This window comes from Onychomys torridus, chromosome 2 (assembly GCF_903995425.1).
Source record: "Onychomys torridus chromosome 2, mOncTor1.1, whole genome shotgun sequence".
Taxonomy (NCBI): Eukaryota; Metazoa; Chordata; class Mammalia; order Rodentia; family Cricetidae; genus Onychomys; species Onychomys torridus.
In genome coordinates, this window is record NC_050444.1 from 57,311,860 (window position 1) to 57,383,948 (window position 72,089).

Genomic DNA, 72,089 nt, shown 5'->3' on the forward strand with positions numbered 1-72,089 from the left:
CTCAGCTTGGATTAAATGTCTAATAAATTGTAACTAGAGAGGAGTCGCAGGAAGACAGGGTAGTGACTGAGTAGACATCACTAAGACCATATTGTAGCCAGGACGTTGTGATACTGTAGAAAGAGTGGACTGCAGAAAATGACACTAGGAAGAAGGAGCGCTTGGGGGTCACTGTCATATCTTCTGGATATGTTCTTGCAGAAAATGGGGAGGGGTGGTTAGATGTTAGATATTTCAGGAAGTTAATTATAAAGCTTTGTTGTTTTCCTTTGAAGCAGGTCTTTCTGAAACTAATTGGGCAGAGTGTGGCACTTTTTTTTTTTTAAAGCAATGTATTCATTTCCAGCTGCATGTGAAATAACCACAAAAGGGTTATATTATATCTGGCTTTTCATTGCTTTCAGATAATTGTCCAATTGTTGCAAAAACATAATCCAATTTCTAGTTGTTCAGTTTATTAGTAAGGAAACCAAAGATCATAGAGATTAAAGGATTACTAAATCTCTCCTTTTTATTTAGTTATATTTTAACCATAATCCCTCATACAAAATTGTATAGATCCCCTTGGAAAGGGTTTAGAAAAGAAACTGAGAGATCAGAACTTTATTTGACAGATTGAGTCAGTCTCCAGGTTTTTAGGTGAATTGATATTAAGTTAAATTATTTTCCCCATATCTTAAAATAACTAATTTCCTCACTCCAAAGAGCATGGATTTAAGCTGGCAGTCTCTTCGTTTTGAGTCTGTGATGCCTCTGATTTGAACATACGGTAACTCTACTTAACACCTGTGCCGAAATTCTTGCAAACACTGGAGATTTGAGACCAAATGTCAGCCTGCAGTTTGATATTTATTGGCTTTCGTTACTCTTTCTCATAACCTTCTCCCAGCCTTAAAACACTCTGAGATTATTGTGTTTGTGTGAGTGTCAGTGAAAATGTCATTACATGGTGATAGAGAGCAGGATTTGAGCAACTGTAATAACAGTGACTTGTTCCCGTTCTAGAATAGTACACTTTTCGTTGTCATGTTGGGGCTTTCTAGACCATTGATTTCTCTCCTTAATATATTATAATATTTATTTTGTTGTTTTTATCCTTATTCTTTCATTATCTTATGTGAATTTAAAGTCATTTACAGAAAGAATAAAAGAGTTTTCTTAGGTGATAGCACATTTAACTTTTAGCATGGCAATACTTTTGTGGTATTCTTATTTCACTGCCCATACCAGTATTTATGCATAGTTAAATTCTGTTCTAATATTTCCTGAGACCACACTTTAGTAGTAGAAGCAGAACAATGTGAAATGAATAATACGTGGATATTGAGGCATTTTACATTAGGTTGCCTAAGGTAAAACATTTCTTAGCATAATACATTGAAGAAATGTGTATCTCATCTTATTCCATAGACTTGAAATTGCTACTATATGCAGGTTTGGAAATAATGATTGTAGGTGATAAAGGGGACGTGGAATAGAATTAGTAGCATCTAGGATTGAGATAGAATACATTGATTTCATTTTTGTCAGATGCAAAAATGGAATATTCACACTAAAGGAGTATGTATAAATACATTCTAATTGGGTTTTGTTCCTTTTTTGTAATTGTTGATCAGGACCGATAAGCATCCAAGGCAAAGTGTCCAAGGTCGTTTTACTGTGAGTCACTAAAGGAACTAAGGGAAGGAATTAAGCAGGTGTTGCATCTTCTATTGTAGCACAGTGGACAAATGCTTGTCTGAACTTGTTTCCTACAGCAATTCAACACATCTCTTAGTGGTTGAAATATGGAGCTGCAGTTTGCTCATCTCTGTTGTTGGAATCAAAAAGCCTACCCATAGGATATGGGAAATGTATGCTTTACTTGAAGAGATTTGAAACAGTTTAATGAAGAGGGAAATAGAAGTTTTTATGGATTTAGAGTTCAGGTTCTAGACTAGAGCTCACTTGCTTATTGTTTCAAAACAGGCTTGAAGCAAGAGAAAGTGTCTCTCCATGTGTTACTCATTATGTGACACCACAAGGTGACTCTTGCAAGCATCTTGGAAGCTATGGAGGAGGAAGAGAGCTGTTAAGCAGAGCTGACTCTGGTGCCTGTTGCAAGAGTGGGCATGCTGTTGTCCCTTTGCTTTTGAGTTCTGTGCAGCTCAGCAGCAGCATCTGCTCTCCACTTGAACCTCTTTTGAAAGCAAGCCACACGTCATCCCAGTGAAGTTAGGAGTTCACTGGTCGGTTAGCGGTACTGCTGCTCTATCTCATTGCCAGCATATGGTCTGTGTGAGTCACCCTTCCATTATTTGCACAGCTGTTGGGTAATATTACGTTAAAACATTACATGCACAATTATGTTCAATTATATAAAATGAATCTATTTTACCTAATGCTTATTCTCTAGGGTTCATGCATCTTTAGTTACAGGAAGTTTAGGACAAGGTGGCAGATGGTCCTACACAATGTTTGTCAGCTAATACATTTAAATGTCATGACATGCTACATTGTTTAGAATATATCTCTATACATTTTAGTCAAATGCCTGTGCTCACTTTTGAAGTTGAAGAACAACTATATCAAACTCCAGGTGTCTGTTTTCTTCTTTGCTGTGATAGCATGGCTTTAGGTCTTTGGAGAAAGTGGCACAAAGCCTCAACCCTGTGTACTCAGGTGTGTTGTCCTTCCCCAAGGACACAGCTTTTCCTACACCATATTCTTGCTATATGACAATGTTTTAGGGTTTATATTGCTGTGAAGAGACACCATGACCATAGCAACCCTTATAAAGAAAAACATTTAATGGAATGGCTTACAGTTTCAGGGGTTCAGTCCATTATCATCATGGTGGGACATGGCAGCATGCAGGCAGACATGGTGTGCTGGAGAAGTAACTGAGAGTTTTATATCTTGATATGCAGGCAACAGAAACTGATTTGAGGTACTGGGCTTGGCTTGAGCATATATGAGATCTCAAAGCCTGCCTCCACAGTGACACACTTCCTCTAACAAGATCACACCTGTTCCAACAAGGCCACACCTCCTAAAAGTGCCACTCTCTTTGGGGACCACTTTCTTCTTTCTTTCTTTCTTTCTTTCTTTCTTTCTTTCTTTCCTTCCTTCCTTCCTTCCTTCCTTCTTTCCTTCCTTCCTTCCTTCCTTCCTTTCTTTCTTCCTTCCTTTCTTTCTTTCTTTCTTTCTTTCTTTCTTTCTTTTTTTTTTTGAGACAGAGTTTCTCTATGTAACAGTCCTGGCTGTCCTGGAACTCACTCTGTAGACTAACTAGACTGGTCTTGAATTCAAGAGATCTGCCTGCCTCTACCTCCTGGCCATTTTCTTTCAAACCACCACGGATAGTAACATTGTTATCACATTTCTTCACCCAGTTTCCCTGGCTCAGTGGGCCTTTCTGAGAACTGACATCACTTGGTACCTTGGTGGTTCCAGCAAGCCTTGTAGTGGTACACCATACCATGTCATTTACATCTAGTCCTTTGTAAAACACTCTTGGTTCAGACTTCCATTAGGGGATGTAGACATTTATATGCAAAATGTATACAGTGGGCCAGAGGTGCAGTTCTCCTCCAGCCCTTTCCTCTTACTATCTTTTGTAAGAGAGGATTTCTCATTCGCAAGCTGCCTTGCTGGAAACTTGATCTTTGCTTTTAATGCCATCTCTCCTAAGACAGTCTTATCTGTGAGACCTGTGTGTCATTGACTGTAAGAGCTCTCCTTTTCACACTCCTCTGAAGATCTCCTGGGAGCATAATGCTTCTAAAACCATCTTTCTTCCTGCCTTCAGGTTTGTAAAATTATGTCCATCTCTCAGCAGAGAACTTTCCAAGCTCATGTTGTCACGGAAGTGCAGCAGATCAGCCTAGACATGCTCAGACTTGACAGAGATGCCCGAAGCCTCAGCTATGAAAGCCAGTCTACTTCCCTGAAGGTCTGTCTTTATTCTCTACCCATCTCCAAGGTCCTTCCAGCTGCAGCTTCAGGGTTAGAAGCACTTTAAGCAAAGTTAATTCCATCCTTCCTTCCCTCTTATAAACTATATCACATTTTCTATATTAAAAGGTTCTACTGGTGGGGGCAGGACAATGGAGGAATGGAGAGCCTGAACACTGGGATCAAACAAATTTGAGTTATTCTTTCATGTTAACTATCTACTTTTGGCCAAGTTTCCACCTTTTGCTTCTTTAAGTTTTAAAAATACATATACATTTATAAGAACACACACACACACACACACACACACACACACACACACACACACACACACAAACACACACAATGATGGTGGCTTGAAAGAAAATGGCCCCAAAAGGAGTGTCACTATTAGAATGTGTGGCCTTGTGGGAGAAAGTGTGTAACTGTGGGGGTGGGCTTTGAGTTCTCCTATGCTCAAGCTATTCCCAGTTTCTCAGATTATTTCCTGTTGCCTGCAAGATATAGGATTCTCAGCTACTTTTCCAGTACCATGTCTGCCTACATGCTGCCATGTCCTGCCATGATGATAATGGACTGAACCTCTGAACTATAAGCTGCCATCCCAATTAAATGTTTCCATTTATAAGAGTTGTTGTGGTCATGGTGTCTCTCCATAGCAATAGAAACCCTGGGTGGTGGTGGCGCACGCCTTTAATCCCAGCACTTGGGAGGCAGAGCCAGGCGAATCTCTGTGAGTTTGAGGCCAGCCTGGGCTACAGAGTGAGTTCCAGGATAGGCACCAAAACCACACAGAGAAACCCTATCTCAAAAAACAAAACAAACAAACAAAAAAAGAAACCCTAACTAAGATACACACACACACACACACACACACACACACACACACACACACACGTGTGTATTTAGTTAGTTAGTTCTTTGAGTATTTTGCACAAGTTTTTTTCCCCCTTTTTGAACCCCAGTTTCTGCACTTATAAAACCAATGTCTAATTTTACCCAGTAAAATATGGAAATTAAATGAGACAGATAATCAAAAGAACTTAGGTAATGGTATCTAGTATTATGATAGAAATAAAATTAATTAGGAGTAAGAATTTATTTATTTATTAAGTAATATATTATGCTAATGATGATAGCTAACCTTTATTGAGCAAGTGCATGCACCTTGCTCATTATGTATGTTTTATGTAATTTACATTCTAGAATTTCTGTAATTATCCCATAGTTCACATACTCTGTAATATGAAACCAGCCCTAAGCTCAGTGACAGGAGAGGAACACAGGGCATTGTTATCCCAGAGTTCCCCAAAGACCACCAAGAGACCAAATCCGATGCAAAAACAAAGAATCTTTTTACTATTGCAAGTTAACCTGGGCCTCTCCATCTGTCAGCATCTGTCAGCAGCAGAGCAGGAGAGACCCCAAGTAGAAAGGGGGCATGGTATTTATAGGGAGTAAAGCAAAGGGGCATGGGTCTTGGGGTCTACAGACTACATAGGAACAGACTCAGGATTGGTTTATTTGAGTGGCAATCGTGTTAGTAACTTTTAATTGGCTAGGGTTAATTGGGGGTTACAGTTATCCATTCTTGGGCAGGCCTGGACAAGTCCCAGGCTTTGTCCTTGAGTTTCTATGGAGGCTGGCTAGCCCAGCATATACTGACTGTGAGGGCTGACTCAGTGGCCCAGGCTCGGTGTGTCCTACCTCCCTGTCCCTGCTGGCAGGGGCATCAGTGATTAATTGTCTTTTGCTCATGGCCCTCTCAGAAACTGCTTGCTCAGTCTCAGGAAACTGAAATGGGGGCCTGATCTCTGAGAGAAGACGGAGCAGCCTGTTATACCATCTGCTTGGTCCTTTCAGGCATGGATTCAAATACAGCTCTAGTCTTGTGTGGCTCTATATTAATGTGCTTATCCTTTATGTGACATGGTTTCCTTTTCTGCCGGTGGTGGAAACTACACATGCCGTCTAAGGAGATGGTAAGGGTGAAATGGCCCAGGCCTTGCTCCTCTTCCTCTGCTCTCACTCTTCGGTAGCAGCATTCTAGAGGTTTTCAAGTTCACTGCTGCATTGTTCATGATACAGAACCATCTCCAGGTAGAATCATTTGGGTCATTGCCCATCTGACTGGTCGTTCTGAGGTGAGACTTACCCACCTCCACCAAACTCTTCCGATTGTGAATGTCTATCAGCTAGGCGATGATGGTGGGATGTTTGCAGAGAATCTCAGTCATGGTGTTCATGATACTTGAGCCAATTCTTGATGGCTGCCGAGTTTCAAGGATTTCTTATAATCCTTGGAGAAGTCAGTGGGAATTATCCTCGTAGGAAGCTGATGGTCGTCTTGGCTGCAGGTGAACTTATATTAATTAAACTTTTGCATTCGCCAATTTTCCTAAAGGAAGACAACCCTTACGTTTTTCTTGGGGGGGGGGGGATACATACCAACCTGGTTAATATTCTCCTCAAAACCCTTCTTGCTTCATGGTTTAGAAAAGTTCTAGTTTCCTTTGGAAAGGCTCAGCCTTTTCTAGTTCGGAAGATAATGAGTAGCAGTCATATGGAGAGGTACTGGGTCCCAAAGAATCTAGAGTAGCCAGAAAAGAGTGCTTCCTCGTGAAGGTGTTGGGATGCCATCCTCAGGGCAACTGGAAAGCTTTCTCTAGACCAAGGAGAGGGATCTCCTCACGCAGAGTGAGACAGAAGCACAGGCTGAGTGAAAAGTCAGAGTAGACAGTCAAGACTCCGAAGAGACTGCCCCGGAAGTGCCCGAGCTGTGTGGCCTGTGACGAAAGCAGCTGGACGCTCCTTTCCTCAGGTTGGTGATGGCAGAGAAGAAGGACGCTAGGGAGAGGCTGGGCAGCCAGGATCCACCAAGCATAAATTCTAAGCACCATTGGCACACACCAGTGAGGGGGCGGACAGAAACAGAGAGACAGAATTGAGCCTGGGTACAAACCTCACTTTGAATGTTTGATTACATTTTGGAGAAATGGTTTCTCCCACAGGTTATACAGATGTTCCCCTGTCCCAGTGCTTATCAGCTGAAGTGGCCAGGGACAAGAAAATTGTCTGTTTGAAAAGGGATGGGATGGTGCATTTGAAGGTTTATATTTTGATGGAAAGATTTCTCTCCTGGGAATTGTTCTTAAAGAAATGATGCAATAAAGTGACAAAGCTTTATGTATTGTGGTGTTTGTTGCAGCCTGGTCTATTTTAGAGATGATCTGAAAAGTGCCTGAAGGTCCAATATCAGAAAAGCATGAGATAAGTTCATCAAATCAATGAACCGTTCTGTAAGCATCTTAAGTGGTAACTGGAAACTTTATAATAATAGTGGGAAACATTTGTAAAAATAATATATATTATATAATAAAGTACTTGTAATGTAAAATGAAAAAAGGCTTACAAATAAGGTATTGAAGCTTCACCCACATCCTTTATACATAAGGATTAGAAAAATGAAAATAGAAAGCTTTGCAGTCCTGTAATGTAGGTAGCTCTCTCTCTGTTTTTTTTTTTTTTTTTCTTTTTGGTTTCTTGAGACAGGGTCTCTTTGTGTAGGTTGGTTGCCCTGATCTGTAGACCAGGCTGAACTCAGAGATCTGCCTGCCTCTGCCTCCCTGAGTGCTGGGATTAAAGGCGTGCACCACCACCACCACCACCACCACCGCCCGGCCATTCTCCTTTGCCTTTGTAATGTTCTTTGATATAATGTCTGAGCAACCAGAGAAAGTTGGGGACAACACTGAAGAGGTCATGGTGGTTAGAGATATGAATAAAAGCTTGGAATGATTTTTATTCCTCAATCAAGGCAACATAAATGCGGTTTTGTTTACTGAGGACAGTGACTCTTTGCTCTTTTGAAAAAAGCTGAGTTACTGGGAGAAGCACAGAAATTAAAAAAAAAATCTTTTAAGAAAGTCAAGGCAATGTTTGTGTTTAAATGCACTTCTGGCAAACAATAGCAAATCTATCTAGGTCAATAAATGATGTCCCAGCAGGAAAAATGATTGTTGTCCTCAGAGATGCCAGTGTGAATAAAGGGTCATCTGAGTGTCAGCTTTATTTGAGATTAGTGCCATGGATTGAACTGGAATATTTGGCCTTGGATGTCTTCAAAATGTACCAAATCTGCCACTGGTTTGATAATACACAGAGATTGTTCTAGTAATTTTGCTAATTTTAGTGTTCACTATATGTGGAGGGCTGGGGTCAGGTATTTATTTCTCTCTGAGCTAACAGAAGGCACCAGCTCAGGACACAGAGGGCAAGGCCTGAGGAATCCTTTTAAGAAGCACAAGGCAGGAAGTGCAGCCAGAAGCAGAAACAAGTAGGAGAGGTGAATCTAGAAGCTCTCTCCTGGGGGAAATCAGCCCCGGTCACTCCAGGCAAGCCTGGACAGAGTGGCTGATCTCATGATTGGAAAGTCAAAGGGCTCAGGCTCAGCTCCTTTGTATTTCCCTAGGGCACAAGTTATGCTTGAAGTAACCTGTACTGACCCCAAGAGAGCCCAGTGTCTGATGTCTTGGAGCTTTGTCTCCAGGGTCCCTTGTGTGGAGGCAACCACCTTCATGCTGTGTTTAATATGGATGCAGGAGGTCCCCACATCTAAGCGAATTCTTTCTTTCACAGGCTTCTTTGTGCCCCTCAGAAGAGAGAGGAGCAGAAACTAGAGACCCTTTAGTGTAAGAGCTTCACCCTTTAAAAGAACTGCTCCTTTTTCCTCTCCCCATCCCTGTTCTCCAGGGTGCTTTCTTCTCTCTCTCTTCTTCTTCCTTCCTTTGTGTATCAGACAAGAAGCCCTCTCTGGTGGAGACAGGGGAGACAAAACCCACACCTGAAACACAATTGGAAGCTTTTCTCTCTTGCTTTGTTGACACAGGACAGGTCTCACATGAGCCAATTCCACCTCCTGGCTTTCCGCTGCTTGTCGCTGGCCAGGTTTTGATGCCAACCTGACAGTCACTAGCAGGAACTGGCTTGCTAGTTGGTCTTTTGATTAACAATATGATTTAGGGAAGAGCAGCAAAGGTAAATGTCATGACATAGGATCTGGCCAGGGTTCAGGACAGAGAAAGATGGTGGAGATTTAACAGAAGCATTAACAGAGGCTCAAGGAGCAGGCAGATGACCTAGAATGAGAGGGAATGAAAGGGGAGTTGGGGAAGGGACAGGAGGGAGCTGGGAGGCTGAAGGGTTAGGGCTACAGCTGTGAGCATTGGAAACTGAGATACTAATTGTTTGAATTAAGGGGAAAATGCAATTGGAAATATTAGTCAAGTATTCCTATCTGTAGTGAGGCAAGACAATGGCCCAAAAAACCTGGTTAAGAGCCTACAGATTGTCTGTCCTTGTCTAAGGTCATGTGTGAGTTGGGGCCTCTTTCGGATTATGGGTGATCTCTAGTGGCTTTGAATGTAGAAATCATCTGGGAGATGGAAACATCTCCTTTAAGGAATCTTAATCTCTTTCTCTCCTTCCCCTCTCCCGCCATGGTTCCCACCCTGTGGCCTCCTCTCTTCCCCTTATCCTCTCTTCTCTTCTCTCTTCCTCAGTTTTTCTTCTGACCCTCACCCCAGATAGACAACCACAAGTAAAGTAAGGTCACCCGCGGGTGAGAGGTCAGAGTTCTTTCAGGGGAGAGGAAGAGCCACAAAACAGGGGCCATGGGCATTTCTGGATTCTGAGTAAAGCCTCTGAATCACCTTGTTAAAAGAATCAGAGGGGGAGTGAAAGGAAGCCAAAGGCAAGAATTTCTTTTCCAATTAGGACAGGACTGAGTTGATTGTTGACGTGGAGTGGAGGGCTATGGGAAACCAATTTTGGTAACTTGAGAGAGAAAGGAATGTGCTTTCAGAGAAGGAGAAAAGCTTGGTGCTTTAGACAAAGGGCTTCATGTGTCTTTAGAAAACCCCTGGACTGGGTTTAGGGGTTGCCATTGACAACCCTAATATAATCCTGCTAAACGGGGGTGGCTGATGGTTTGGGATGCCTAGAAGAGAGGGTGGGAAACTAGAGGGAGAAAACAATCTTCAGATTAATAGAGAAACAGACACAAAGACCTTTACCAAAGACAGAGGCAGGGGGCACAGGCAGGCAGGGGAAGGGGAAGGGGAAGGAGGCTTGTCCAAAGCGAGGGACAGCAACCTTGGTGATCATACTGCCTTTGAGATGAAAATGTTGTCCCCAATCACTTAGGGTAGGAAAGTCAATTATTGCTAAAATTATTAAGGCCACTCCACATAGTTAAAAGGGAGGTTTATTTTGTGGCGTAACTTACAAATGCAGGGATGGCTACCCATTACAGTCAATGGATGATGAGAGCTTTTTGCTGAAACTGAAGTCCTAGACAAAGCAGAGAGCAAATGAGGAGGGAAGCAGAGGGAGGCTTATTGCTTCTAAACAAGGCCCAGGTCCATTACCACAAAGCCCACTTCCGTGAGGGTCCCAGCCCAGCAGTGTGCCATGGGTGCCTTCTCTTAGCATACAGAGAAGGCCCAGGACTGGAGCACACAACGACATAAATGTTAATGAAGCTGGGAAAGACAAAAAGTAAAAGGAGCAGAGTAACATGTGGTCAGGAAGAGTAACATGTGGTCAGGAAGAGTAACATGTGGTCAGGAAGTTTGGCCAAGGACATAGCATGGACCAGACCAACTCTACAATGTCCAGATTTGAGAGTTCGTACGTCCCCAGTGACTGATGCACATGTTACTGAGTGTAGCACAGGTAGACTGATGACCTGTGGGAGTCCCTTGCATTTCAAGGGAGCCCTATCATCGAGCGGTTCACTTTGGGAGATGCATGACACTTGGATGTAAGATGTTTAGTGTCTCAGTGACCACCACCGATTTCAGGGAAGAATGTGATGTTTTAGTGTTTAACGGCAGCTGTGGACCACACATGAGCAGCTTCTGAGGAGCAGGGGGATTTCGTTGTTTCAGTAAGTAAGGTGCACTGTGATGTCACCTGTGAATAGGACATAGGACACTAAGGGGATGTGCAGTCATGTTGCAGAACCGGAACTGTTCAGAGTTTGTCCTGTCACTCTGAGTCATGTCTGGACCCTGGTCTTCTCTGAGCATAGCTGAGTTCTTGGCATAGACAGAAGGCCTCTCTCTCACTTGCTCAGAAGCAGAACTATTCCTGGCAGTGACTGGACTCCCTCAAAGATATAAATGTAACACTCCAAGGGAATGATGGGTATTTTTTTCTTCTCACCCACAGGGCAACTGAGAGATCTGTTTTTCTGGCCAGGATTCTTGTGAAAAGAACAAATGGATAGCCAGCTGCTAAGAGCAACACAAATGGTGTTTTCCCAGCCCAATCTGGCCTTTGGCTACCAGTGTAGTATTAGCATTTTTTACATGTTGTAGATCAAATACTTCTCATGAAAATCTGATAATGAACGTATGACCCTCACATTTAAGGCATGGCCAGTTAGAGAAGATCAGTAGGTTTTTCAAAGTCACACCTGCCAAAGCTGTTATTGGAGTCCCCTGTCAGTGCTCATCTGGCCCAGCCTTGGCCTTCTCCTGGAAGACTTGATGTCCTCTGGAAATACAGAAGAACTCAGAGACAGTAAAAGCCTCTTCATGCATTGGGGCAATCTTATGTGCCTCCTCTGGGGTATTGCCTGAAGACCCAGTCCCCCTGTTTCTTTAGGATCCCTGGACAGCACATGTCTCCAGTGTTGCACTAGAACTGGCAAAGAGCCTAGAAATAGTTCTCTGTAAGGAATGAGTGACTGTTGATTCATGAGACATGGACGCTGCCCGTGCATGAGAAGAGGCAAGAAGGAGCCACGTAAATATTTGAAGAGTATATTTCATGGAGAACAGAAGTTCATCTGCAGACAATAGGAATAGATTGACATATGGGCAGATCAGTTCACTACAGCAAAATAATTTCTAAGAACTGAAATTGTCCAAAGAGGAAATGTCTGCCTCTATTTTTGCTGTGAGTGTTTGCTGGGAGTTGCAAAAATTTCTCACTCCCGTTTTAAGTAAGAATTTAGGCAGATGGGCTCTGAGGTCCCTTCTAATATTAAAATTTTAGCATCTAGAGCTCTTAATGGTGGATTTATATTTCATGCTTTGTCTAGTTAAGTGCTTTGATAGATTTGTTGATTGAATCAGTGAACTACAGGCTGCTCCCTGGGGCCTTTTCAGCAGTGACCAGGTGGATGTGTTCAGACCACATTCTCCTCCTTCGCCATGCTTGGTGCTCTGTCTTCTAACAGGCAAGGCTGAGAGTCTATTGTTCAGCACAGGCATGCTGGTCTTCAGGCAGGGGCAGCTGCTGGCATTGCCACAGGCGAAGATTGATGCCAAGAGCCAGGAAAATCTTGCAGCCCTGGTGGGATGTGGCATCCAAGGAGGAAGCAGGTGTCCCTTCCTGGGGCATAAGGAAAGCACAGCCTCATGTGACACAGTCAGATTGGGGACCAGAAAGAGCAACCAGGAGCATGATGGGGACAGGGAAGCCTAAAGGTGTGCTTAGGACCTCACTGTTCCTTTGGTGACGCGTGCAGTTCCGGAAAGATGATTACAAAAATCGTTCTCTTTTTAGCTTCCCAGGGAGTGAGATCTTAGTGTCAAAGAAAGATGACTTTTGACCTTCATCTTATAAGCTAGAGTGAGGCTGAGCTCTGAGGTGGTTATAAAGAGGAGAAATGGGGTAAGGGGGGATTCTGAAAGGGGGCTCTCAGAGGCAGGGTAAGGGCTGTTGGAGAACAGGAGCTATCCAGACCTTGGAGGACTAATTTTTCTTTCTTTGTTATGAGCTGCGGTAGTAAAGCTTTTAAACTGAAAATGAGCCCTTTGCCTAATAAAGAAGGCAGAATTTAAGTAATGTTTTATGTCTCAGATTTTTTTCCTTAGAAAACTTGGAAATTTTGGCCAATCTCAGTTATCTCCTAAGGGGTTCCCGAGAGTCTGACCCCCCAGCCAGCACCTTCCGTGGTCTCTGCTGTGTCCTCTCTGCCTCTCCAGGGCATCATCACTCAGCAGCAGGTAGCACCAGCCAAGTGCCAATCATGCCTTGGAATCATGAGTAAAGCAAGTCTGAAAGCTTTTCCTGGCAGAAACGGAAATTTCCCTGGAATGAAGACAAATGGTGTTCAAAACAAGGAAAACAACACATACACACACACACACATACACACACACACACACACACACACACACACACACACACACACACAGAGAGAGAGAGAGAGAGAGAGAGAGAGAGAGAGAGAGAGAGAGAGAGAGAGAGAATGCCACAATCTGGAATTTTATAGGTATGAAAACCCTATTCATGGTTTCAAAGTTATGATTGTGTATTTAACCCAATGTTTTAAGTAGTTCTATTTTGGCTTCTGAATGCACTTACACCACTTTACACTTTAAACTTACTACTTCCTAGAAACCTCCAAGGCTCTGTTTCTTCCAGTTTTAAGCTCTATGGGCAACAGCAAGCAGGAGCCCTAGGTGGTCAGTGCAGTTAGTGAAAACCCTCTTTTCATCCAAGCGCCTAGTCTCCACTCTTCTCCAGTCTGTACTTTATCATGATCATGATCATGATCATGATCACCATCATCATCATCATCATCATCATCATCATCATCTATCCTACTCATCGCCATCCCTCTCCGTCTGCCTGAGGCATTTTCTCTCCACCTCAGAAGCTGACTGACTTCTTACCTTTCTCTCCCTTTGGCTCCATTCTCTCCCGAGTACACATCCCGTCCCGCCATCTGAGCTTTTGGGTTTCTTCTTATGCTTTGGAAGCCCTGCTAATGTTCTTCCCTTGTCGAGGTCTGGGCACTCCTTATCAGGAGCTGGCACCCGTGGTTATTCACATGTGATGCTTTCTTCAAAAGGAGGGAAGTCAGTTACTCTGTCTAAGGCCTCCCACCCACCGTGGGATCCTTTACTCATAGTGATGGGGGAGGGGACTGATAGACCTGACTAGTAAACTAGACAAGAGAAGAAGGGTCAGGGATAAGCTTGTTCCGGTTGTCTTCCTAGCTGGAAGACCATCTGCAGGGAATAGTAATTCTCTATTCTCTTCAGGGTGAGATCTCCTCTAGTTCTCTCAGGAGTACTGTGAAATCCTCCCAAGTCAGCTCCTCATTTTGAGGCATCCTTGATCTCCTTACTAAGTTACACCTCCAGTTCAACCTTTAGTGATAATAAAAGCGGTGTTTTGGACTTCAGTCTGTGGATCCTTTGGCACTCAAGCACTCAAATGAGGAAAGGGATGGTGTTTGCTGGTGACACCAAAGCCTGAATGTGATGGCTTGTGCATAGGACAGCTAAGGCAGGAGGCACCTATCACCTGCTGTACATGAAAACCCGCTCTCTGGCTGCTGGAGCTAAGTTTAGTTTGGAATGACTAACTATCAGGGAAGAGCACTCTAAAGTGGACTTGTAATTCTCAGCTGTGGCCATCTGGTAGACAGAGTTTTTGGTGAGCATCCATGTGGATGCTCAGAGATCTGGACCAAAAGTGGTGTCTTGATGTTGGCACTCTAAACATTTAACTCTTTCTTCTGACAGAGAAAAGCCAGATTCAGCCACTTGGCAAGGCTGCTTCTGGATCCCAACACAGGCCTGGACCAATGGGAGATGCTGACCTTGAGGTTCACCGTGACTGAGGACCTTCAGCAGAGTTCATCTGAACCCTGTGGCCAATTCTGAATCAGGAGACGAGGCTGTGTTTCTCATAACTAACAAGATAAACTTCAGATTAGATACTCCCTCAGGCTGCAGTCCTTCCCTCTACTGTCTATTATCTCTAGAATATGGAATTATGAGATTCCAAGAGCTGATAAAAGACTTCCTGGGTCAGAATTAGAGGCGGATAACAGCAGCAATGCCTCTGTGACGTTTACTTCATTCTTAGGGGATTTTGGTATTAGATAGATCCAAGAGCATTGACACTTATCATTGACGTACCCTTCAATACACAACAAACATTTTACAACTAACCAATCAGATGTCACATAGAGAACCAATTATCTTCAGAGTCTGGGATGTTCCTCTAAGATGCTGGGTACTCATTCATAACATCAGAAAACACACATGGAAAATGAGGAGAACACTCAGCAATGTGTGTTCAAGGCTAGGGGTGCAGAACTGGAGTGTACAACACACAGAGAGATATAAGGGGAAATTCTAAATGCAGAGCTTTTTCTGAGAGTCAAACTTTACTTCATTTCTTGGGCACCATCTCATGTATCCTACTTGAAATATGACCGATCCTAAGTAGGATCTGGCCCTGTTGTTTTATTTTAGAAAAGTCACGATTGAGACCCACCTATCTGCTGAGTAGTCAGACATCTGCAGACACAGTCACTCACTCCAATATCCTGCGTAGAGGCTATAGGCTTGGAAGCTTATGAACTTCCCATGTATTCACCAATGCCCTCCAATCTGTCTTCTTCTGCTGGTCCTTTTTTTGTCTGCTCATGTCTTTTTGTTGCCACACAAGCTCCACATCCTTCCTTCTGTTTCATAATTTCCCACCCTCCCATGAGCTCTAGTGTCAGACTGGGTAGGGAGAGACAGGAGGGCAGATGTAGCGGGGAGGGCTTACTTCCTATGCTCAACTTAACAAAGTGTGCTTTTTAAGCTCTGTCCTTTCTATGATATGAATTTTAGAGTTTACTGTTAAACCTTTTCTTATCTAGCTATAGGCAAGTGTCATGTATAGGCATAATTGCATATATGCATAAAATACAAAAGAACAGGCATAAACACACATACACAGAATACATAGCTATATATATGTTAGGAATATTTTAAATAGGAAAAATCATATATCTAGCAAGGTGTAGTAGCAGACACCTGTAATCCTTGCACTAGCGGGAATCCCGGATAGGGGTGAGTATGAAATTGTCCTGGCCTACAGAGTGAGACACAATCCAAAGGAAATTTTACTTTAGCTGTTCCATATACATGTATACAAACGAAATACACCAAATTGTGAAAAATGTCTATTTGGGTGAACTACTGGTGTTTATATTTGTTGTAATCTTCTGTAATTTATTGTATAGTTTTGTTTTGTTTCAAGATAAAGTTTATCTGTGTAGCTCTGACTGTCCTGGAACTCCCTTTGTAGCCCAAGCTGGCCTCAAACTTAGAGATCCACCTACTTCTGCCTCCCAAAGGCTGAGATTGAAGGCATGAGGCACCACACCCAACTTTTTTTTACTGCAATTTTAACATTTATACCTGCATTGTCTTATAATGTGGAAAGCAATGATGTATCTCAAAGCTCACTGTCTGTCAAGAGGGCTAGCTTCTCTAGAAGGCTGTGGGGTAGCTTCATCCTTGACTAATGCCTTATGGCCTCAGGGCATCATTTCTTTTTCCTTAGCTGTTGAGGACAGAGCATTAATCACTGGATTTTTTAAAGATAGATAGAAGTTGTTGGTGACCCTAAAAGTAGTGGGGACTATTCTGGGTGCCAGATGGATTTATCTACACTAACTTCAAGGACAACTTCATCTATCCAGGTAATGAACCCGCAGTCACAGTTACCGGGGAGGCATGAGTGCTGTGTGAGCCCATGAATTTGAGGCTTGCTAGGCAAACAGTGAAACCAGAGGCGATGGAACAGAGAATGGAAAGAAGGAAGGAAGAAGGTACTTGGCTCCTAATCTAGAGAGAGATGTCACTTCAAGCTCTTGAGAACATAGAGCATGGTTTTCACGATGACACCCATTGACAGAGGTAGGTAGGGCTGAATGAACTTGCTGTAGGTTTTGGAAATGCGCAGTGATTTTTCTTCTAGGAAGGGTATATTATAACTGTCTTTGCTCTAGTTGATATCTAATGTATTCTTTTCCTGTCATTGATGAAGGAGATGCTATTTATCACCTTGGAGCAGGCCTGTGGAGTTTTTCTGAAGAAACAGTTGAAGCTTTCGAAGCACGCTTTAATACTCCTTATGCGCCTCTCCTTGCCACTCAGGGACATGTCCCCAAGAGAGTTGACCAAGCACAGTACTGCAACATCACACGACTTTGACAGATATAGGTCTGAATTCCCAGGTTGTCATTTACTGACTTGTCTCCTTAGGCAAAAACTTGGCCACTGCAGCCTTATTTTCTTTGTAAATGGGGATCACAATGATTCTCACTGACGAGCTTATTAATTCAGCAGGATAGCACATATCTCTAACGGTGCTTTGCATATGTAAATATTAGTTCTTCCTCCCTGGGAGACATAGCATCTATAAACTTTCTCTTAGGTGGGTGGGGGAGGGGTTGTGCACTTATTAGTTTGGTTTCCTTGGCAACAGCATCAACCAAATCCACTCAATCATTAAGCCATCCATCCTGCCACATACATGCCTTCATTATTGTGAGGTATTTCCATCATGATGAGCTGTGCTGTGGTATGACGTGATATAATTGTAAAAGTTTTAAATTTAATTTAATTTTTAGTTGTGTGTGTGAGCATGTGAGTACAGGCACTGTAGAGCCCAGAAGAGGGCATCAGGTTTTCTTCAAGCTGGAGTTATAGATGCTGCTGAGTACAGATACCAGCTCCTCCAAAAGAGCTGTATGTGCTCTGAAATACTCAGTCATTCATGCAACCCTGTGATGTGATATTTTATTAGGCATTTTTCCTAAAACTTAAGGAAAAGCAGACTTTTCTGCCACCGGTGAAAATTACTTAGCGAACCATTGTTTGCCTCTATGATACAGACATGAAAGCTGACCATATGCCATGGTGTCAACTAGCAAGCAGACCTCTGATAAGCCAACATGACACACACGTCAGGTTGGACAGAAACACCCACAGTCCTGGAGAAGATGCCATTTGGGATTTACAGGAAACATTTGTTTCCAGTTTTGTCTTTTCTATCTTCCCTTCCATATAAAAAACGGATCCTTGATAAATAAAACCATTAACCAGGGGAATAAAAGTAAAAAATATTAGTGTGGCATTTGACTCTCATGTAGGCACCAGAGCACACTTTGGGTGGTATTGGTTAACACCCAAGGCAATCCCCAGACAATACTGCAGCAAAAATCATGTAGCTGCTGACTAAACCGGTAGGTGGCGCTGCTACTCCATTTGTTTCTTCTGTGGACCTCGCGTGCATAGAGAAGTTGCACTTCTAATGGCGAAGTATTTTAAAGATGGGGGTGCAAGGGTCTGCTAAAAAGAGTAGCCCCTTTTTGTGTCAGTCAGAAGTAAGCTTCTCTTGGAAGGGGCTTAGCTCATTTGACCTTGGAAACCGAGGGTTTAATGCTACCAAAGAGAATGAAAATCAGAGGGAGAGTCGGAAAGACCAGAGTTTCCGATTCTCCCATAGAGAAATAGGAAGAAGGTTAGTGGTCTGGAGACGGCAAGCGAGAAACAGCACAACTAAAGACATTAGCCCTGGAGAGCTCCGAGGTTAATGTGGATGATAAGAGCTGCAAACCCCACTACATACTAATTTGGTTTGTTAACTTATTACATCCTCGAGCGGACATTTTTTTCCCTTGGACTAGATGAAGAATTCCCCTGAGCAGCAGAGGTTTTTGTACCAGGAGATTAAGTAGCATAGAAAATTACAGCCCTGCATTTGTGCTGTCTGAGTTAAGGTGGTGTCAGCATTCCTATTTTAAGCCATTATTTTCAAGGATGTGAGCTTGCCTGGGAAGTACGGATTCAGCCTGAGGATCACACATGCATATGTGAGGTCTAGGTATGCTGGGGCATCACTGCTCCAAACATTTCTGCAGAAGGGAGGGGTCACTGGAGTTGGCTTTTATTATTATTCCAAAAAGACAACAGACATTTAAAAATCTACTGCTGAAATATGTGACGATTTTTCTTTCTTTTAAAAATGTTGCAAAAGGATTTGTAGCACAGAGACTTACTGCTATGCAGGACAAGCAAGTTGACAAAATACACTCTTATCAGCTTTTATCGATTACTCCAGCCAATGGTCTGAGAGCCAAGACCTGTAAGCCATAGGTCTCAACGGAGCTATAAGGGCCAGAAAGGGCATCTGCATAATAAATACATATTTTCAAAATTAGTTAGCAGACAGAAATCAACACCACCCTGAAAGGCCAGCTGGCTGAGATATATGATAATGTGATCAAAATGCCTGACACACAGAACTTCTCTGATCTTCTAAATCTGCTCCTTGTAATCATAAGGAAGGGAAGAAAGGTACGAGCATGTCTGGAGGTTTTTATATGGCCCGGACTCTCTATGGTCTTTTCCCCACAGTGACTCCTACAGTAACCTGAATGTAATAGGAATTATTGATCGTATTTGAGAGATGAAAAATTGAGTCTTCACTACATGAAGCCTTCTCCTTGGGAACTTGGTTGGTGAGTGCCTAATAGGTAAGTTCAGCCTTATTCAGAGGGAAGCCCACAATATTTCTACTTCAACTTATGCATCTCTTCTTCCCAAGGGACTTTATTCCTTTTCAGTTCCTATTTGTGTTTGACCTTGCTTCACGGTCTCCTCATCCATAAAGAGAGGGCAGCACCGGCCTTTCGGGGTTTCAAAAAGGACTCAGTGTGGAGCTTAATGCAGAGCACACCAGGATGCGGAGACTGTTGTCGCTTGGACAAAGCCACCATGACAATGAGCAACTGCCCCTTCCCGTGGTTTAAGGGACTTCTGCCACAGAAGTGCTTCTTTCCCCAGATTCATGAGGTGGAGTGGAGTGCACACATTGATTTCCTAGCCAATAAGCAGACGAAGACCAAGAAAGAAAACAGGCATGGAAAATTGTGTGTCGATACTTAGAGAAACAAGGTGATTGCAGTAATTGAGTGGAACCAGAAGAAGTCACACATGTAATTATAGGCTCTTCGTAGGGTATCTGTGCCAGTCTTCACTTCCTGGTTTTGAAACGGGCTGGGTGGGAGTCGGTAGACTGGGACCTTCATCTCAAATGAACAGAATTCACATTAGGTAGGTTATCATACACACACACAAGTCTCTCTCCAAGGAACAAAAGTTATACTAAAACTTTTAACAAGAAACACATTTGTAAGAATGGTCCAGCCTTTCATAATGGGTGTCAGGGTACCAAAAGATCTCTTGCTCTTTTGTGTTATGAAGATGGGGAAAGGAAGTTGTCAGTCTGAGAGGAGTTAATCTTTGCTGGGGAAAAGGAGAGGGAGAGGGCAGAAGAACGGAAAAGAGAGGCCGGAGGGTGGAGGGGAGGGTGCAGGGAGGGTGAAAACACAGAGGTTGTATATTACAGAGTGAGGCGGAGAAAGAATTCAAATATGTGTACTTTACACACACACACACACACACACACACACACACACACACATGCACACACACACCCTCCACCTGATGTGCTACTGAAGGTTTAGAGAGAGGAGAGAGAGGGATTGCAAGAGAACCACCTTTGTGCTTGGTGATAGCCCGAATGCTCCTGCACTCTTGGTGGAAGGGATCCTAATACAGCGGGCATCGCACTTTCCCATATTAGGCAGGGAGGAGATGACAGTCCGGTCACCTGGTTTACATCTGCCCCAAACTTCGTTTTCACTGTTTGCAAGGTTCGACAGCAGCGCCACTGTCCGAGGTTGGCTGTGACAGCAAAAACAGACAAGACTGCAGATAGGAAGCCCTGTGAACACAGACGTGTAGTTAATACATGCCTAGAAATGTTAGTTTATCTTCACCCCCTCATTAAGCAGTAAGAATGTGTGCAGACTAAAGCCTCCCAGTTAATTACCAAGCCAGGCTTACTGCAGACTTCTGTACTTAGGAGGAAGAGAAAGCATTTTTTTTTCCCTTTAATAGGAGAAAAACTTTAATTCTATGAAATAGCCTCTAAGAGGCCCTAAGATGTTGCTGAGAATTGAGTTCTCAGTTTCATTACAAATAAAAACAATAGAAACTGCTGGCCAAGGCAGGGTAATCAATTACAGGTGACTGTCAGGAGTGGTATTTACTGGGAGGCAATCTGGAAACACAGCAATATTGAAACACAGTGTGAATTGCATTGTTCCTTAGTGCCCCTGGCCCTCTGGATACATACAGATGTGTACAGATGTGTAGGATATGGGCTTCTTTGAGCTGCATTATTCTACCTCCCAAGGGATTTCAACTCATCTCCATACTATGCAGGTTGTCGATAGTACAGTGTATGTCTTAGGAGTGGGTGACAGTGAGGACCTGGAGGCAGCCCCTGTTGACGCACAGGAAACACACTGAAGCTAAGTGGAGCTGCGCAAATTAACACCATCTGGGTTAATAAGGCCGATGTTGACAGAGTTTAAAATTGCTTCCTCAATTAAAGAGCCCAGGGAAATCTATATGTTTGGGTCTCAATGAGGACACACCAAGTAGTGATAAAGAGTCTTTGTTTTGCTAAAAATAAAGAACCTAGGGCTTTACTTTCACACATTTTAAAAGGAAGGGGATGGTGTGAAATAACCTGAACCAGTGGACCTCCATTGGGCCTTCACAGCAGCAGGCTGTTTGCAGAACAGTCAGGCCACACTATTCCATAGGCAGACTTATACAAGCCTTGGCACACTCCCGCAAGAAGGCAGACACCCACTTCCTTACCCCGGGGCTGTGTGCCTGCCTCGTATTCTGCAATCATTTTCTGTTCTATGATCACTATGATTCCATTTTACAGAGTTGAATGCTGAGGCATAGCGAAAGTCAAGATGCGCATTGTCATGGCCTCTGAGTGGTTGTTTATAGAAGGGTATGCTTATGTGCTCACCCCAGGCATGCAAGGGCTCTAGATTTCACAGCTGGGCTCAGTGGTTCTCCACTGACTAGGTACCATCATGTTGGCAGTGTAGCATGGTGTTTAATATGCATCATAGGCATCTCACCTCACAACCCTGGCTAGGGCTAGCCTAGTCTTCTCTCTCCTTACTGCTAATACTCTGACTAACAGAAAGTTTACTTGATTTTATATAGCTAAGTTTTGGAAATAAACATCAATAGTTACTTCACAAAGAAGCTTTATCTCGCATGGTACTAAAGTAGTGACCTGGAATGTTTTTTCTTTGCATGTGAATTAGAAGATCCAGCCCTCCTTGGAGTCATCTTCCCAAGGTGACTCTCATCTCAGAGCATCTTCACAGCATCTTCACCATCCGTGACATGTCCTCAGAGGAGGCCTTAAACCCCTGGCAGCCTTTTGAAACTGGCTGTTCACACCTTTCTCTGAAGAAGGTGGTCCTGTTTTCCTCAGTGTGACCCATGGCTCCCTTCTTCATCTGTTTTGTCTTAGTTCTCTCTACATCTGGGCCCACAGCTCAGGAGCTGGGGTCTACTCAGGGTGTCAAGGGCTTTAAAGACTCTCAGGAGCTGTGTGAAGATTTGCTGAGTGTACTTCCACGTGTTGGAAAGCAAGGCCCATGACTTAAATCAGATTCTCCAAAAGGTCACATGCCTCCTGGAGAAGTTAGGTTACATGGCACTATGGTGGTCTGAAAGAAAAAGGTCCCCAAAGGTGTGGCCTTGATGGAGGAAGTGAAGTCTCTTTTGCTCAAGTTTTGCTCAGTCTACCTCCTGTTGCTTCTGAGTTGAGATGTAGGACTCTCAGCTCCAGCTCCACATCTGCCTGCATGACACCATGCTCCCCATCCTGATGATGTTGGACTGATTCTCTGAAACTGTAAGCCAGCCCCAATTAAATGTTTTTATTTATGAGAGTTGCCATGGTCATGGCATCTCTTCACAGCAATTAAAAAAAAAAAAACAACAACTAAGACAGGCACTATACATTTCCATAGGGTGAGGAGGTTGTTTCTGATGTGCTTGGAGTCTTCTCGATAAGTTTATTTCTATTGTATATGTCACACTCCACTTGATCTTTAGTAGATGTAACATAGTGGGATACCAAGATGGCTGGGCACTGCCTACTTACAAATTTTGGACTCCATTCATGTGAGAAACATTTTGTTGAGAATGACTACATTTCCATTAATTTCCTAAAGTAGGAATTGCCCTATTTTTTCTTCATAGGTTAATTTTCAAACAGTGTTTATAGAATTATTATTATTATTTTTTATTTTTTATTTTTAGCTGAGGATCGAACCCAGGGCCCTGTACTTGCTAGGCAAGCTCTCTACCACTGAGCTAAATCCCCAACCTAGAATTATTATTTTTAATGGGATACTTCAGTCATAATTTTGTAACTGTCATATTAAAATGGAGATTATTGACTTAAACATTTAAAAGATCTACTGAATATGAATTTGTGTGAAAACATATGCCCAAGCTAAATGTGCTTTCCAGTGAGCCAGCCTCTCCCTCTCCTTATTATCACTTCCTGCCACCTTGCACTCCTGTGTACTTTTCTTATTATTCTCACACATTTTCCCCCACCCCCTTAGAGAAATGCATTTCTGCTTACCCAACCACCTCATTCATCTGCGTGCCTCTTCCTGTAGGCATCCATTTCACCCTGTTCTGAACGTTAAGATCAGAATCTGAGAAGTGGAGAGGGGGAAAGGTCCTGCCATTAACTCCACACACCAGGCCTCCAGACACCAGAGGGCCATCAGCTGCATCGCGTGTTGGTTGCTCATAGATTACACCTCTCCTTTCTCATTTCTTCTGCTATGCTGGGGAAGCTGTTGTCCTTCAGTAGGCATTCCCCAATTCTCGCACCTAGAGCACCCAAACAGAGACTGATCTCAGGTTGCAAAAGGGAGAGCAGTCTACTATGCACTTTTGTTCAAAGCACTTGGTGGGGTTGTTATACCCAGATCATGGGGACCCCCAAAAGACCATCACGAAGACCAAATCCCGTATGTAAAAGTGAAGAAGAGCCTTTGTTATTTGCAAGTTCTGGGGCTTGGTCTCTCAGTCTATCCAATGCAGCAGTGAGAGCAGAGATCCCTGAGCTCAGGTGGGGTGAGGTTTTATCATAGCAGGTTGGGATGAGGGAATTCCCAGGGTTCAGGACCCTGACTGGCTGACATTTGTCTAGGGGTATAGAGAATGTTTGGAATGTCAGGTATTTCCTCTTAGATGCAGGTCCCACTGGGTGAGGTCAGCTTATGGCTTTTCCTGGGTCCAGGTGTTGCCTGCCAGAAGCTGTGTCTGGGCCCCTAAGCCTGTCATGGCAGGTGTGTGATCAAGCTGTTTTGCGATAGGATCCCAAACATAAGGATCTGACTAAAGCAGAGAGTCCAGCTGAGGAGGCAGCTAGATAACTGCCCTTTAGTTAGCAGAATAACCGATAGTCTAGAAATGGCAAGGAAATGTTACCAGATCCTACTGAGTGCTGTGCCGGGGGAATGATTCAGGTTGCTGTTAATTGGTTAAGGTGAATGAATGACCAAGAGAGAGGTCAGTACCATTGAAAGAGAAGTTCAGTGTTATCACAATTCTTGGACACTGGAGGTCTGGCTCAGCAGGCAGGACTCAAGAGGAGCCCAGGTGGAGCAGAAGCATGGCATCTGGGGGGTGGGAGTGGTCTTCTTCAACTGAGGCAGGGCAGAGGTGATAGCTTAGAAGTGATGAGTTGAGTGGTTCTTGTGGGCTTGTGGTTGTTTGGAACCTGGATCTTTAGGGTAGCAGGAATACTGATTTGATGTGGGAGATAAAGAGGTGGGTGGTAAACACAGGGTCAGCTGGTTTGTATATGAAAGGCATACTCTTAAGGAAGTTAGCCTCTGTAGGAATTAACTATGCCTGGGAGCGAGAAGTCTTTCCCAGAATTCCCTACGACCCCATAGCAGGGCCTTAAACATACTGGAACTAAAGACAGTCAATACAACTGGCTCTGTGATGTATATATGCCAAGTAGTCAAAGGCAGAACCCAAGAAAACAGAACAAACTACCGTGTAGGCTCAGGGGAGAGAAGGCTATGCACAATTATGAGGTCTTCTGGAGTTCAGGACATGAGACAGTTAGCACAAGCACCCTCCTGTCTTACCTATTTTTTCAAAGCTCAGTATGGGTGCCAATTCTTTCTGGAAGCCTCCATTGACTCATGAATCAAGACTAGCACTTCTATAGCAAGCTGAAACCATTTATATAATTACTTTTCTTAAAATGCTTATGGAAGTTATTGAAGTATAACTGGATACTGTATAAACTGACAACATGACTGCTGTACGGTATGATTAAAGGGAAGGTTTTTATTGTAGATATGTGTGTGTGTGTGTGTGTGTGTGTGTGTGTGTGTGTGTGTGTGAGAGAGAGAGAGAGAGAGAGAGAGAGAGAGAGAGAGAGAGAGAGAGAAGCCAGAAGCATCTGGAAGAGTCCAGAGCAGAGAGAGAGAGAGCAGACTGATAAAGAAGTAGACTGAATGTGGTCAGCAGACTGGACCAGGCCAGGGCTATCTGTGAGAGAGGGGAGAATAGCAGGGGGACAGGGATAGAGAAAATAGTGAGAGCACACACACACACACCACACACACACACACACACACACACACACACACACACACACATACACATTCACACACACAAGGGAGGGAGGAAGGGAGAGACAGAGAGACAGACAGACAGACAGACAGACACACACACACACACACACACACACACAGAGAGAGAGAGAGAGAGAGAGAGAGAGAGAGAGAGAGAGAGAGAGAGAGAGAACATGGTAGGGTTATAAAGAGAGTGAGTAGCTGGGGAGAGGGAAGCCTATGAGCTGGAGGGAGTTTAGGAGAGGAGGTGAGAAGCCAGACCTCCTAGCATGGACTCTGAAATGTGAAGCAGGTACTTGTGGTACTGAGGGAGCACAGAGCATGTGCTTTGATATGCACATAGGCACCCCAGATAGCCATATGTCTTTTCTGTCAGGGGTGAGGGAAATGACTCCTTTTGGCAGATGGGAACCAGTTTCACAAGTTTCTGAGGAATGCTGGCTTTATTTAACCACCAGAAATCCTTCCATAGTCCAGCTGAGTTCATTTCTGGATATTTATGTTGCCCTTTGGAGTTTGAAGAATTGGACCAGAAATTCTCCTACAGTTCAACTTGAGCTCATTTTTGGATATTTATGCTGCCCTTTGGAGTTTGAAGGATTGGTGTTTCCTTTGCATGTAACAGGTAATACACAAATACACAATGTGCTGGGTTTTGACTGCTGTAAAGGTATCACCACAGGCCTGAGAAGTAACATATCATCCCCTTTAATTTTCCCTTATGCCCTTTGTGACCCTTCTTGCCCACCCCTTCACTAACTTCTCCATCCTTGGTCTCCCCAAACCAACACATATCTGCTTTCTGTCACTATAAACTTGGCTTAAATTCTGAGAGTTTAATACAACTAAAACAATTTGCTACGTGTTATTTCATCTGGATTCATTTACTCATTTCAGTTATATTGCGATTTTTCTGTTGTTGGTTACTTTTTACTTATTATTCTTTTGGCTCTTTACTCTTTTGTTGGGGCTAGCTCTCAAATAAATTGCACATAGAGAGACTTATTATTATTTGTAAATGTCCGACCTTAGCTTGGCATGTTCTTAGCCAGCTTTTCTAAAATTATCCCATCTACCTTTTGTCTCAGGGCTTTTACCTTTCTCTTACTTCTGTATGTCTTGCTTTCACTCTTACGCTGTGGCTGGCTGGGTGGCCAAGTGGCTGGCCTCTAGCGTCCTCCTCTCCTTGTTCTCTTGCTCTTTCTTCTCTTCCTCCCAGATTTCTCCTTCTGTTTATTCCCTCTGTCCACCTATCCTTTCTATTGGCCATTCAGCTCTTTATTAGACCATCAGGTGTTTTAGACAGGCAAAGTAACACAGCTTCACGGAGTTAAACAAATGCAACATAAAAGAATGCAACACATCTTTGCATCATTAGACAAATGTTCTACAACACAAACAATAAAGTAAAATAATTTTTTGATCATTGATTCATTCTTCTATATATGGAGCAGTATTCCATTGTGTGGCTATGTGCCACAATTTGTTAATCGACATTTGTACTATTTTCAGTTCAGGGTGTAACACATAAAGCTGCAGTGAATGTTTAAATACAAGTTAGGAGAATAAAAAACCATAGTCAGAGGAAAGGAAAAAATAATTGCAAGGTATCTACTTGCAAAAAAAAAAAAAAAAAAAGCTTGCATCCAGAACATTTAAAGAATATTTAAACTTCAATAACAGGAAAAAAAAAAAAACCAAAAACCTCCCTGATAAAAGATTTAAGCAGGAATTCCATGGAAGATGAAAAGGTTGAGGTTAGGTGTCTTCTATTGCTCTTCACCTTATTTTTGGGACAGGTTGTCTCACCGACCCCAGGACTTACTGTTTCAGCTAGACTTGCTGGCCAGCAAGCCCCTGGGCTCTTCCCATCAGTGCTGGGGTTAGATATGTGCGCTCCACAGCTGGTGCCTGGCTTTCTTATATAAGTTCTTGTGGGGGTCCTACAGAAGACTCAAGTCCTTACACTTTACTCACTGAGCCATCTCCTCAGCCCTTGGTTATTCCTTTTACTAGAGTGCAGGAATAAGCAAGCAGAGTTTAGAGACACTTTTAAAAATCTTATTTAAAAATATATGTATATTCCTGGATTTAAAGCAAAGCTAGCAGGTAGTCATTAGTCTAGGGTTGTGTCTATACCCAAAACCCTCGTACGAAACCCAAACTTAGGGGCATTACTTGTGTATAGTCAGCCAACTTGCCCATTGCTTCTCAACTAGAGCCCTGTTGTTGGGGACAAATCCTGCCATGGAGCAGGTAAGGTGAACACTACCTTTAACCGGTCAAGAAATCTCTTCCCTATGAGTTCAGCCTACACAATGACCCTGTTCCTGCTGTTGGGGTGGGGTTATCTGAACCTCTTACGGCTTTGAGTGCTGCCCAATGAATGATTCTCCAGCAGGTAAGCACTGTTGACTTCTGTGCGATTTATTTTTCCCTAAACGTTTGTCTTACCATACACATCAGGTCTCATGCCTCAAACTTAAAAATTAAACCCTGTGAATGAAGATAAACAATAGAAAATATTCCTGAATTTGAGCATCACCAAGGGTTATCATGAACAGAAGACAAGGGTGAGAATACTGTAATAGCACTTTTCCAGCTTCTCTGTGATTTTTCTCTGAATTTCTGGCAAGAGACTTTCTAGGATTCCCCCCAAAGTCTCAGCCCACTACCCATCTCTACACTTCTCAAGCCATAGTGAGCATCTGTAGGTTATTGCCTTTCCAGGGGAGCCTCTATCTAGTTTTATATCTACGTGTGTATATGAGAAGATGAGCTATTTAGACTCTAGTAGACTGATAGTAGACTCTAGTTCTAATTTATTTTTGTCCCTTCTCCACAGCCCTCAATTTGCATACAGAGCTTAACTTAATATAATGAATTACACACAGTTTGATGCCCTATCTATGACCTTTTACTCTCAAAAGAGAGTTATTTAAGATATCAACAATCATTCTCTTTATTCAATTTATTAGAGTATTGTTATTATTTTAAAAACTGAACACTGAAAGCTTTAAAACAAAGCATAAATGTTGTTTCTCCAATATGTGTTGTTCATATGTAATTATGTATTCCCTCTATATATCAGTTAGGTATCTACCCAATATAATACTTACATATAATTAGTATACATTAGATAACACGAAAGAGCTAAGGGACATGCATTGCTAACAGGCAAGTACATGTGATATAACACTTTTTGGGGAGATGATTGTCAGTTTAAAATTTGCTCCCATTTATTTTATATTCTTTGAAATTAAAAAGTAATCAAATCATTTTCTACTTTCTCTTTCCTTCCTTCAATTTCTTCCACGTGCCTTCACCCTTTTATTCTCTCTCAAATTCATGGTCTCTGGCCTCTTTTTTCTTTAATTGTTATTATACACACACACACACACACACACACACACACACACACACAGAGTTCTATGAAATGACAAAGATTAAAAGGTCTACCAGGCTCTCCCATGCTCTAAAGAATGTGCTATGTCCTTTCTGATTAAATCCCCCCGCTACTTAACACAATCCTTTTGGGGCATTATTTCTAAGCACCCCGTTTCACATAGGGTTTTGTGAAGTAGCACCGGCTGCTCTGAACACACTATGTGTTCCTTCCGGCTTAGCTTTGCAAGAGCTGGGATGACAGGTGTATGTCACCAGAGTTGCCGTCCTGAGATTTTACATGTCAGTTTGAATGCAATGTTAATGTCCAGCATGACAAAACAATTTTCTTGTTATTCCTGATTTAATTTCTTTGCATGTTTTGGGATGAGAGCTAGTTATCAATACCATATGGCCGATATATTTATAATAAAGCCTTTTCCCTCTCTATGTAAGGTTATTTTCTTATTTATGGATATTACTTAATTGCTTTTGAAAAGGGGTTTAAAACGGGTGTGCCGTGTATTGTATCTCCAGAAAGGCATGAGTATTTTTAAGAAAAGGTAATAGCTTTCAGAAATTGACTTGATTGTGAGTCAATTACATGGCTGTGTGAAGAGTGAGGTTGGATGGATGATTATTGATTCGGTCCTCGACACTAGCTAAAGATCATCTTCTTGCTGTATACATTTTATTTCCACTATTTGCTTATTAAATAAAGCAGAAGTTTAAATATAGCAGGAGACTAATAATTCCTTGCTACAGTTGGTGTTCTGGAGAAGTTATAAGCACTGATTAGAAATCAAAAGAGTCCTGTGATTCTGTGCCCTAATTTTTGCATCAAAGCTTTCATTTGGCACTTAGATATTCCTAATTATGTGGAAGTATGACCAATAACATCCTGATTAATTAATTTTTTTCCTGGTTTATGCTTTTCACTGCTTGCAATGTTGCTGCCCAAATCTCCTGGAAAAAGGAATTGAAGGGATTTAGTGTCCACCTCTCAGTCAAGCACAACCATTGAGTTCCTAATCAAAGATTTGCCTTCACGCAAGTCAAATAGCTTTTTAGATCCATGGGTAGAGAGGTGCAGCTCTAATAAGGACAAGTGAAACTGCAATCATCAAGGCGGCTTGCAATTCCTAATGTGAATAGAAAAAGATGGAAGGGAATGAGCTAGGAGAAGGGGACATTTGCCCTTCGCCTTTCTTTGAAATAGGCTGTTGGCTATATGTGTGAAGCAGTTAGTGTTTTCCTCATTTTTCCTGGAGAGTTGTTCTTCTCTCTCTCTCTCTCTCTCTCTCTCTCTCTCTCTCTCTCTCTCTCTCATCTGGTCACCTATCTGTCTCTATCGTCATCTGTAACAGTCCTAGCTTATTAGTTGTTTGCCTCTCTGCTCCCAAACCCCTGCTTTCCCCACTGCCTTGGGATTCCGGGGTTAGAGCTGATGACCCTGTCACCTTTAAGAGCTAGCTCATCCTCAGGTTTTGTCCCTGGGAGGGGGAAAGCTTACCGAGACACTGAAAGCTGGAGTTTTACTCCGCACACTTCTGGTCTGCCTTCTGCAGTGAGTGAGAGGCCCAGGAGTATACTTCAAATTCCCCTAGGTTCTCTAGACAGACCCTTAGTAGGAAGCGTCTTGCAGAAGAGCTGCCATCTATTATTACCCAGTGAATAGTTTCTGTTCACCAGCACAGACTGCCAGCATCCAAATATGTCAGCGGCAGAACAGCTTGGGCCCACGGTACCCTGCGAAGCTCTCTGTTGTTCAGCAGGTCTGGTTTCCATCTCTGAACTTTAGGACTGAACTTTAGAGCTGGTGCTCCTCGGCAGTTTCAGTTTCTCATTCACCTTCGGGGTGTATCGCTTCCAACATTTTTCCATGAGAGCTTTGTAGCTCATCTAGAAGTTAATCATGTTTTACGAGCTGTTTTCATCTAACCTTTTCCTATTGAAATTTCTACTGTGGTTTTTGGTCTCTTTCTTTGTCCTAACTAGACCCTGATTAATTCGATAACAGAATAGTCCACGCACTCTGGTTTGGTGCCAGACAAAGTATGAAGATTCTCATGTTATTCAGGTTTTCATTGCTATTAAAAGTAGAAGAGAGTCAGGCGGTGGTGGCGAACGCCTTTAATCCCAGCACTCGGGAGGCAGAGCCAGGCGGATCTCTGTGAGTTCGAGGCCAGCCTGGTCTACAGAGTGAGATCCAGGACAGGCACCAAAACTACACAGAGAAACCCTGTCTTGAAAAACAAAACAAAACAAAACAAAACAAAACAAACAAACAAACAAACAAACAAATAGAAGAGAGAGCCAGGTGGTGGTGGCACACAGCTTTAATCCTAATACTTGGGAGGTAGAGGCAGGTGGATCTCTGGGAGTTCAAGGCCAACGTGATCTAAAGAGCAAGTTCCACTTTAGCCAGGGCTACACAGAGAAACCCTGTCTCTTAAAAACAAAACAAAAAACAAAGACCAAACCAAACCAAACCAAACCAAACAAAACCAAACCAAACCAAACCAAAAACCCCCAAGCAAAGCAAACAAAGAAAAATACAAGAAAGAAACAACACAACAGTTATTCTGGCTCACAGTTTCAGAAGGTTTGGTCCAAGGCTCCCTTCCTCCATTGCCTGTGCCTTGTGGTGAGGTAAGATTGTATGGTTGAAAGGCTGCTTATCATATGACAGCCAGGAAGCAGAGTCACATAGCAAAGCCCCAATCAGGCCTCATCTTCCACAGTTCAACTATCTCTCAGACATTCGTTGTCTGAGAATTTGAATCCATCAATAGATTAGTTTCTTGATGAAGGCCAAGCCTTCACAAACCATTCACTCCCTTAAACCCCAACCTCAACACTGCTGGCTGGCATGTGAGACTCAGCCTTTAATATGTGAGCCTTTTGGGGTGACATTTCATAACCAAATCATTGCAGTACCAGAGAAGTGGTAAGAAAAACACTACTTTGGCTAAAGTTCTTTCCTCAAAACTCTGTCAATTTCCATGTAAAAAACAGGTAAGGAGCTGGGTATGACAGGGAAGCATTGTTATGATGAGGGACATGAGGTAGAATTAAAAAAAAAAAAAAGTTCTAGTTAAGGAAATTCTATTGAAAACTAAAAGTCCATAGAAATTATCTAGGGGAAGAGGAGAGACTGTCCCGGCAACTGGAACAGCTTGGGTTAGATCGGGACTGATCAGGTGATGTAAAAATAAAGAGGAACCTGGCCCTGATGCAATCTCAGAGTTGTAAATACTAATGGGGCTTGGTATGTAGGTTTTCTTAGGAGCCTTCCAGATCCTCAGCCTATCAGGTGAGTCAACTTCCCTGCTTGGAGTTTCTTATCCCACCTGGGGTTTTTGGGTTATTAGCCCTTCAGTTTGCCTTGCAACTGGAGTTAGACTTAAGAATGGCATGTGATAAGGACTGCAGCATGGAAAGCTGATATCTGGAAACAAGAGGAGAGACGAAAACAGGGGCTAGTTCTCAAATGAACTCAACCCCACTAGGAGTTCCAGAGTTTCCCCAGTATCTCCACAGAACATTGAGGGGTAGCTAGCAAAGAGAGACCAGGATCACATATGTAGTGTCTACCTCCTTTAGAATGGTAGTTCTTAATTCAAGACTACATCTAAAACATACAGGTGCTTACAAAGAACCTGGGTGCTGTGGTCTGAATGTCAGTGCTTCCTCAGTATTCATATGGTGGGTCAGTTGTACATACCTATGATTTTAGTACTTGGGGGCCAGAGATGGAAGGACCATGAATTAGAGGTCAGACTGGGCTAAATAATGAAACTGTGCCTTAAAACAAAACTGAAATTCATATGCTGGAATTCAATACCATGGGGACTTGGGATTGTGTAATCAAGGCCTCACGCTCATGAAAACAGACCTGAGGGAGTTCCCATATTCCTTCATCATACTAAGGCTCCAGGTTACATCTTCTAAGCAATCATCACCAGGCACAAGGTCTGAGGGCTTCTAGCCTGATGGACTTCCCACCCTCCAGAACGTGGAGGGGTAAATTTCTGTCCTTATATTATCTAGTTTGAAATACTTGCCCTATCATGCCAGGTGGACTAAAGCAGAGAACCAAAGTGCCAACCAATTAAATCAGTCTTTTGGAGACTCAGTTAAAGTTGTCCAGGTGATTTCAATGCACAAAAAATTTTTGGTGAATCATTGATCTTGAGAAACAAAACATAAAAGTATATTATTATGAGTGTTAAATAACCAATTACCCATAAAGCCTAATTAATATTAGAGAAAATTTTTGAGCCTAAGGATTAAACTAATCTTCAGGGCAGTTTGCTATGTAAAAATCACATAGAATTCCAAATGCAGAGACTTGGCATTTTTGATGAGCAAAACGTGGTTATAGGTGGCAAATGTTTTTATGTGCATTTTCTTCAATATTCACTTAAGAAAAGAGTGCTATCACTATGGTGCTAGGCAAATGTTTAGAACGGAGAAAATAAACACAACATAGAACTATCTAATGGGTTTTCCTTTAGTTAAAAAAAATGGCTTCAGATAAACAAATATTTGCCTAGTAAATGAATGAATGAATGACCCCTTTGTAATTAGATTCCAATTAAACAAAAATAAAGGAAGCATATCTGCCACCTCTTAACTTGAGGAAAATTAATTAAACATTAATTTCTCATCTGATATTAACCTCAAGATAAAGCAGTTCTTGGAGCTGTGTTTGACTAATTTATGAAAATCTATATTTAGTGTGAGGGTGAGGAGTACTGATACCTTTGATTTAATTTTTTTCCCCTAGCACTTAAAACGAACACGCGTTTCAAAGGCGTCTAGAGCACACTTCAGCTGCACAGCCGTTTCTATTGCTGTAGAACCTGCTGTGTGACCCCCAAACCACACTGCTTATGTTACTTCAGAGGCTGAATCAGTTGTGCCACCTCTAGAGACCATGCAGCTTGAAGAAAAAAAAATCATTAGGCTTTGCATTATAGAAGCATTACAGGAGTGGGTGGGGGAGCAGGGGTTGAAATCATAATGCAACCACATCTGAACAGCTAATCTCAGTCAAATGGAACATGGCTCTTGTATGCTGATTACATGGCTTGACAAGGGAGGCAAAGCTGGATTGCTGTCTAGAGAGAGTGAATTAATTGATTATCAGGGGGTATTTTAGCCAGCCTATAACGTGGCTGGAACATGAAAATTAATGTTATTTAAATTCCTATTCAGTATTGAATCCCCTACCATCGCGCCTATTTTCCATTTCACTTCTAGCCCTCTGTTTTCCAAGGTGTTACTTTTTCCTTCAGTGGTTGGTTGCATGCTTGCAAATCTCCTCCATGAGAATGGAGCCCCTAGAGACTGCAGTGCCAAGCTCATTATAGAGTGCTTTTCTTTTACTTACATACCTGGTGGGAAACAGGGTGCAGAGCTGAGATGTGCCAGTAAGTGCTTTTTGAATTATGTTGGGGAGAGCGATAGGTTGATAGGTCATTCCATAAAGAAAACATGTGGCTGATTCCATGGTATTACAAAGTGTTTCAAGATGCTGTAAAATGAAAGCCTACAACATTCCCTGGGGTTTCTCTCTATCTTGTTTCATATATACTCAGCTTCCTCATACATATTCTGGAGCTAAATTACAATGACATAGGAAGCTTTGTTTGATGGTATCGGAATTTTTTAAAGTAGCAATGAAATAGGCCTACGCATAATGTATGCTGCTTGGGTGGTATCTTAAATAAGGAGTAAGAATAATTCTGACTGGGAAAGCAATTGAAGGATGCTATCTTGTTGTTTTGTTTTGTTTTTGAGGCAGGATCTAGGTGGCTTTGAACTTAAGATGCTTCTAAGTCTTGGGATTTGTATACCAACATTCCTGTTGAGAATGGGATTTTAATGATGGAGAGAATGAAGAAATCTCCCAATTGTTCAGTTCAGGCTTAGCAGGACCCTTACAGGGTTGAATTGAACATCCCAGCTATTTATATATTGTTGTCTATACTCAATGGCATTCTCCTGCAGGAATACAATACAGCACCCTTCATGTACCACTCTGTCATTTGCATCTGATGGTATGGCTACCCATGTCGAGGAGCATTAGGAAATGTAGGTTCTGGCTTTGGATGAGCTACTGAGTGATGTGCAGCCTTGGCAACCGCACTGGCTCCTTTTGGAGAAGACACATAGTCTGACTTGAGTCAACACAAAGCATTCCCTGTTGTAGCACCTCTGTGAATTCAGCTTCAACGAAGGAACTTTCTTTAAGAAAGAGGGCTCATTATCTCTGGAACAGCTTATTCTTTTGTTCGACAGCTTGAAAGATTTGTTAGATCCTAATTATACCAAGTTAAATTTTAGTATGTAATATCTGTCTATTGGTGTTGTGTGACTTTTCTTGAGAAAATGTGAACAAATGATTATTATTCACCCCAGATAGAGGATCAATAACAGACCCAGGGAACAAACAGTTCCACCCAACTCTAACTTAGTGAACCTATGAGTGTATTAGAGTTCCTTCTAGGATAGTAGGTGATTCAAAGGCAGCTGCCTCGCTGAAAGTCCTGCCCCAGCATGAGTGGCAGCTGAAAGAAGCTGTACCTTTGCATTCCCTACACTACTTACAGGCAGCTTGGTCGGTCAGAGTTCCTCTTCTTAGCAATTGTTTACTGCTCCTGCAAAGGTGGGAAGGAGATTCCTAAATCTTGTCTGTCCGGAACTTTCTGAGCTTTGAGGTTTTGTTTACTTCTGGAGTCTTAGAAGGTCCCCTCCTGTCTTCCAGAAGGAATGTTTTAATTGGAAGGCAATAGCTACAGAAAACCCTGCTTCATCCTCGGATTCTTATATTCTTTCTGTCTCTTCTTCCCTCATAGCCCCTGAGCCTTGGAGAAGGTGACCCTTGGTGTCTGACTGTCTTTATCCATCAGATGCTGGGCACTGGGCCATGATGCCAGAGCAACAGTCACTATTCTCAGAAGTTTGACAATTACATGTCTCTATCCCCACATTGCGGAAGAGAAGTTTCTCTCCATGACTGACCAAGGCTGACAACACCAGTAATTTATGGGTTTGAACATAGATATTTAGAAGGGAATTTGACAGACACATCATATTCATTTTGAAAGAACGATAGTAGTTGTTTTTGTCACTGGAGAATGTGACATCTATGTCCACAGGCTTTTGTTTTGGCCCATAGTATCATATGTGAGTTCTTTCCTGGTTGTATCCATATCAGTCATGCACTATTTCACTATTTAATAAGTTTTGCCTGGGATGTTGGTAGTATAGTATACAGGGACCACAGCTGAGCACAACTGTTGGTAACAACTCTCCCCTAGCAGCTTACAGGGCACCTCTCTGACAGACAGTAGAGAGGGAGCTTACTCAGCTATAGCCTTATTTCTTCATGCCCTATAGTCAAAGCATATGATACGTATAGCACTAGGTACTGAGCGTCTAGTTTTGGCATGCAAACAACAGTAGTGGCAATAGCCTGCCTAGCTAATGACTAACAGGGAGGTAGCTCAGCTCTGGCTTTGGAATTTCCACCCAGTAGTCTTCTGGCTCATGGGGTTGCCCCTTTCTACCAATGCAGCAGATGTTTGCTTGAACTCTTCCATTGCTGTTTTCACCATCTTCTAGTCTTCCAGGGTGGCAGTATCTCTCAAGGTCTAGTGCTCTCAGCTCAAAGTAAGCTCTAACTGTTCTTGTGTGGCTAGAAAGATTGAAAGAGAGAGCAAGTCAAAGCACCATGAGAAGATCTCACCACTTGTATCATTTGTTTCCTCAAAAGTCTGACATGGGGTATAATGGAACAAACTGGAGACGCTACCTTGGCTAGTCCTCCACAGTGCATAGTCATTTTCTATGAGCCACCTGGTCTCCTCACCCTGGGTGTTGCTGTCAATGCTGGGCTACTATGCATCTTTATAGTTCTAATGATCTCAGCTATGGTTGGCTTTCTCTGCTCTGCCTGACTCAGGTCCAAGGGCAGGCAAGATTATATTCTAGCCTTCTATGCCTGTCACTGGAGCCAGTTTCCTGGTTCTGATAGACTCTGGGCCATCACTGTGACTCTTTCTACTGGCCACAACTTAGCTTTTGAAAGGACTCCAGGATGGGAGAACAATCTCTATGCCCAGAATACTTTTTTTTTTAAGTGCATACTCCTGGGGGACAACTATCCATTCTTGGGACAAGCTTAACTTTTGTTGCCTGTGCTGATTCATGTCTTTTGTTGCCTGGGCTTTTGAGAAGCTCATTTGTAGTGGGTAGCCATTTCCAGCCTTGGCCTGGAAGTTCCAACCCCCATTGAGGCTTTGGTAATGGTCATGCCTACAAGATGGGGAAGAGAGAGGACGCTGAAGACCCAGGATCAAGAGGAGAGGCTTCTCTTGGTTCCAGGACCCTGGACGCTGGAGGTAGACCAAGCAAAGTTCTCCAGAGAACACCGCCGGACTGCACCATACCTTTCCCAGACCCTGCAACCTATCCCTTCATTTGTAAGTTACCCCACAAAATAAACCTCCCTTTTAACTACGTGGAATGACCTTAATAATTTCACCAATACTTATTGGCACAGTGTTTGACTTTCTATTACTCTTTTCTCTGGGAGTTCTGATTCTATATAAATCTTTCCACATGTACCCTAAGTAGTCTGGATAGATTCCTTTGTCTGATTTCACATCCTCTGGTCTCATCCTTTTTCTATCTTCCTCCTCCTCTTCTTCCTTCCCTCTCTTCTGTTGACACTGAGAATTGAACTCAGGGCTCTGTACATGCTAGGAGGCAAATATTCCACCACTGAGCCATGTCTTTACCCATTTCACCCCTTCTTGATTGCTTTAGCACTTTCTGAACCTAATTTACCTCTAGTCTAAGTCATTTAGATCTGCCAAAGCCTTACCTCTATTGTAGAAATCCTGTCTTACTACGGGGCCCAGCAAAGCCACCTAGGTCTCTTAACAGTCCTGATATTCTGTGGCGTCAACCTGAGTTCTCCTGTGAATGGGGTCCTATCTGGCCTAATGTACTGGGCATCAAATATTGCTTCTCTCATGCCAAGTTCTTTTAGTCATGTCTGTCTTCCCTCCATTGTTCTCTTGTCTTTGATATTTGTGGAAACAACAGGCAGCAGTAACCAAATGTCCCCAGAGACTGGTTTCTCCAGTGTTCCTTCAGATGATATAGTCTCAAAGGGGGATGAGAAGTTATAGTAATCTGTTTTACCGTTTTTATGGTCCTCATATTGACCCTATCAGGTCTACAACCTTAGAAGCCACAATGTGAGGGGCTCTTCCATTTTTGTTTAAAGATTTCTCCAAATCAGATAATTTAGATACAGGGTATTTCTCTTTCTCATAGTTTCTTATAGGGTGACTGACTATTGGAGAGCCTGCCTGTGTGATGGGTCACCACAACTTTGCTTCAGATTGGATCCGATGACCCATATTAAAAGGTCATTGTGAAAAATCATATCATACATTGAATATGAAAAATAATTTTGGAAAGGTGCTGTGCCATGAAAAGTTAAATTATTGTTGTTACAGGTTCCTCATGAAGAAAACCATCTTAGCAGCTAAACAAACTACAGAAAGAAAGTGAAGAGAAGAAACATTTTGTTTAAAACCGGTAGAAAACACTTCATGGACTTTTGTGGTTCTGAGCATAGCTTATGGTCAACATTGAGTAATACACAAAATTTTTTTAGTCCTTTTCAACCTTCTAGAATATTTCTAGGAAGCTATGGCACCTCCTTTAGGACTACAGAATTCTGAAATGTTTCTCTTTTGAGTCATATATAGACAGATGGTGATTTTCCTTTACGCTTCTCTAAAAAATCCTTTCGTTGTTGCCAAAGTGAGAATTTTCTTCTTATGCACTGAATTTCACAGAAAATTCTTTTGGCTCAATATACCATCATTTCTTCTTCTTCTTTTTTTTTTTTGTTAGTTTCAATACTAAGCATTCTTCATGATAGGGGTTGGAACAGATAGTGATTTTTTTAGGCTTTGTGGGATATAAAGTCTGTGTCACCAATCTCTAACTCAGCTATCATATATATGTGTGTATGTTTTTTTTTTTTTTTTTTTTTTTTTTTTGTGTGTGTGTGTGTGTGTGTGTGTGTGTGTGTGTAGTACATTATTTGGAATGGCTGCATTCCCATCACATCCTCTTTGCAGAAGCAAGCAGCTGCATTTGACCTGTTGGCTGTAACTACAGTTGCAGAAGTTGTCATCTCTTTCTCTAGTACATTGCTACTTAGACTGTGGTCTGCAGAATCTAAGCATTTTATCACCATGTGGGAGTCATTGAAAAGTATAGGCTCTGGCTCTACCCTAGGCCCGTTGTATCAGGACTGGTGTTCTTACAAGATTTCCAGGTGATTCATAGGAATTTGCATTTGTGAAACCATGGGTGCAGATGGATAGCACAAAGGAGACATCTGGGAGTCTATGTATCATGCTCATCGGGGTGGGCTGTCGTCTCCAAATGTAACTTGGGAGCCTTTCTCTTCCCCTGGTATGTCTTCACCCACTAACTGCATGCTCTGCTTGGGCTGTCAGCTTGCCTTACCACCTCCACAGCCTAGCAGCTGCTCATTCCCCAGTTCCTGTGTCCTCATGGGAGGTTGTTGAGAACCTGTCAGATGAAAAGGGTTTGGCTCCCTTGCAGCTCTGCAGAATCCACCACATGCTTTATTTACAAGGCTGCCCAGCATACCACCCACCCCCTTTCTACAGCACGACTTTCAAGAGGCCAAGGGAAAGGGAAAAAGAAGTTCAAGGCATGCAGGTCATTCCTCCTTGCATAATGGGATATGGAAGAGCCCACAATAATCATCGCACTTTTTAGTAATGTAATCATGGAGCTTCTGCCTTGGTGAGAGGTGGCTGCTACATCTCTTTCTCATCACTGTGGCTGCGCTCTGGCCTATGGTGAGGCTGAAGATAGGCAAAGAGAAGACCAAGAAGTTCATCCAGCACAAATTTGACTGGTCAGCCACAATGAAGTGATGAAAACTCTGAGGTATTGACGATAGGTTTCAGAGAAGATTTAAGGGCCCGATCCTGATGCCCAGCATCAGTTATGGGAACAACCAGACAACAGATCACACACTGCCTAGCAGCTTCCGGAAGCTCCTGTCCAGAGAGTCAAGGAGCTGGAAGTGCTTCTGATGTGTAACAAATCTGACCGTGCCGAGACTGCTCACAGCGTTTCCCCCCAGAACCACAAGGCCATGGTGGAAAAAACAGCACAGTAGGCCATCGGAGTCACCAATCCCAACACCAGGCTACACAGTTAAAAAAAAAAAATAGATGGACTATTTTATTTGTGCTTAAATAAAGCCACAGAAACTGGAAAATAAATAAATAAGTAATAATGACAACCTCAAAAAGGCATGCTCTAAGAAGGCTGGAGATTGCAAGGCAAGCGAGCTCTTTCAGAATTTTCTGAAATGGAACCCAAAGGCCTTAATTATGATGTATATTTCTTCAGGTGAAGCTTTCAAATAAATCAGAATATGCAATTATGTGATTTTCCTGCTGTTTCCCATCCTCTCGCCTTTATTCTTCTTTATTAATACAGGTACCTCTCACAATAAACTGGCCCATACTGGGTTGATGTGCGTAGGTGCAAGCTGATTATTTAGCCTTGGCATCTGATTAGAAGTCCCCGAAGAAGAGTTGCCTAGGCTGCACTAAGTGTCCTGCAGTGGAAGATGCAAAGTGCTAGCTTTGGCTCTTAATGAGCAGCTGCCTTTCTCCATTATCAGACAACTTTTCTACCTGGAGCAAAGTGTCTCACAGGTAGAACCTTCCCAGCAAGTATTTGTTGGAGTCATGCCCTCTTCTAGGGCAGTGCTTTATACTTGATAGAGCTCTGTCCTAAAATCTCTCTTGTGAAACCCTCTGAAGGAGATGATAAAACTAAATATAGTTTACTGTGTCTGGTTTCCTCATTCAACCTCTACTATACACAATTGCTATTATTTATCCCTATTTTAAAGGTGAACACACCGAGGCTTTGAAAGAGTAATGTGTTTGAAGTCTTAGAATTAGGAGCAGAAGGAACAGAGATTTGAATCTAGACAACATGACTGGAAAGTAAATGCTGACCATTGACATAGCATAGGACTCATGACAGATTTAGCATGCCTTGGGCTTTTCAGTGGCTAGCATTTGTAGAAACCTGCAAGTATCAGTTTCAAAGTGAGTCATGGACTCTGGAGGTTCATGTACAGGAAGCCATTGTTCATGGGTCATTAGGAAAGACACTGAAAGCTGATGCTGACGTCCTCCTGTTCCACTAAAGTACAGTAATGCAAAAATCCTTCAAGTTGTCAGGGGCCTCATTACAATAAGAAGCCTAGCTAGGGTAAACACGTAAGTAATGTTGGCTGCTGCACAGACTTAGTCACCAGGGTCCCAGCAATTTCCTTTCATGGCCTTCACAGTGAAGCCTCTATCTAGAGTTCTCACCAAAACCTCAAATGTAGCCCCAGGATTGTTAGCTACATTTTGGTGTAAGCAATGCATGAATGGCATGGAAAACTGTAGCTCACCAGCCGTCATTTGAGCAACTGTGCTGACAGTACCAGACTGCTTCTGCCACCACAGGGGCAGGTCTCCTAAGAGAACGCATATTTCCTGAAAATTAGAACCGACTGTTCACCTGGGATGTATGGAAATTGACATTCTGTGTGGATGTCTGTAGTCATAAGCTTGGATAATTGCATGAAGCACTGCTGTCTCAAGCAGTTACTGAGGCCAGAGAAGCTAGATGAGAGAGGAGACTGCATAGTACCTCGGCTATTCTGTAATATCAAACTTGAAAGAGATATGAAGAATAATACATATGCTGCTCCCTCTTCCTCTGATTGATAATGACAGCAAGTCATTATTTATGAGTGGACAACACAAAAGTTGTCTTTCTGGATGGTGTAACAGGGTACATGAAATCATTTTATGATGCTTAAGTGCTGCATAAATGCAAGGTGGGTGCTATTGTTAGCCACCGTGGAATAATATAGTTATCACTGGCTGACTTCTGTCAGAAATGCAGCATCTAAACAAATAGAAGAGGGAAGAAAACAATGTGTTGGAGAGAGCAGATTGGGCTAAGAGAAGGCTCTATTCCAAGTGTCATATGTAATGCACAGGCCAGTAAAGGATAATTTAAACCTATTTCAAACCAGGTGATGATAACCTGCAGCATTCATTTCCCCTTAATGGACATTGGTCCTGAAACAGCGTGTTTATCTTACTGTTTTGCTCCAGGAGATAATATGTAACTCACCTAGGTTTCCCACACTTCTGTTGCTGTTTAGCTACTCTCTATTGACACTTTTAAATTCAGATTGATTTGTTTACTCAATAGATAGTTACTGAACACCTACCATGTCTTGGGCTCTGGCTTATGTTTTGGTACAGAGATAAATAAGATCCAAGGGCAGACCCTTAGCGCCCAGTAACAGATGAACGTGACAAACACATGCTAAAGGGGAGGCATTTCAGTGCTAGGAAACTGGCTTTATGACATACATTTGGAGAAAGAGGGAAGAAGGGTCAGTTCTATGTGACAGGCTGTAGGACTGAAGGGACTTGGAAAAGTCTTTGAGTAAGACCTGCTTGGGCCTGGAAGTGGTTAAGGGTCTGTAAGGAAGTTTTGCATGTATGTTTGTGTGTCTGATCCATTGTACTTGACCTAGAATGTAATCTTGGTTTCCTTATGTACAGACATGAATTGAGCACCTCTTTCATGCTAGGCTCTGAGCTAGGAACTTAGAGTCTGAACTAGGGGTAGGTGTAAATTTGTGTTTATAGAAGAGAAGCACAACCCAGGATGTAATTCACAAATGTTAGTTTGCTCTCAATTTCTTTTCTCCTTCCCTCTCTATCTGGGACTAACTAGCACCCAGATGTCGGACCTATTACTGTTTCAGTTATTACTGAGCTCCTGGGAGGACTGGACTTCCTAGCTGGGTGGGACCACATGATGAGTCCTGTCCAATGAGATGTGAGCATAGTCAGGCGTGCCACACTATTAGGAGAGTACTGATGGCAATGCTAGAACCAGAGAGACCATCTTGTCCTTCTGTCTTAGCATATGACACCAGTGGTGTCAATGGCCCCACTCCATCAACCTGGGGTGCTCAGTAGCCATTATTTGTAGAGGCCTTTACTGAGTCACAATGGATATCTATATTAATTGAGAAGTAAATATTTCTTTCTTTCTTTCTTTTTTTTTTAGATTTATTTATTTATTATGTATACAGCGTGTATGACTACAGGCCAGAAGAGGGCACCAGATCTCGTAACAGATGGTTGTGAGCCACCATGTGGTTGCTGGGAATTGAACTCAGGACCTCTGGAAGAGCAGTCAGTGCTCTTAACCTCTGAGCCATCTCTCCAGCCCCAAATATTTGTCTTTTAAATCCCTGAGATTTGGGGCTGTTCTTCACCACAGTGTAATGCTGTGTGCCCTGATGATGCACTTTTTTGGGAAGGCATCCACATTCATTACCCTAAGTAAGTCATAGTTTCCACTACAGGTATGTATTTCTCCTTGTACATACTCTTTCATTAAAAATACAGCAGTATTATATGTTTAACAGATTAAGAGTAAAAGGAAATGAACCATACTTGTCTTATTTATTACTATATCCTACGGGCCTAACACAATGACAAGAAATGCTTGTGGGAAGAATGAATGAATAATGAACCAGAGGTTATCATATGAAGTAAGGGGAAATGTTGAATTGATACAATTCTTTGTGTTGACACTGTCTTGAGTTGAAGCACTGGGGGCCAGATTAGTCTTAATAAAAACCTGGAGTCAGATATTGAGGGTGAAAGCTCAAAGATCAGAGAAGCCAAGCAGTCAGCCACTAGAAACTTCTTACCTCTCCGAAATCTCAGACCTAAAGGGCAATCTTGTCTCTACAAATCCTCAGACTGAAGGACTGCAGATCCCGTTTCCACTCGCCTTATATTCCTGTCCCCACCTCCCTAGTGCTGGGATTAAAGTTGTGTGCCACCACTACCTGCCTCTGTTTCTCTCCTATACTGGGTCAATCTCATGTAGCCCAGGGTAGCTTTGAACTCCTGATCTTCCTGCTTCCTCCTCCCAAGTGCTGGGATCAAAGGGTGTGTGCACCACTGCCTGGCCATTATGGTTAACTAGTGGCTAGCTTTGCCCTCTGATCTCTAGGCTAGCTTTATTTGTCAGAACACAAACAAAATACCATTCAACACTGAGTAAAGCCTAGAATGTGTCAGCAATTTGAGAACATTCTTTATACCCTTTCCTGGTGGCTATCTCTGTTTTAATAAGGTCAACTAAAATAATTCTAACTCCAATAAGACAGGTTTTCCCTAAATTAAGGTTTTCCTGACTCATTTAGTAGAAGCAAACTTCTTTTGTATTTTTTTCTTTGCACTGTCCCTGAATTTGCACCTACTCCTTTGCCTTCACTGGAGGAAGGTCCTGCCTGTCTCACTTAAAAGTCCAGTTTGTTCAAGTCCTTAGATGTGGACAGCAGCCCCCAGACACTGGACCTAGAGTGTCTAGAGACACACGCCTCTCAAAAACACAGTTTTGATGGAGTAACTGCCCTCCCCACTCCAACGTAACATTTTTAAGATTGTTAAGATTGTCTTGGTAAGATTATGACTGCTTCTTGCCTGAATAACTCACTCTCTCCCCCCCCCCCGAGGGTGTGTGTGTGTGTGTGTGTGTGTGTGTGTGTGTGTGTGTGTGTGTGTGTGTGTGTGTGTGTGTGTGTGTGTGTGTGTGTGTGTGATGTGCCTGTGTGTGCATGTACATGCATCATATGCCCGCTTGGATCATATCCAGCTCACCCTAGGGAAAACTATAGCTGATACACTCTTCGTTACTTTAACGAAGCGCCTGTCTGTGTTCAGGAAACATCAAAGTTGCTCAAGCTTCAAAAACAAGCTAAATTTTGGCAGCTAACAGCCAGGGGCAGGATGGGGAACTCTTCACCTCTCCATCTTGTGAACTAATTACAAAAGAACACGCACCAGCTTCTTTGTGGGTCACAGGTATCACTAAACTCTGAGTCCTGGCACATCTGCTTGCTCCATGATCACCTTATTTCGACCAGTACCTGGGAGGCACAGGGAGAGAACAACAAGAAAGGCCTTGTACACTTGCTGGCTTGTGTCCAGGAGGCCTGTGTCTCTTGAGAAGCGTAGACAGGCTGGGTGTGATGCAGCCAGTAGCAGGCAGGCCCTGCCAATCACTTCCACCTTGCTTCCCCTGTTCTTCTGCTGGGCCTTGAGTTGAGTCTGACAGTCTGTTTCGCCCCAGGTCTAAACTTATTTCCAGCTCTCCCTCTGAAGCCTGCTGAGCGTTTATACACAGAGGCACTGGCTGCTAGCTGAAGCAATCATTGATCCCTGCTCGCTGCCACCTTGCTTTGTTCCGCTGGCTTCCAGGACATTCATCTTGCTGCTAGTTTTTGTTTCCTTGAACATTTGTGATTGGCTGTGTTGGGCTGCTGTATGACCATTCATCCTCATTTTCCAGTGACAAGGACAGTATCCTTTGACAATTAGGGGCAAACATATAAAAATAGCATGATTTATAGACAAAGGTGCCAAAGGAGGGGCCAGAAGTCCCTTGTAACCTCCATAATGTTGATTCACAGGCACACTCACCAAGTTGGGAGGTACAGAAATGAAATTGTTTAAATGCAGCTTCATTATAATGTAGAAGGATAATTCTAGGTTAAAGTGAGGAAGATGTGCAGCAAGGCTGTGTTAATTCGAAGGTGAATCTGTTTTGGCGCTGGTTCAGTGAGTAGGCGCGGCTGCAGGGAGTGTGATGTTTGTAAAGGACATGGCTCAAATCCCATACAGCCTTGTGTGTCTGTGTCTTACACAGTGGAAGTCTTCATCTCAGAATTCACTGCCACGAAGAGAGTAGGGAGAGAGGAGAGGGAGAAGTGTAGCAGCATAGGTGTATTAAGACAGCTCGTCACACTAGAATGGTTGTGAAATTCAAGTGGCATGCATAATTACTATCCTTCAGATATTTGAGGAGACGGGGGTTCCCTGACTTAGTTCAGTTTCATTTAGAAATTTTTTTTGACTTTAAAAAAGAAGTCAAAAGTAATAACCATCCAGCAGGAATCATACTTTAAAATTTTCTTCTTTTTATAGGCCAGCAACATGCAGTCACATTCTCTCTTGTGATGCTGGGCAGTAGCAGCAAGACTTGGCTGCCATTGAGCCCTACAATCACAGGGTGGATGATTGGTACTCTGCTGAGTGCTGTGTGGCTAAGCTGGGCTGTTTGGTAAGTTAAGTGTTGTCAATACATTTTCCACTCATGTTGTTTTTGACTGCGGAGCATATGTATCTCAACCAAGTGTCTTTTTTTCAGATTCAGTTGATGGGAGATTATTTAAACAGATGTGGGTTCTGAGCCTGATCCTGTTGGACCACTCAGTTGGTGACTCAATCCAAGTAGCATTAATGAATACCCTTTGTTTGGATGGTGATGGACAATGATGGACCAGCATGTCCTAACTCTCTATTTTCAGTCCTTAGGACGATTCTATATGCATAAAGACTTCATCAATGTTTGTTGCATCTGATCAAACAGTAGTCAGTGAGGGTGGCAGTTAAGAATGAGTGCCTACTAGAACCAGGCATTGAGAAACTGAGGTTGCAGTAACAAATTTACTCAAGCCTTTCCTCATGAGCCACCAATGAGGATGACCTGGGAAATTCAGTCTTTACCTTATGCACAATAAGGACAGTTTCAGATTTCTCTAAGTTCATGACTAATGACCTTATGGAGCTTTGCAGAACTGCATGGAGAATTTTTTTTTTTCCCAGTAAATATCCTTAGAAGATACGTGGCTACTGGCTTCCAGCATTCTTTTGTACATGACATGGAACCCTGAAGCCTACATCTCATACTTCCTCTCCTATTGTTTGACAGATGGTCTAGTTTGGGTCAGGCTAAAACACTCATCAATCAATCCTGGTCCTTTGTAAGAACTGGCGTCCTGCAGTGATGTTGACTGCTTGGAACATCTCCAGCCTGCCATGGGTCAACCATGTAGACAAAGCCATGGTTTAATGGTTTCCATATCTAAATTTTAAGTACAATTCTGAACACAGAACAGGAAAACTGACCGTATCTGCTTCCTATAGAAGTCATCATTGTGCAGCAATAGTTTATTGCCAAGTGTCTACTTGGTGTGCACTCTGTAGTGTGTACTGACTGTGATTAGTATAGGTGACTCAAACTCACTTGCAAGAAGAGCTCAGGGCCATGATGCTCAGAACAGAAGCTTTCCTGGGGGAAAGAAAAGCTGTGAAAACCCTGACTTCCACTTTTTCTTCTGGGGTTGTTTTCTATGAAAAGGAAAATCTTTCTGATTTTATTATCTTTGGTGCTGCTAATTTTCTGCGATGTGCCCAGGAGTCATCCTTATCCCACCCTTTACAAAGTCAAAGACGAGCCAGAGTGATTCCTAAGAGAATCAGACACAAGGATGGGTTCAAACAGTGGCAAACACTGCAGTGTCAGGGGACACTATTGTTGCAGCATAGAATGAGAATTGTGTACCCTGGAGCTACTACTGTGAATGCCTATTGCTCCCTCTTCAGGTCACTTGTGCATCAAGGGGCAGACAGCTCTCCAGGGTAAGGAAAGAGGGGGGAAGGATTTAGAAGTGTGGCCTTGCTGTGTTTATATATACCCACAGGATCTTTGAGCAATGATCTCTGGCTCCACAGTCATCAGGAAGGACACAATCCCCAAAACATTTCTCACCATTTACAATCATACCTTCATCTCAGCATGTGCAGCATGAAAATACTTGGCACATGGTAGCTATTCACTGTATGATGGCTGAAAAAAAATCTATTTGAATGTAGTTCCTATTACACATCTCTAACCTAGTTATGCACATGAGAGATGAGAGAGCCTGAGAATAAGGCTATAGAAAGATATCAGATGCTCAGGGTTACCTTGGTTTTGTGCTCTTACCCTCAGGGATCCCATTTCGAACACATGAGAAAATGCATAAACTTCAATGTCAGTTTCAAGTTTCAATTTCTTACATATATGACAAATATGAGCCATATTCTCCTCAGTGGATGAATGGGGATTATATTACTCATCACAGAGGCTCAGTAGTTCTAATTATGCTTGTTACTACCTGTCTTCAAATCTAGATATTTGTGTTCCTTGGTGCCCAATACCTCTTTTCCTTCCCAATTGGTCTGACTTCTTTTCCATGACCATCACTTGGCACAAAAGCTGTCATGCATGTTCAAACATTTTGTATTTTCCCTACTTAGCATGGTAGCCACTACCCAGATGTGGGTGTGTGAATACAAATTTAAAGAATTTTCCTTTGTTCCTCAGGTGCAGCAGATGCAATTAAAATACTCAGTAGTCACATGTGGGGTTAGTGGCTTCTGTTCAGATAGCACAACTGACGAGTCATCATACCATCAATGCAGAAATTTCTATAGTTCAGTGGTGCTCTGTGCTCTAGAAATTATTTCTCAGATATCTACTGTAGTAGATCGAGTCTCCCAGGAAATAGAATTTGAGGTAGAGATTTACATTTAGGAAATTGGTTGGGAGGTACTTTGGGGAACACATATATAAAGGAGTGAGGGAAGCAGTATTAGGCAAAGGAAGAGGTGGAACAATGGTGTAGTTGCAAAAGGAACCTCAGTATATTATGCAGAGATATTATGCAGAGAGTCTGGATTGTGATAGCCCTTCAGTATTTAAAATTTAGGCAAGAGGACAGACTGTGTGAGCTCTATATGAACAATCATTAGATATTACTGTCCTCTATCCTCCTACTGAGGAAGGGGCATCCATTGTGATAAATAGGCTTGTTTAAAGGAGGGGAATCCTGGGGAAGAGACTCAGCTACGAGAGGTCAACTGCCAACACTACCCATTCATTGAGGGTGGCATCCCACAGTATGCCCTGCATGGCTCTGTGCAGCTCTGCTCTATTTGCTTACTGGTGATACCCAAGGATCCTGTGCCCATCACACTTTTTCTGATGCTCCTGTCTAACAGAGCTTGAAGAGAATCTTTCTTAGTATTATCGTTACCTCTGTCTCTCAAATGATGGTTGTAGCAAGACCAAAGTAAGTGACAGGGAAGTCATAGACTGGTTATCTCTGTGATAAAATAAAATTTCTTTAAAAAAGAGAGGGTGGAAAAAGTAGAAGTCGTGAGTCTGCAGGGCTAGCATTGTCCTTGTCCTTTGGTATTCTAATGCCACATGGTAATCATGGGCAGTCTTTGTGTGAATTTGATTACAGGCAATAGAAGACAACCTACTTCACTCAAGCAAAGGGAATGCATGAGACAGCTACTATAGGATCTGTGGAATCCAAGGTGAAGCTGATCATAGCATTAGTGGATCATCATCATAATGATAATGATAATAATTTACTGCTCATCTTGTGCCTACCTATATAGAAAGAGTTTTACTAATGTAGAACTCCAGGCTATTTTCCGCTCCTCACTCCTTACTCATTCCTTGGAAGTGGGACATATCTAATGAGTGAATTTGAAAGAATTTGCTTGACTCGTTTGGCTTATCCTCTCTCTTCCTTTTTTTAAAAGTATATAATCTTGAAGAAGAAAAGCATTCTATTCAGCTCAGCATCTGAAAGTCACCTCCAGTGCAAACCTGTGGCAGGTAAGAGGTCATAACCTGGGCTTAAAGACTTGGAAGTCAGTTTTGTCACATACCTAAAGCTATAATCTCTAAAATGTATATTAAAAGGCTGAATTTTAATGTTATACATCTCATGTTTCTCAATTGGTTTAGAATTTGGGCAGAGGTCTTCATATGGTGCCTCTGAACCCCCAATATGTCTCCCTTTCTGATCTCCATACGGACTGCACTTTCATCCTTTCTGATTTTTCGTGTTTATGTACAACCTTCATGTGTGGAAGCAGCCCAGTGGCTGCCTATGAATCACAAATCCAAATCTGGACAATAGTTTATCTGACTGATCTTATTTGCTTGGATATGACCTTTGCCTGAGGAAAGTGTGAAGCACTTCGGGAGGGTACCTGTGCTTATGCATGAACTGGGTGAGGAAATCGTGGTCAGAAAGGGAGGTGTTGTAACTGCCAGAAGAAGTCTTCCATGGTAGGGGCTAGGTGTTCCAGACTAAGAAACCCTTCTCAACAAGCTGATCAAAACATAGCTCTTGTCACGATGGTCTCCCCTTTCTGTTGCTATGAATCTGCATTTATTCTAAGTTACAAATTCTGCTTAGAGCTGTATATACTCCACATGGAGTTCTGAGAACTATTTGGTTGAACAACCTTATTCATTTCTCTGAAGGTTATGTATGTGCTATTTAATGTTTTTCTGGGAAATTCTATAAAGAGGGAGAGGAAAAGGACAGGCCTGGGAGTGGAAGTAGATACATCGCAAACATAGCAAAAGTCAACAGTTGGTCAAACCATTACCTGGGAAGTTTATCTTTAAACTCAAAGTCAGATCTCACCAAGGACCATTCACTTAGAAGCTTTCAATGGATTTTCAGATGATCAAATAATTGCTTCCCTAGAGTTTTCTGTAATAAAATATATATGACTTCACAGACCCTTCTTTGCCTTTAATTCTCAATAACTCACATTCTCTAGAAACTTGAGCCAGCTCAAAACAGGTTCCTTTAATAATCATTAAGGTCACATGACCCACACCACACAAAAGGCAAGGGTATTGCCGATGAGCCCTCCTGCTGAGAAATTAATCTTCAATCAACATGTGTATCTATGTCCTCTGGAAGTCACCATTGATATTTCATGATTTCTTTTCTTGTAGAACTAAGGGGCATGTTACATGTCAAGATGAAATCAATGTGTAATTGATGGGCAGAGAGGATTTTGGTCTTCAGGGCTTTGCAGTCCTGTAAGAACCGGTTTTTCTTTCTCCTGTCTTATTCAACAGTTCTGCTCACAGAGGCAACTTCTCCACATACAATTTTTCTACATGTTCCTCCAACTTCTCTCATTTTTAAGAAGTCTTTTTAACTTCATCATTATTTTCTTTCTTTTTCAAGAACCAACCGTGGAAATATCATCAATAAGGAAGATGGAAAGTTATTCACCATCCTACCATGGTAACATTTTGGGTCACTTCCCACCAGTTTATGCAAATTAAAAAGTAAAATTGGGGCCGTGCAGTGGTGGCGCACGCCTTTAATCCCAGCACTCGGGAGGCAGAGCCAGGTGGATCTCTATGAGTTTAAGGCCAGCCTGGTCTACAGAGTGAGATCCAGGACAGGCACCAAAAACTACAGAGAAACCCTGTCTTGAAACAAAACAGAACAAAAAACAACAAAAAAAGTAAAATTGGATTCATTATGTAGCTGTAATTTTATTTGAGCTTTTATAGTAGGCTTCAACTACAGTATTCTAGTTATCTTTTAACGTAGATTCTAATGATAGTTCCATTGTTTCTTTTGTATACTTTATTTTAAAATTTTCATTTTTATTAAAGAGTCTAGAATTTTTGTACTTGTCTCTAAACGTTTACATATTATATGCTAAAATGTTGGTATGTGTATACACACACACACACACACACACACACACACACACACACACACACACACACTTTCTCTTCAGATTAATTTCCAGAAGAAGGATCACTAGTTCAATATTTCAATATTTCTTTTTAAAATTTGCACTTTTTTTTTTTTTTTAACTCAGGCTCAAGCAGACTTGCTAGAAGTTGCCAAAATTCTACTTCCTTGTTCTGTTCTGTCTGTGATTTCTCCGAACAAGTAGAGCTGTGTTCTCTCCCAGGTCTTCTTCCCTTCTGAATGCTTTCATTACCACCCACACAACCCTCAACACTACAAAAGCACAGCCTAGTCAATCATGAAGATGGAACAATTGTGCTTGTCTTGTCCTGGATGAGAAAGAAATCTCTTGGCAATTCTGCATAACATGGTTGAAAGTAAAGGATTACTAAGTGATTTTAGGATCTTTCTGCTTTTCCTTTTCTTCCCTTTAGGTGTACTATATAAATTTGCTACTGAAATTGGGGACCTCAAAGGCCTGCTGTGTTACACACACATGATGGGCCCTTGTGGGATAGAGAAAAGGGAACTGGGTTGGAAATGGGGACACGTGGCTTAGCTGTGGTGCTCTGCTGCCTTTGTGTCTGTTTGTACCATTCAAGGCCCTTTATTAGACACTCATCAGGGTGTACAGTCCTTACAGTGATCCCCTGAGCCTGTCATCATTACTCTGATGAACTAGCTCAGAAGCCAAGGTTCAGAAGTTACAGCAGGAATACTGGGTGGACTAATGGAAGGCACTGGAAAGCTCAGCCTGAAGCAAGCATTGGCTTTTCTCATTGTCCTAGACTGTTCCCGCTAGCCATGTTTCATGGGACAACCACGTAACCTTTTCTGTGGTGATCATGTGAGATGGGGTATAAGCATTAGGTCTGAGTATGCTAATGAAAACGTTAACCAACACAATGGTTGGTTAATAGCTCAGAGTGGCTCCTGAAAATCAGACATTAAGTTGTTTAATACCTAGTTTACAAGTTTTCTTTTCATCTTTTGTGCTTGTTTGTTTTTGAGACAAGTTCCACACAGTGCCATCTGGGCTTGAACTTGGCATTTATGTAAGTGAGGATGATGAGAAAATCCCGACCTTCCCCACCACTCCCTAGGTCTTGGCATTACAGGCCTGTGCTGCCATTCCTGCTTAACACAAAGTTTTAAACCTTGTCAACATTGACACGTGATTTGGGGCCAGAAATTCTACTTGGTAGGGAATCTAAACCTGTTTCTTACTGGGTGGTTATCAGCATTCTTGGCCTCTAACAACTAGATGCAGTTGTATCCTTTTCCCCAAATTGGAACAACAAGAAGAAAATCACTAGATATTGCCAAATGTCTTTTGGGTGTGAAGAGATGCAAAATTGCTCCCATTGGGAAGCACTGCTCTAACAGAATGGGCTGGAATGTTTTATTACTTAATATGTCAAATGTGGAATGTAGGGGAGTTAGTTCTGCAAAGAAAAATGTCACTGGCATTTATTGCCTTAGTCTATTCAAATTTTCAACCTTGTTACTAGATGAACATCATTGTTTTCCTGACTGTCCAAACACATTTCACCAAATGCCAATACTGAGGTCTGAATGCAAGATTATAGAAAATAAGAAATAAAGAAAAATAAAACCCACACAATTACAAGGAGAAGACTATTCTGGAGGGAACAGCTCCTGTAACATTTCTCATTTTTAGTAAAATTTTAGTCTCAGAAACAGATTTATGTTGTGTCATTTTCAGTTCTAGTTAGCATCGTTGTCATATGGGGGATTGAGCCTAATTGCAATGCCGAGGCCAGTCTGTCATTTGTAATAGTGTGAGGCCTTGCTCTGACCTTCTGTTATTCTAGAACCATCGGGAGGCACAGCTACTGACCAGAGGAGATGAAGCACTATGGAGAGATCAAAGGCCATCAGAACCAGAGTGGCTGTACAATTTCGTACTGAAGATTCTATTCAGCAGTCTAAATTGCAGCTGGTCCATCTGTCCCAAGAGCAACATGATGCATAGTTATGTAACATCACTCACCATAGCCAGCGAAGAAAGAAAATATTTCTGAGCATCTGTATTGCCAAAGGGCTAAAAATTGTTTCTTCTTTATATACTCTACACACTAAATACAAGAAATATTATTTTATTCCTTTTTTTAAATTAGAGAAATGAGAGTAAGTTACCAAAGATCAGGTCATGTTGGGGGATTCATATCACGGCTCAAATGTCTCTGTATTTCTAGCCATTACATTGAGTCTTGTCAAAAGTGCCAAGAACATAAAAACAGACCAGAATGTTCTGTTATGAACTTGATCTAGATATTTGAAACAATACAGTGTTTTAAAACTGAAAATATTTTGGTGGTTTGTCTTCAAAATATAATTCTGTTTTACTTAGTACTCTACTTAATTTTTTTGAAGTTACCCCCCCCCCCCCCGCCACAGTGTTATAGACCATTGTGCTTTCTAATATCATTGGGATTTCTTCTAAAGTAGTTCTAGTACATTACTGTGTAAAACAATCAGAATGTAATGACCCCAACCCAGGGCCACATAATAGCCCTACTTTAATTTCTTTTGTTAATATAGACACTAAATCGTTATTTAAAGCTTTTCAAATGTCATTATTAATGTATTCAGCTACTTTTTAAGAAGTTGAATTGTTGAACAAATAGGTTTAAATACATTTCAGGTCTGAAACTGTAAAAAATATATCTTGTTCTTGTATATACTTTCCCATACTCAGCAATTCATTCAAATATTACTCTCAAGATGAGTAAAATTATATTCTATGGCAAACACATTTTATTAATAAAATATTTAGAAAGATGTTCTTTTTGTGATCTTTACATATATGTATGTTCTCTATTAAGAAGTAACTAGTACAATATTAAAAAAATACAATATTTTAAAGAGTGTTTTGTTAATTTCAGGGAACTAACAGGGAACCCTATGTCTACCTCATGAATGGCTAGCTTTGAGGGAGAAGGGTCTCTGTAGTGTGTTAAAAGGTTCTTTTCATCAAAGACAGTTTAAGCATGAGTTTCTCGAACAACTCTAAGTCATAAGTTTGTGTTTTCTTTGTTCTTAATGTAAGTTGTATTAGCTTTTAATTACTCTGTTCAGTAAACACTGATGGTTACGTGAAAGGAACTGAGCTAGGTGCTGGGGATAGGTGTAAAGCACAGCTCTTTCCCTCCAGATATAGAAAATGTAGTATCCAGTTTCTTGATAGAAGGTAATTGAATATGATTCAGAAAAGTTCAAATGAGAGAAATGGCCTGGTCCAGCGAAGAGATTTAAGGAACCCTTTGACTTGGAGATCACAGCACAACTTTGAAAACATCCAGAAGAGAGCTGCTGTGCTGAAGAGAACTGACTTGGACAACAAGCGTTAGATAAGGCCACTGCCTAAGAATGATTGAGGGCTCCTCCCCACCTCCCCATCCCTAGCCACAAATGCCTTCTTTCTTCATCACTGTGGGCTTTCTAGCTGCCTGCAAACAAGCAGAAGCTAGGCTGGACTTTATCTGGACTGTTGTTTCCACACTATGGCCACATTACTCACTGCTTATCTAAACCACATCCTCACCTATTTCTTTTTAAATCACTCTTCTCCACTAGCCGAGTACTTTTCCTGTGGACTTACCTGCTCATCCCAGTCCTGCTGAAGAGGTTGGCCTAGACATCGCTATGATCCATGGCAACCTCTCCTTGTCAGTCCATTGGACCAGAGGTTTATGCCTGGCCTAAGGGAACCCCTTAGAGCCCGACAGATTCTGTCCCTCAATAATCTGAATAAGTGAGCCACAGCCTTTCCAGTAGTGGGAGAAGGAGAGGGGGTACGAGACAGCAAGCGACATTGGCCCAGGCAGAGCAGTTGAGAAGTAAAGAGAGTAAGAATGCCAAGAGAAACAGAGATGAGCATATGTGCAACATCTTAGCAAACGGATGAACTGAAGAGTTCCCAGGCTACTTTGAGCTCACAGGAGGATCACTTTTTAAAAATCTTGCTGCTTTAGATTCCAAGAGACTTAGAACTTAACACCAAGTTTTCCTTGAATCATGTTAGTTAGAGCATGTTTCTTATCCTTTTAGTCCAGCATGCTTGGGCCTCCCCACAGCTCCTCTGATCCCTCCAGCTCCTTCCATTCTCTGACGTTCATCCACGCACTTCCTAAATCCTTGAGGTACTTCTTAGCATTCTTATTTGGCTGCTTTCATTGTATGCCCATTGTCCTGCATAGGCTGCAGCCTTATTGGAGATGGCAGCAGCAAAATCTCAGTTTGGGAAATGGTATAAACTAGGAACTTTGAATGGACTCCAGATTGAAATGCTAGCAAGCCTACCACACCAGCCAGGTGACTCCATTGACAACTCCCGGTTGACGAGAAGGCATAAACAGGTGGGTTTAATGTCGCACACAGGTTGGGAAGAGGCCTATGATAACTTCAGCTATTTAGAAGTGAACCTATGGAGGCTTCATCCTCATATGAATACCAAGGATCATCCACCAAGCCAAGAAGAACTTGGAGACAGAATTCTCTGGCTGTTGACATCTACTTAGGGGGTATTCAAGAACTTGCCTATATATTCCTTGGCTAATATAAGTCATAAGGCCATGCTTATTTTCCAAGGGGCAGACGTAAAATTCTATACATGATTCTCAGAAGCAACCTGAAGTATTTACAAACAACCCTTGTAGTAGGAATCTTAAAACGTCTTATTAATGAAACCAAACCTGAGGCCAGTTATTGGGGTGAATGCTGGAAGATCAGAGACACAGAACAAGCCACAGCTATCTCACCTTGCTAGTTCCTCAGGTGATCCTGTTTCCTCAGGCTGGAAGCTTCTGAGTCCTCCTCCACATGAATCTCAGCTGAACTGTGCTGCTCCAAAGCCTGAGCGCTTAACCAACCAAATGCTTAACTAACTACATGCTTTTACTCCTTTAGTTCCTGGTCCTCACGCCTTATATACCTTTCTCTTTCTGCCCCCACTCCCTGGGATTAAAGGTTGGGTTTCTGGGATTAAAGGCATGAGTCACCATGCTTAGTTGTTTCTAAAGAGGCCTTGAACTCAGAGATCCGGCTAGCTCTGCCTCCCAAGTGCTGGGATTAAAAGTGTGTACCACCACCGCCCAACTTCTGTTATGGCTTGCTCTGACCCATTTTCTAGCCACCACTTTTGGCTTTGTCCTAGTGGCTGTCTGTTCTCTGACCCTAGATATGTTTATTTCAGGGAACACACAATATTTCAGGGAACACAATACCCACCACTACTTTTTTTTTTTTTTTTTTTCTGGCTATGGTGGCACACAGCTATCAGCCAGTACTTGTCACTTAAGAGCACCTGGGTTGCATAATGAAATTCTGTCTCAAGAAATAATAATAATAAGTGAACCAAAACCCACCAGAGAAACAGAAAAGCTTGTTAACTCTTGTTAGCCTCCCTTGTCGAGAGACTGTGTATCACTCAATGTGATGAAATGCCTACAGTGCTTAGCAGGTTCCTGCTTGGTGTAGTGCCCAGTAAGTGCTAGCTAGTGAACTCTTAAAGGCCAAGTTACTTGCACAAGTTCTTGCATTTGCATCTCAATCTGAAGATACCACAATTGCCATGATACAGAGATGACAATGTGATGGGCTTTCCTACTCCACTTTCAGGTCTTAGTCAGGTAGAGACCGAACTTCTACCTCGTAGATATTTGTGTTATTCCTTTGCCATACAGCTTGGCTTTCTTCTAAAAATTTCACTGTCCTGTAAATGCTGCCCATCATCAAAAGGTTTTCACTGCTGCGCCTTTCCTGCCTTCTGCATAAAATGGCGTTCCAAATTAGATTGGACAACTTTCAAAAGAGGGCAGGTCTATGAGCTCCTGGGCTCAGAGTTTCCTTGAAAAAATAAACTCGACAAGTTGCCCTGTTGATCATCAACAGGGGTTTGTTTGGTTTAGGGACTTTTGGTCCTGTTTTCAGGTAAGGTCCCTGGAATCACCTTCCACACTTGTAACATTATTGTGAAGGTTTGTGCTGTGCTCAGCAGAGCTCCAGGGGAAAAGCACAGGGTTACTAGCTGTGGAAAGCCAGTTTTCGGAGTTTTCTTTTTTTATCAGAAAGATTTCTGTTCAAATTGAACGCTGGTTGGAAAAAAAGAAAAGAAAACCTTTTAGAAACGCTGCTTGGATTAAAAAAAAAACATAGCTGCTATTCTAATGGAAAAAAAATGTGCTTTGGCGTCAACAAGGGAATGGAGAGGATGCAGCGTAATCAGAAAAATGCAGCTTCCACTCTCGTCATATTATCAAAGCCAAAGTCTGTCCCTTGAAGATGCTCAAATGCATGTTTTAACACACCCACCAGGGGGCCTCAGTGATTTTTGTCTCTACAGGAAGGCTGGTAAATAGCACTCTGATCTGCTGGGTGAGTGTTTACAAGGCATCTCCCTTGTCTCTAACTGAACAGAACAGAACCTCTTGTCGCTCCATGTGCTCTGCCAACTCCACAGTGGCTTCACCTGGTGGTTTGTGCCCACCTTGCTTTGCCCTGAACCAAATTGTCACCAGCTGTAGCTAGTGGCTGTTTCGTACTGCTTTCTAATTCCCGCCATGCCACAGCTCTTCTTTCTGATCTTTGAGTCATCTTTTGCAATCTTTCCTGTCTTTCCAATGTCTTCCTCTCTGCTGGTCGGGTCTTGCTTGAGCTTGTTAATTTACTTGAGTGTCACTCAGCTCAGCAAGCAGGTTTTACTAGCCTCCCCTTCCTCTCTTTCTTATTTTGACAAGGTCTTGTCACTACGAAGTACAGACAAGTTTCAAATCCACAGTTCTTGAGTGTTGAGATTATAGGTGGACACCACAGTGCTCAGCCTTCTGTCCTATTTTTGAAAACAGACCAAATCACTAAAAGAGACGGTATTTCAGAATAGTGTTTGTTGGTGGCTTTTCCTTAGGTGCTATAAAAATGGAGAATGTAGGTGTAGCATGAATCTTAAAGAGTCTTATTAATAAAATCAAACCTGAGCCAGGTATTGGGGTGAATGCTGGAAGATCAGAGACCTAGAACAAGCCACAGCTTCCTCACCTCGTCAGTTCCTCAGCTGGTTTTGTTTCCTCAGATTGCAAGCTTCTGAGTCCTCATCCAAATGAATCTCAGCTGAACTGTGCTGCTCCAAAGCTCATGGGCTGCACGAACCGAGCCAGAAGCTTGTAGCTCTGCTGAGCCAGAAGCTTGTATCTCTGGTTCTGCAAACTAGAGGTTTATGGCTTCAAACTCTAGAGGCAAGAGGGCTATGGCTGCTGGGGCCCAGGTCAGAGGCTTGTTGCTCTGGCCCATAGCATTAGCTAGTTAGGAGCAGGAGAAGATGATGATTTGCATTGGGGTTCCCAAGCCTTAGGTGTTAGGACTCTTGGCTCTTATGCCCGACAACATTCATGGGCTGCAATCTCTCACATTCTATATATTTCTGCAGCCCTTTGTCAACTCTAGTGCCTATGCTTTCTACCCAACTTTCCAGCTGTGTGCTCACCAGGCATTGCTGACTTGTGTGGCTAACACTGCTGTTGCGTGCTGCACTGATGACATTGCTTTGTGCTACCAGCTCAGCCCACTTTATCCATGGTAAAGATTACAAGTAGGCAAGAAAAGACCATTCAGGAGAAGCCTTTTATTGGGCCTACGTCTCTCTTCCACAGCTGTGGTTGGAATGCCCTTTACAGTTGGATTGTAGTTTTCTCTGGACACTTCCCTGCTTGAGGCTGCTAGCCATAAGGGGAAGGAATGTCAAACAAATGTCCTGCCCTTGAAAGTGTTATCAGTTCACGGAAAAATTATCAAAGGGTGTTTTCAGGAAAAGAGGTAACAAAGACTTACTAGTGTTCACGTGACATTTCTTAGTTTTTGATCGTGTTTAACAGTGCTTAACCCTTGCCTTAATTCCCCAAGAAGAGTTTGGTGCCTGATCTGTCTCAAAGTGAGGTAATAAGATAGGAAGTCCTGAGGACAGTCTGTGCAGGCCAGTGGAAGCCTATATTTCCAGCTACAGATGTTAGCGTTATTGCTAAAATCCTTGGTTGCTGTAAGTAGATCAATAACCACGGCTGCCTTCTCTGAGACCAGTCTAACTCACAAGAAGAACCAAGCTCAGTTCCTCTGCAGACCTGAAAGGAAGCCCATGTGCTTCCTGTAGCCCTATAGCACACTTGGAGTACTGCAAGTGAGATGTTTTGGTGATGTGGGCAAAAATTAGGACAGATTTTATAACTAGGTGTGGTCACTTTTAAAACCCTAGAACTTGGGGAGGCTGACTCAGGATTGCCATGAGCTTAAGGTCAGCCTGGGGTACATAGTGAGTTTGCAGCCAGTTTGGGCTGTAGAGTGAGACCTCATCTAAAATACAACAAAGAAACAAGCCAGAAGAGAGCAAACAACATGTGCTTTCTATGTAGTCAATTTTATATGTAGCCAGATTTAGGTAAGGACGATTTCAAATGGCACACTTTGCTATTTGCCATATCAGCCGAGGAAAACCTCCACCGCTTTCCATCTGTAAATTTTGGAGAGAAGCTGAGAGGTTTTGTGCATTTCAATATGGCATAGATGATTTTTTTTTTTTTAAACCTGCTGCTTCTGAAGGGAGTGGACTGACAGGCCTGGGCCTCTGATGCTTATTTGATATCCCAGTGCTCTGTGGAGCTTGGCAAGCAGTTTTTCAATCCACCCAGCAACATTTCCTCTTTCCTTCCTTTCTATTTCACACTCTTACTTTATATACTGCTAGCAACCAAGGCCAGTGACTGTTTTCCCTTGAGAGAAAACGCAGGAGGATGCTTTTCTTTTGGAAAATTTGAAGAACTGCCTCCTTTTCCCAGCCTAATCCAGACCAAAACAATGCCCACCTCTATCTGAAGAAGTCTATGTGCATCATTTTCTCCTACTTAACTTTCCAGCTCCAGTCAGTGGTCAACTGTGTCTTCCTGGCAAGTTACTCTGTGGGCAGTTGGGCCTGGGTAGAAATCCTCCTTCCTTTCCAGGTGATAGTTTGACTCACATGCTTATCCTTTGGCCTTCTGGAAACAAATTGAATCATCTTCTGCATTGTGATATCACCTTAATTTTTTGTTCTATGTGAGTTTGGTTCTAATCGTTCTGTTCAGGGTATTTAGTGTCTGTGAACTTGGATCACTGTGCACAAAGTAGAAAGGCAAGAAGAAAAGGGAAAGGAGCTTGTCCCCCCTCCTCTGCAAGAAAGGACTTTGTAAGGACACCACCAAAGACTTAATCCATAATGGTGCTTGGATCTTACCAGAATTAAGACTGGACATTGTTGAGAGGTGTATCAAATGGGCTATCAACATTGTCAATTTTTGAACTTGAAATGTTTCTTAACTTTTAGGAATGCAAATATGAAATGTGAATCTCTATGAAAATAAATACAAATTACTCAGGCCCTTGATTGTGTGTCCCCTTTTTGCAACAAAACATCTTTTTTTTTTTTCTGAGACAGGGTTTCTCTGTGTAGCTTTGCACCTTTCCTGGATCTCACTTGGTAGACCAGGCTGGCCTCGAACTCACAAAGATCCACCTGCCTCTGCCTTCTGAGTACTGGGATTAAAGGCATGTGCCACCACAGCCCAGCTGCAACAAAACATCTTACAGTGTTTTGTGCAAAACATTTGGGCAAGTGTTTGAGTATAATTAACTTAGCATATTCTGCATTTCCCTTGGAGTTTTATATTGCTGATATTTTAAAATCATATATCTTTGCTTTGAGTTCAAATCATGGGCTTTCTTGATTGTGGAAAAGAACCCATCATCTTACAAAAGGAAAAAATAACCTATAGCTTAGGGTGCACACTTTCTTTGAAATTGTTGAAACACAATATTACTTGTTTTTGATGTTCAGAGTTACTTGTTTGAGTTTTCTGACATCCTTACCTGAGAATCTAACATCCTGAAGACACCACTGCTGTGGATATCACTCTGTATAAATAAAGTTCTGATTGGCCAGTGGCCAGGCAGGAAGTATAGATGGGACAAGAGAGAAGAGAATTCTGGGAGGTGGAAGGCTGAGTGGAGAGAGACACCGCCAGCTGCCGCCATGAAAAGCAACATGTAAAGACACTGGTAAGCCATGAGCCATGTGGCAAAGTATAGACTAACAAAAATGGGTCAATTTAAGATAGAAGAAGTAGATAACAAGAAGCCTGCCACGGCCATACAGTTTGTAAACAATGTAAGTTTCTGTGTGCTTTCTTGGTTGGGTCTGAGCGACTGTGGGACTGGCGGGTAAGACAGTTTGTCCTGACTGGGCCAGGCAGGAAAACTCTAACTACACACCACAGCTGTCATGATTCAGGATGACAACACACTAATCTTCCCTCATTTCTTATTAATTTAGAAATTTCTGCTAGTAATTTTCTGTATCTGTACTGTTCTCTAGCTTCAAACTTGAAATTGCTCTAAAAATTCACTTGTAAAGCATCCTTACACAAAAAGGGTTTATTGTTATATTGAATATTTTGTGGACTTCTCTCAACAAATAGGGGTAAGCATACAAAACAATGGGTTTCATTATGGCACTTTTAGGCATACTTTTTTTTTATCCATCCCCTCCCCCACTGTCCTTCCCTTTCTAATGGGCCTCTTTCTCTCCATTTCCCTTTTCTGCTTTTCTATCACCTGTGTTTCATTATCGTCTCTTAATCCCCTTCCATAGATCGCTCCTTCTACTATTATGATTCAATTTCCTGTTGAAACACACACACACAGACACACACACACACACACACACACACACACACACACACACACACACATACACATGGGTTTTACCATGATCTGATAAGATACAAAGAATTATAGTTTTTCTTCTTTTATTTGTTAAAACTTGGCTAACAATCAGTGAGATCAGTTTTAAACATGGTTCTTAGGCTGTTGAGAAGAATGTCTATTTTGTATCCACTTGATAGAATATTCTGTACATGTCCATTAAATCCGATTGATCTGTGGAGTAATTTAACTCTGAATACTTTTTGCTGGGTTTTAGTCACACTTGTGCTGGTGCACTTGGACTTGTGTACATGTGCACGTGGATGCCAGAAGACAACCTTGGATATATTTTCTCAAGAGCCAGCCACGTTTTTTTCTTTTTTGAGAGAGGGTTTCTCATTGGCCTTGAGCTCAGTAATTAGGCTGGCCTCATTGGCCAGCAAGGCAGGAATCTGCCTATCTCAGTTTCTCCAGTGCTAAGATTACAAGAGCAAGCCATGATGCCTGGCTATTTTATGTGAGTTCTGAGGTCCAAACTCAGGTCCCCATGCTTGTATCACAAACACTTTATTGAGGGAGCCGCCTCTTTAGACCCCTGGATTTGTGTTATGAATTTAGGAGCCCCAATGTTTGGCACATGTATATTTACAATTGCTGTCTGTTTTTGATGAATTGTTCCTCTTGTTAATACAGTGGCATTCTTTACATCTTTTGGTTTGGTTGTTGTTCTAGTCAGCATCTTTGTCACACTGATAAAAAACATTGACTGAAAGGGAGGAAAGGCTTTATTTCATCTTACACTTCACAGCTCATCATCAAGGGAATCCATGACACTCAAGGCAGGAGATTGAAGCAAAAGCCATGGAGGAATGCTGCTCACTGGCATGTTTAGCTGGCTTCTTTAAATAGCTCAGGTCCACTTTGTGGAGATGCACAGTTCACAGTGGGTTGGTTCCTCTTACACCAATTAGCAATCAAGAAAATGCAACATAGACATGTCCATGGGCCAATTTGGTTGAGGCAGTTCCTCAACTGAAGTTCCCTCTTTCTTGGTATTTCAAGCTTATGAACAAACCATCACAGCTGTGGTTTGAAATATTCTTTATCAGATGCTAGTCTCCCGCCGCCGCCCCCGCCCCCCCCACGTCCCAGTTTTCATTTGTTTGGTAGGTTGACATATGTGTATGTTATGTTAGGTGTGTTTTTGTGGGACAACGGTTTGTTGTCCTTTAGCTGGTCTTTAAGAGATGAGTTGAGACTGTTGGGGTTTAAAGTTATTATTAAGGGCTGGTGTGATGACTTATCAAGTAAAGGTGCTTGCCCTTTAAATTCAGGGTCTGGAACACATCATGGAAGGAGATAACTGATTCCCATGAGTTGTCCTTTGACTCCTGAACATAATAAATAAGTGAATGTAAAAAATTAAGATCATTATGGAGTGGAGTTTGGTAATCTATGATTTTGTTGGTGGTGGCTTTGGTTCTTGGATTACTGTTAATTGTTTTTTTTTTTTTTTGTTTTTTTTGTTTTTTTGTTTTTCGAGACAGGGTTTCTCTGTGTAGCTTTGCGCCTTTCCTGGAACTCTCTTTTGTAGACCAGGCTGGCCTTGAACTCACAGAGATCCTCCTGCTTCTGCCTCCCAAGTGCTGGATTAAAGGCATGCACCACCAACGCCCAGCTTCTTTTCTTTCTTATTAGTAGTTCATCTGTCCTGATCCATTGTGTTAGACACGATGGAGTATTTCCTAACTTTCCTTGTGCATTTACTCTTCTATTGAAATTTATTCTTTCCTGTGTTCTTGTGATGGAGAGACTGTTGTCCTCTTCTGTATTCTGTACACACTTAAGCAGTATCCTTTCAAGCTTTTCTGCAGTGCTGGCTTGGTTGGTATGAATTGCCTTAGTATGTGCTTGTCTTAAAAATGTTCTTATTTTGCCATCACATTAAAAAGATAGCTTTGCTGGATATCGCAATCTCAATTGGTAGTTACTTACTTTCAGGCTAGAAGTGATGTTCCATGCTTTCCTGGCTTTGAGTGTTGCTGATAAGGCATCTGGTGTTATTCTGATTTGTTTGCCTTTGTGAGTGAGTTAACATTTTTCTTCACAGCTTTTAGAATCTCTTCTTCAATTTTTTTTTTGTCATGCAGAGTTTCTTCTTTGATCATGTCCATTTTGGATTTAAATTATTCTTTTATTTAAATGCCTCTCTATCTCTACTTGGGAAGTTTCCATTATAATTTTGTAGTTGAACTTTTCTTTGGGTTGCCAGCTCACAAAAAAAAAAAAATGACAAGAGAGTTATTTTTAATAATTAAAGTTTGGCTAATGGTTTAGGCTTATCTCACTAGCTCTTGTGACTTAAATTAACTCATTTATATTATTCTACATTTTGCCATGTGACTTTTTGTCTCTCTTCTACCTTGTAACACCTGTATCCTCCCTGTGTCCTCTGGCATCTCCCTGATGCCTAGATTCATCTCTTCTTTGATCTCTCTGCCAGAAAGTCCTGCCAGACTTCTTCCTGACTAGCTATTGGCCATTCAACTCTGTATTAAAACAATCAGAAGGTGCCTTGGCAAAGACACATCTTCACAGTGTGCAAAAAGATTATCCCACAACATAATTTCATTGAATAAATTGGCTGTTAGATTTTTATCATGTGTGTATGAATTTTTAGGTTTGGTCTCTTGAATATTCCCTAGACTCTTGGAAGTTTTGAGCATATAAATCTGAATGTTTTGTTACCTCAGCCTTATCACCCCTCCCTGATATCCTTGCCTTGGTTGGCTTCATCTGTTGATGATGTTTGCCACTGTGTTTTTCATTCGATTGATTCTTTCTTTCTAGAACCTCTGTTAGGTTCTTTTTCAGAATCTTTATTTCCTTGCTTGAGTTTTCCCTCTTTATTTCCTATTTGTCCTCAAAAGTTCTGATGGCTTCATCTAATTAGCTAATTGTCTTATCTAGGTCTGAGTTGGCTTCCTTGCTTACTCATCTGTTTATTGTGTCTAAGTTGTATGGGGTCATTTAGTATTTTCAAGTGGAATTGTGAGTGACTGGCGAGATGGCCCAATGATTTAAAGAACCTGCTGCTCTCCAAAATCAAGTTTAGTTTCCAGCACCAACACCCTTTGTCTCTATAGGTACCCACATACACATGGAACACACACACACACACACACACACACACACACACATCTTTTTTTCTTTGACAAGAGTTTTTTCCCATCTGTTTTGTTTTAATTCTTCACTCCTCCTCTGTTTCTACTTAGAAAAGGGCAGGCATAACATGTCATGTCAAGTCAAGATAGCAGAATAATGAAGTATTTTCCTGGCATTTCAGCTACTTTCTGATGTTTGGTTTCTGGGGTTGTAGAGCCATGAGCTTATGGAAACACAGTAACAGCTTCTTTCTTCATATTTTTCTCAAATTTCTTTGTTGTGTTTAGAGTTTGGATGGAAGTGTCTTCCAGGTGTCATTTTTTCCCCCTTTTTTCTTTTTATTTCAGTGAATATCCAGTTTTCTGTGCTTTTTGTTTTCTACTCTTTGTGGGGGAAGCTGACTACAGTAACAAACACAATGATTTAACTTGCAGTAGAAGACACATATGCACTTCTGTAGTATACCTAATAAAGCTCAGCAATAGTAGAAATATAGTTTATAGGATTTTTTAGAGCCAAAGGTATTGATAATTAAGAGGTAAAAATGAGAAGAGAATGGGAAGAGAGAAAAGAGAAAGTAAAGTGTGAGGGAGAGGAAATGTGGGTTTGAGGTAAGAGACACACTAGTGAACATATTGTCGGTTAGGTGCAGAAGAGGAAAGGGCTGTCTTCTTATTTGAGATGAACGGGGAATCTCCCACTGCTTTGATTATCTGTAGCCTTGTTGGAGCTGGGAGTGGGAACTAGCCTAGTAACTCAAGCAAGTTAGATCAGTCTGTCCTCCCTGCTGAGAGTGGATCTTTGTGGGATTCCATTTTAGGCATAAATCCCATAGTCTAAAACACCCAACCTGCCACCTGCAGCTGCATTTCTGATATTCTGGGGGTCATACTTACCATGCAGGGTTTTCTGTGATGGCAGAGGGGCATGAAAAGCATACTATGCTGTGTCTGCCTTTGCAGTTTTTTTTTCTGGCTGTGTCTTGGCTGGTTTCTCACTGATGCACCACAGTCCCTTCCCAAGAATTCTTGCTTACATTGACAAGACTCAACACACTCCCCATATTCTGTGTTATCCATTGCTGGTGTCTCCACACATTCCTTAGTTTACTTTCACCATGGTCTTCTGGAAGAATCTCAACTTTAGGCACTTGTACATCATTGCCAGTATGGGTCTGAGAGCCATTGCTGCTCTGGCTATTTCTCTGCCCACCCTGTGTTCACCCCTGATAACATCTCCACTGCTTGGCCTATTTTCCTCTATCCACTCTTCTGGGATTGCACATCTCTGACAGCTACGCACTCAGATGTCTGAGTGGGTCACAGGCAGCACAGTGTGTCTGGGTACAAGTTGGTGGCCTTTATTGTCTGCTTTTCCTTGGAAGATTTTGTGGACCTCACCTCGGCCCATTTGTATTCTTTGTGTTGTCTGTCTTACTTTCCCCATTTTCTCTCTCTCCTTTGTGTAGTTCTTTTCTTTAAAAAAAAATCACATCTATCTATCTATCTATCTATCTATCTATCTATCTATCTATCTATCTATCCATCTCTATCATCTTCTATGAATCAATCAGTCCAACTATCATCTCTCTATTCTATCTATCTATCTATCTATCTATCTATCTATCTATCTATCTCTATCATCTATCTTCTATTATCTATGAATCAATCAGTCCAACTATCATCTCTCTATTATCTATCTATCTATCTATCTATCTATCTATCTATCTATCTTCTATTTATCTACCAACCAATCGGTCTAAGTATTATCTATCTATCTATCTATCTATCTATCTATCTATCTATCATCTATCTATCTATCAATCATTTGTGTTGTGTATGTATATATGTGACTGGGTATGCAAGTGCCACAGATGTACTGAAGACGGAGTACAACTTCTGGTAGTTCCTTCTCTTCTTTCACCAAGTATATCATGGAGACCAAATTCCAGTCATCAGGCAAGTGCTTTTATCTCTTGAGATATCTAGCCAACCCCTTTGTGTGTTTCTGATGGTTCTTCAGTTCTTTTTCTCATAGGAATATAGTCTATAGCATCTATCCTTTTTATAATTCTGACTGCCTGATTTTATCATGAAGGTAGCCTCTAAATCTACCATCTATCTTCCCTGGAAGTCTAGCATCTATTTGTCATGTTATTTCTCATCTATAGAGTTTTAGAAGACAAGCTGCAGAGTCACTGAATGTGGTGCAACATAAAAACCAATTTCTAAATATAATCTTCAGAAGAGCTTCTGAGTCAGTATTTTGAGTTGGTAACTCCCCAAATAATTTCCATTGGCTGAAAATGTTTGGTCATTACAGTTAATACTGACATAAATACCCAACTTTATTCATACATTGTTTTCAGGAGTGGCAGGTCTATGTGAAAGGTCATGAACAATTGTTCTGCTCATGTTATTTTATGGCTAAAACCCATAACAAATGACTTCCAAGTGTCTGGCTGTGAATTCACTCAGCACTTAACAACATGTCAGAGCACACACATCAAAGTTTGCCATAGTGAGCTTCGAGTAGATTTTAAAGTTCAGTAAATCCAATTTCTGCTTGGCCAAGTCTTACATCATCATTTTTGATTGCATTCATTGGTAACCCCTTATCATTTCTGTGACCTGGCTGTGTTGGTTTCTATGAAATCTTTCATCTCATTCAGATTCTCTCTCCCTTTTCCTATTTTCTTGTTTGCTTGGCCACAAATCTCCCAGAGTATAATTTCCTGCTAGGCTTTTCAGCTGTGAGACATTCCTTCAATACCCACTTCCCAATTTTCCAGCTGTCTTCTAGAAGATGGCAAACTGATGATTATAACATATATTGTTAGCATCGAGTAGGGTCTCGGCATTTCTGTTAACTTCTAAAATGTGATTATGATGCAAAGACGTTTTGCTTATAATTAAGACTTCCACTAAGGGGGTAAATAAAAAGGTGATCAAATGTCTGAGATTTAAAACACCACCACCCCAGAAGAGAGCAGAAAAATGTCAAATAAGTAATCCAAGAGTTGAAAGGAATCTAAAATCTAGGCACTCTTTCTCACGGCTTGGAGGCTAATGTTTACATGCCTTCACTCAGGCTGTGCTGTCTACTGGGAAAGCAGCAGAAATATCTGTCAGGCAGGAACCCCTGAAGTGGGCAACACAAGAAATTCCTTTTATGAAGGTGCCAATTTCAAGTCTTCAAGCATCCAGTAGGTATGTTGTCATTTTTGAAACATTCAGAACATGCAATGGCAAGAAAGAGACTCTTTGTTAGCTTCATCTAAGGAAGAAAATTGAGATGCAGCCTGGAGAATCAGGGGAATTCAGTCAGCAAGACAGCACAGAGAATTTATATTAGGTGGTAGATTGTGAACATGCACACTTTAAGACATACACAGAGGTGTTAGAAGCAAGGCAGGATGTAATTTCCAAAAAAGCATTGGGTCAGATTTTGTCTCAGGATGGTATCCCGTCACTCTTGATGATAAGGAAAAAGTATTCTGAACAATTAAGAGAGCCTCCAAACTAATGCGTGGCATAGAATAAGCCTTCAGTGTGACTTTCTTATGTGTTATGAATATGGCAATCTTAATTTGGTGTACAGGAGGATAATGTATTTAGTGATAGAAAAGCTTTTACTTTATCCTCATGGTGACAGGAATGATATATGGAAATTTGTTATTTTCTAGTAAACCAGATAATCTCTGATCATGTACATCTATGAGCACCAAAACAAGCCTTTGAACTCTGTGATTTCCTGGTAAACCTATGATACTTAGCTGCGTAGTTCATGGCTTCTCTACCTGTCCCTGAGGTATTAATATATGCTCTTTCCTCAAAGTAACTGTCAAGACAGAAGCATTAGAATTTAGTATTAAAATGCTTACAAAATAGAAGGAAAAGGATAGGCTTAGGTGAGAAGAGCCTCAGATCTAGAAGTAGGTTTGGTGACTTGAACATTAACTGGAGAAGGAAGATGTGGGGGATAAAGCCTCTTACTACAGAGCAGTGGTCCACCAGGAAAACTCAGAGAAAATTCCTGCTTTGGGCAGGAATAGGCCTGTTTTTAATTCCTACACATGTTCATTCTGGCTGTAGCCTGGGAAGAATGTGGGCCTCAGGCACATACAGATAATGTGAGGCTGCTTCCACTTACCATAAGATTGTTCCTATTAGCAGCCTTATTAATTACAGGAGCAATCACATTAAAATGAACATTTTTTATTTGAAAATAAAATTTGATTTGACCTAAAGTTCCCTTAACAGCTTACTTCATGCCTGCTTTTAAAGAAAAACATTCTGTTTATGACTTCATAGATTAATTTATCTTAGTCTTTTAAATAAAATACTTTAAAAAAAATTTTTTTTTTTTTAAAGAAAAGAAACTCCTCCTTTTCTAAGACTAGCAAAGTTCTCCCAAGCATAGTTAGTTTCTGGATTCTTTGGACCTCTCTCTACATAGTTTTTGCTATGTTGTGGTGTTACAATATTTTTTTTATGCCTGAGTTTAGTTTGTCTCCTTGTGTTTCCATAGTCAGCATTTTGTCTGGTACATAGTAGGGCATACTTTGCATTTGACGGACAATCAAACAAACAAGTAATTTTGAATACAAATCTTCTGTTCTGATTTTAGGGAAAATATAATCAGGTCAGTCCATAGTCAGTCCGTTTGTGGTGGCGGTGGCCATCTCTCTCCATTGTGAAGTTGGGGAGAACAGTAGGAGAAAAGGCCTGAAATGCTAAAGGAATCACCCAGGCCTGTTCAGTGAGAACATTCTAAGGGAGCTGCCTACACCTTGATGGTGAGCAAATAACGGTAACTTTCCTACACTTTGAAAAAAAAAGATACAAAGTTGTTTACTGATCTTTAAATAACCATTTTCTTATATTTTCTAGCTCTAACATCAATATCTATCTTGGCCCTGTGTAAAAATACAGCAGAAAACAAAACATACGTTTGAAACAACCTTCCATTTAGGAATTATTGCTAAACTAGAGACTTATTTTCCATTCATTTTCAAGAAACAATGTCTGCTATGTGTAGTAAATAGTATTTTAATCTTTCCTGCAGAAGTGAGTGGTGTGCACACTAAGGGGTAATTCTGGAGGAATAGACTTTTAAATTCAATTCAGCACTTTTATTGAGAATGGAGAAGCTTAAAAATTGAGCCAGCAGGCATCCAAAGCCTGTGAGAACACTACTGGATACATTCTTAATTAGAGCCAATAAAGTGTGTTTTTAGGGAGGGTTTTTCCACAGAAAGCTCAATGGCAAAACACGCAAGAAGCAAACAAATTAAATTCTCTATATTAACTGCTGGGCACAGTGCTTCTCAGGAGTTACCTCACCCTGCATGATAGTTGACAAAATTTCACTTTCAAACTCCAGATAACACTATGATAAAGTACCAGCTCCCTACATATTTTCCCCAATACAAAGCAATCCATACTAATTTCAAGTCTTACAAAAACACTGAAAAAAGAGAAGGTAGGAGCAAGAATGAACTTATGGGTGGACAGACTTCAGAACCTTGAATTTTGTTCTATTGCTAATTTAAAATAGTCATTAGGCATCTTTTGTTAGGGTTTTGAATATTTCTGTGTCATGCAATGTGTGTTTATGTAAACATTAAAATAAAGACCAGGAATAGTCAAAGAATAGGTTCCAAACTGTCAACAATGAATGCTTTGGGTTGTGGGATTGCCAAAAGAGAGAGGAAACATTTACTTAAAATCTTACCTCTCAATTATTATTTGAGGTCGTATGAAATACTTGGTAAGCAAGAAATGATTTAGGGCCTGGGGAGTAAAGTACTTGCTTTGCAAATACAAATTTGAATTTATATCCCTAGAATCCACATAGAAATGTTTAAAGGTGATACAGCTCTGCATAAAGAGGTGGTTGCTGCAAACTCTGACCGCTTGAGTTAACTTCCAGGACTGAAGGAGAGCAATGACTTCTGCAGTCGTCCTCTGAGCTACCTGTTCTGTGGCAATGTGCCATTGTCACCACATCATTAAAAACAAAAAAGCTGGGTATGGTGATGCATGCTTGCAGTCACAGCAGTTGGGAGAGGCATGGGAGGCAGAGACAGGTGGATCCTTGGGGCTCCTGGATAGCTAGTACAGTCTAACTGGAAAAGTTCCAGGCCAGTGAAGGAGCCTGTCTCAAATAGAAAGTGGAGGAGGCCTGAGGAACCACACTTGATATTGTCTACTGACCTTCATGTGTATATGTGTGTACACATGCATCTGCAACTGGGCACTCATACATCTGAACAGAGAGAGAGAGAGAGAACAAAGCTTACAATGTTTCCTAGTCAATTTGTGGAAAACCCTTTTCTGGAATTCATTAGCATTAGAAAAAGGCAACAAATACACAGGTACTGTTCATGGGTGATGGAGCTTCTGGGAAATGCTGAGCCCTGCATTCCAAAAATACAGGTATAGATGGCATTATAGTCCTTTATATGGAGATATTAGTGATACATGCAACACTAGACTAGTTCTAGAATGTAGTAGTTACCTTTCTTGTTGCTTAGACCAACTATTTGACAAAAGGCAATTTAAGGAAGGGTTTAGTCTGGCTCACAGTTCCAGAGTGGTCAAGCTGTGATGGGGAAGTCTTGCAGACAAGAGCGTGGGATGGTTGGGCACACTGCTCCATGGACAAGAAACAGAGAGCTATCAATACTAGTGGTTAAATAGATTTCTCTTTAATTCAGTCCAGTACATTAGCCATGGAATGGTCAAGGTGGATTCTCCCACACCACTAACTTGATCCAGATTATCCCACACAAGCATGCCCAGATGCTTGTGTCCTGGGTGAATCTAGATCCTGTCAAGCTGATAA

At 41.8% G+C, this 72,089-nt stretch overlaps 1 pseudogene; it reads left to right on the plus strand.

Annotated features, from left to right (window-relative positions):
• Positions 1-18,082: 18,082 nt before the first annotated feature.
• LOC118577863 lies at positions 18,083-40,007 on the plus strand (annotated as a pseudogene).
• The last annotated feature ends 32,082 nt before the right edge of the window (positions 40,008-72,089 follow it).